General features: G+C 44.5%; 1 protein-coding gene across 2 annotated transcripts; it reads left to right on the top strand.

The window, feature by feature from the left end:
- The first annotated feature begins 11,631 nt into the window (after positions 1-11,631).
- On the top strand, positions 11,632-43,746 carry LOC101599664 (plasma membrane ascorbate-dependent reductase CYBRD1). Of its 2 annotated transcripts, XM_004660353.2 has the most exons (4): positions 11,632-11,873; positions 25,931-26,139; positions 40,861-41,015; positions 42,333-43,746. In XM_004660353.2, exons 1-4 carry the CDS (start codon positions 11,681-11,683, stop codon positions 42,631-42,633), a joined length of 858 nt encoding a protein of 285 aa, XP_004660410.2. In that variant the 5' UTR covers positions 11,632-11,680; the 3' UTR covers positions 42,634-43,746. The 2 variants fall into 2 exon arrangements, with proteins under 2 accessions (XP_004660410.2, XP_004660411.1); XM_004660354.2 differs by lacking the exon at positions 25,931-26,139 and having other exon boundaries at positions 42,333-42,458.
- The last annotated feature ends 28,030 nt before the right edge of the window (positions 43,747-71,776 follow it).

Genomic DNA, 71,776 nt, shown 5'->3' with positions numbered 1-71,776 from the left:
CGGGAGATCCTCAAAGGAGGATCACTATGAGTTCAAGGCCACCCTGAGACTACTGAATTCTAGGTCAGCCTTGGCTAGAACAAGAACCTAACTCAAAATAAACAACAAAAAAAAATCTCTCTCTCTCTCTCATAAAAAAGGGGGGAGCAATCTGCTGGGGGGCTTGCCTAAAAAAAAATGCTAGCCAGGCTTGGTGGCATACACCTTTAATCCCAGCATGCGGAGGCCAAGGTAAAAACATTGCTGTGAGTTTGAAGCCAGTCTGAGACATAGTGAATTCCAGGTCAGCCTGGGCTAGAGTGGGACCCGACCTTGAAAAAAAAAGACCAAAAAAAAAAAAACAAAAAACCCCAAACTAGGGGCTGGAGATGGCTCAACTGTTAAGGCACTTGCCTGCAAAACCAAAGGACCTCAGTTTGATTCCCCAGGACCCATGTGAGCCAGATACACAAGGAGGTGCATGCATCTGGAGTTCATTTGCAGTGGCAGGAGGTCCTGGTGCGCCCATTCTCAATCTCTCTCTCTCTCTCTCTCTCTCTCTCTACCTTTCTCTCTACCTCTCTCTCAAATAAATAAATAAAATATATTTTTTAAAATGCTAGTAACTAACTCATTTTCAATGTGACTTATTTCCTTTATGACCTGGGGGTTTTGGTTTGAGTTTTCTTTTTTGGGGGGGTGGGTTTGAGGTAGAATCTTGTTCTAGCTCAGGCTGACCTGGAATTCACTAGTCTCAGGGTGATCTAGAACTCACCGTGATCTTTTTACCTTGGCTTCCTGAGTGCTGGGATTAAAGGTGTGTGCCACCAAGCCTGGCTAGCATTTTTTGTTAAGCAAGCCCAACAGACTGCCTCCCTTTTTTTTATGAGAGGGAGAGATATATATAGAGAGAGAATTGGCACAACAGGGCGTCCAGCCACTGTAATCGAACTCCAGACACATGTTCCACCTTGTTCACTTGTGTGACGTTGCATGCTTGTGTCACCTGTGTGTCTGTTTTACATGGGACCTGGAGAGTCAAACATGGGTCCTCAGGCTTCACAAGCAAGCACTTTAGCCAATAAGCTACCCCTCCAGCCCCTAGCTAATATTTTTAAAAGAATATTTTATTTATTTATTTGAAAGAAAAAAGAAAGAGGTAGATAGAGAGAATGGGTGTGCCAGGGCCTCCAGCCACTGCAAACTCCAGATGGGTGTGCCCCCTTGTGCATCTGACTAATGTGGGTCCTGGGGAATCGAACCTAGGTCCTTTGGCTTTGCAGGCAAATGCCTTAACTGCTAAAGCCACCCCTCCAGCCCCTGGCTAGCATGTTTAAGAATAAAAATTAATTTGTGACAATGATGGGCTGGAGAGATGGCTTAGCGATTAAGCGCTTGCCTGTGAAGCCTAAGGACCCTGGTTCGAGGCTCGATTCCCCAGGAGCCACATTAGCCAGTTGCACAAGGGGGCACACGCGTCTGGAGTTCGTTTGCAGTGGCTGGAGGCCCTGGTACGCCCATTCTCTCTCTATATATATCTGCCTCTTTCTCTGTCTGTTGCTCTCAAATAAATTAATAAAAATAAAAAAGAAGAAAAAAGTTACAGTGAACCCTTTTAATTCTTTTTAAAAACATTTTGGGGCTGGAGAGATGGCTTAGCGGTTAAGCGCTTGCCTGTGAAGCCTAAGGACCCCGGTTCGAGGCTCGGTTCTCCAGGACCCACGTTAGCCAGATGCACAAGGGGGCACACGCTACTGGAGTTCGTTTGCAGAGGCTGGAAGCCCTGGTGCACCCATTCTCTCTGTCTCCCTCTATCTGTCTTTCTCTCTGTGTCTGTCACTCTCAAATAAATAAATAAATAATTAAAATAAAATAAAATAAAATAAAAACATTTTGTTATTTATTTTAATTTTTTATTTTTCTTTATTTATTTGAGAGAGAGAAATAGGCAGGGGAGGGAGGAAGAGAGGGAGGGAGAGAGAGAGAGAGAATGGGCATGCCAGGGCCTCCAGCTGCTGCAAAAGAACTCCAGATACATGCACCCCCTTGTTCATCTGGCTTGTGTGGGTCATGGGGAATCGAACCTGGGTCCTTTGGCTTTGTAGGCAAGAGCCTTAACCACTAAGCAATTTCTCCAGCCCCCTTTAAATTCTTTTTTAAAAAATTAATTTGTGATATGAGAAAATATGTGCTTCATTATTGATTCATTGATAAGACCAAGTTGTGAGTCTCAATATTCTGTTCCTTTGGAAAAGTGCCAACCTTACATGATTCATTAAGATCGCTGTGAAGCCAGGTGTGGTGGCGCACACCTTTAATCCCAGCACTCGGGAGGCAGAGGTAAGGAGGATCACCGTGAGTTCAAGGCCACCCTGAGACTACATAGTGAATTCCAGGTCAGCCTGGGCTAGAGTGAGACCCTACCTTGAAAAACCAAAAAAGAAAAAAAAAAAAAAAAAAGATAGAAAGGTGGCTTGAAAGTTCTTTCTCTCTGTCTCTTTCTCTCTCTTTTTGGTGGGGGGGGGAAGGATTATGAGACTGCATCTCGGGTAGCCCAGGTTGACCTTGAACTCTCCCTATAGGCAAAGATCCAGATCCTCCTTCCTCTGTTTCCCAAGTGCTGGGACTATGCTTACGTGCTAGCCACCATGCCCAGCTGGAAAGTTCTGTGCCATGAAAATATCAACGGGAGCAAAGTCATGACCACTGGGAATGCTGGCATTGCCTGTGCTCATAACTAAAGAATTCTATGGATTTTACTCAGGAGTTAAAGAAAATGAAGGTTCCCATGTATGTTTTATTCACAGATACCAGGTTATGAGCTCCAGACAAGTCCCACTTCATTCTGTCACAGAGAGGTAACCTTAGCTCAGTATTAGCGCTTATGACTTGTCATGGAAAGCTGGTAGCGACCTTAAGTGCCCTGTTTCAAACTGCTTCCTGTGATCTGTCTGGATCCCAAGGTTTCAGGCTTATATGGAACATATAAATGACAGGAGCAGAGTTGAATTATTTTAGAACAAAAGTGAAATTTGGACTTAAACCAGTTGACTTTTCTCCTTCAAAAGGGCTTCTTTACCTGTTAACAAAAATTACAATCTACCAAAACTATTTGCAGGTAAAGTTTACTTAGTAAACTATGTGGCCCATTAAGAAAGCCTCTCTGGGGCTGGACAGATGGCTTAGCGGTTAAGCCTAAGGACCCATGTTCAACTCACCAGATCCCACTTAGGCCAGATACACAAGGTGACACAAGCATGCAAGATTGCCCATGCGCACAATGTGACCCACATGTCTGGAGTTCAGTTGCAGTGGTTGGAGGTCCTGGAGCACCAATTCTCTCTCTCATAAAAAGTAAATACTACTACTAATAATAATAAAAAAAGAAAGCCTCTCTGGCCAGGCATGATGGTGCATGCCTTTAATCCCAGTGCTTAGGAGGCAGAGATAGGTGGATTGCCATGAGTTCAAGGCCAACCTGAGACTGTATAGTAAATTCCATGTCATCCTGGGCTAGAGAGTGAGACCCTACCTTGAAACCACCTGTGGTGGTTTGAGTCAGGTGTCCCCCATAAACTTAGGTGTTCTGAATGCTAGGTTCCCAGCTGATGGATATTTGGGAATTAATGCCTCCTGGAGGGAGTGTATTGTTGGGGGTGGGCTTATGGGCTTTATAGCCAGTTTCCCCATGCCAGTGTTTGGCACACCCTCCTGTTGCTGTGGTCCACCTTATGTTGGCCAGGGGGTGATGTCCACCCTCTGCTCATGCCATTGTTTTCCCCTGCCATCGTGGAGCTTCCCCTCGAGCCTGTAAGCCAAATAAAACTCTTTTTCCCAGAAGCTGCTCTTGGTTGGGTGATTTCTACCAGCAATGCAGACCGGACTGCAACAGTAAAGTGGTACCAAGGAGTGGGATTGCTGCTAGACACCTGACTATGTGGCTTCAGCCTTTTGGAGCTGATTTTCAAGAGGAATGTGGAAGGAGTTGAAACCTTGGCCTAAGAGATGCCTTGCAGTGCTGTAAGTACAGCTTGATGGTCTATCCCGGTCAGAGCTGCAAGACCTGAATGCAATAAGAACTATGGACTGTGAGGTTTGGCTTATGAGGGTGAGAAAGAGCTGTGCTTGGACTGGGCTAGCAGTTTGTGTGAGAAGCTTGCTCTTGTGCCCATGTCCTGAGAAGTTGTGCAGGGTTGCTTTGCGTAGAAATGAACGGGTGTGAGCAGAGGGATATGGCACAGAAAGAAAAATCTTTGGGTGAACTGTTGCCCGTTCAGCTGCAACTGATAGATTAAAACCTTTGAGACTGGGCTAGCTGACCTGTGCTGGGGCAACAAGAATGTTGACTCTTTAGAAGGGGCCTGAGTGCTCAAGGAGTCCTGTTCTTCAAAGTCTGCTTTATCCCCCCCTGGATTAACAAATTGGCACCCTACCTGGTATCGTGGAGTATAAGAAATGCTGGAAAGAGGGTCATTGAGTTTGCAACACGGTCTTGTGTTTTGGAAATGGCCATGGGCAGTGTGAAGCAGGTTTGCTGGTTGCCTGCATAGAGACCCCATGGGGCCATGAGGATGAACCGTGGCTTGCAGTGGAGACCCAGTGGAGATGTCGGGACCATGAGATGGCTGCCGAGGAGCTGCCGGCCCCGATGAAGTTTCCCAGGACTGTGAGTAGCCTAGCTGGAGGGGCGGAATTGGAATGCCAGAGACTTGTTGCTGGTTAGAATTATCAGACTTGAAGATTTGTCACTGGCTAGAGTTGCTGGACTTGAAGCTACAGAGTTTGATGTTTGCCCTGGTTGTTTTAAATCTTGTATTGGTTGAATGTTTCTTTGCTATGCCCAATGCCATCTATTGCAGTGTGAATATTTATTCTGTGCCATTCTGGGTTTTTTGAGGTTATATTTTGGTATTATGGCTCAGTTAAAAGATCTTGAACTATGGGGATGTATGAACATCATTGAGATTGATTAAAAACTATGGGGACTTTTAAAGTCAGACTGAATGCATTGTATTTTACATCATGTATGGATATCAGTTTATGGGGGCCAGGGGCGGAATGTGGTGGCTTGAGTCAGGTGTCCCCCATAAACTTAGGTGTTCTGAATGCTAGGTTCCCAGCTGATGGATATTTGGGAATTAATGCCTCCTGGAGGGAGTGTATTGTTGGGGGTGGGCTTATGGGCTTTATAGCCAGTTTCCCCATGCCAGTGTTTGGCACACCCTCCTGTTGCTGTGGTCCACCTTATGTTGGCCAGGGGGTGATGTCCACCCTCTGCTCATGCCATTGTTTTCCCCTGCCATCGTGGAGCTTCCCCTCGAGCCTGTAAGCCAAATAAAACTCTTTTTCCCAGAAGCTGCTCTTGGTTGGGTGATTTCTACCAGCAATGCGGACCGGACTGCAACACCACCCCCCGCCAAAAAAATTAAAACCTCTCTGACATATAGGTTCTTTTTGTACATATGCACAATGCATACTTCAATAAGGCTTGTGAGCCAAAGTTCTGGAAATACATTTCTGAGACATTTTGCTTGTGGAAACCCTTTAAAAAGTCATCTGTGACAAGGAAGGTTATAATTAGAACATTTATCCCTGTTATTACAAAGCAAGTAGAAAGCTCCCAATAAAAGGTCTCTTAAAGCAAAACTATGTTTTTAGCTCCTTGTTAATTGTACAGCTCAGTTTCTTGCATGCTACAATGTTCTATCCAAACAGTCCAATGTACTTATAAAACAGTGTATGTGAGGGAAGCTTGAGTGTAAGAAGAATGTTCCAGGGCTCTCCTTCCCTTGATTCAGACTCTGACCTTCTAGTCAGTCAGGGAACAAATGGCGCTTTTTTTTTTTTTTTTTTTTTTTAAAGCCTTTGCTCCATTAACAACTGTTCCAAGCTATATCAGCTATGTTTTCTTATTTTCTCTATCATTCGTCTCTAGCATTTGGCGCCTTGTAGACCAGCACAGCCTCCACCTGGGTAAACTAATCCCTGGAGATAACTTGCCTGCCTGTCTTTGATATGCCTCCCATGATGAAAGTACAATCTTCCCATTAGCATGGGGCTGACTTTGTTCTTTTAAAAGAGTAATCCTCCCTTGATTTCACTAAGGACCACTTTCTGAGCCTGGCTTGTATCATGAATCACAGGGTCAGCAGTGAGTCACTGTACCTTGCTCATCTGGGATGCCCCCCCCCCGAACCAGAACTGGGCCTCATGAATGTCAGTCACGTACCTCTAGCACTGAGTCATACTCTCAACCTTGGGATGACTTTCTGATCCCCAAATTTCTTGTTGATTGAAGAAGAAAGAAAATGTGATCTTATTTTTAGTTTTTTTCTCTTTGATACATTCCTCCATTCACAACATACTTTGTGTCCCTGTGGCAAAGCAAGGCAATCAGCTTAGAGTAGGAAAGATTTATTTTGGCTTCCAGTTTATTTCAGGGATAAGGGCAGGAGGAAAGGAAAGAGAATGGGTGTGTCAAGGCCTCTAGCCATTGCAAACAAATTCCAGATTCATATGCCACCTTTTGTATCTGGCTTATGTGGGAGTACTGGGGAATAGAACCTGGGTCCTTAGGCTTTGCAGGCAAGTGTCTTAAACACTAAGCCATCTCTCCAGCCAAAGCTTTATTTTTCATTTATACATCTCTTTTTTTTTTTTCTTTTTGAAATAAGAACCTCTATGTAGCCCAGGATGGTCTGGAATTCACAATGTAGATCAAAATACCCTCAAATTCATCCAACTTCAGGCTCACACATGCTAGGATTAACAGCATGAACCACCATGCCCAGTTTTGGACATGCACCACCACGCCCAGCAAGATACGGTTTTTTAGCGACCTCCTTGCTCCAACTAGGTCCTATCACCTACAGCTTCCACCACTTCCTCTCAATAGTTGATTCAACTGTGAAGCCATCAGTGGACTTATCGATTGATGAGATCAAAGCCCTCCAGATCCAATCAGTCTCCAAAATCCCCACCTATGAACAATGCTGCACTGGGTCCCAAGTCTTCAACCCATGAGTCGTTGGGGACATTTTAGATCCAACCCCTAACAGAAGGCATGGACAATGTGGACAGAACTAGGGAAACAGTAATACCTGACTAGAATATTTTTCCATGTGTATCTGTCAGGATCTTGTAGGAAACATTAGGGTCGCACAAAATATTTATTTGAAGACAGTTTAATTAATGGGATAGTTCCAGAGCTGCAAACAGAATTGAGGAATTCCAACAAGCCTGGAAAAGGCCCAGAACAAGTAAATACAGGAAGCCTAGGCTTATAAAAGCAAGAGGGTGTGGTACAGCTGTCCCCTGTGACAGCCACAGCTATGGCAGAGAGGACAAAGAAGAATGTAAGTGCTGGGGAAGCCATGACCTAAGAAGGAGGCCCTGGGAGACACTTGGGTCAACCTGTCTTCCTCTTGTCCCATAATCTGTGAGCAGCATCCATCTGCCAAGCCCAAGTGAAGCCCCAGGAAGTCAGAGGACAAGGAAAGCCAGAGATTGCAGCCTCCACGGGCCAGGGCAAGGCAAAGGATGGAAGGTGGGCTCAAACAGAGGGCAACCAGCATAATCAACATTTGGAAATGTGAGGGGAAAAAAGGCCACTTAGGCCACAAATCAAACCCCTACAAACAATTTTCTAACGTATTTGCTTGAGAGTATTGAAATTCCCATGCACCAAAAGGTAAGCACCATTGGGACCGCCCTTCTGCAGTCATTGTGAACCTTCAGAAGCTCACCTGCAGGAGGTATATCGTGGTTCTTCAGATAACTGAGGTATCTGATCAGGTCCTCCTGCCTAGCCACCGGGGAGCCCTGTGGGAATGGGAGAGGAGGAGAAGGTTGGAATAGTTACCCTCGTCCCGTACTTTCCCCTTCAGGAGACCATGCAAGCTGGCTGCACCGCTCCGCCCTGGTCAGATGGATCTCTTACACTTTTCTCTCTGGATTCCAAGAAACTTCTCCCTTCTGGGCTTGAGGCTCTTGCAGTTTTCCCCACCATGACCGCAGATATGTTGTCCATTTCCTGTCAGGACCCTGATGGACACATTTCCCAATACATGTATATTGAATATCTATTATATGCCAAAGGATAAAATAAGGTTTTTTTAAATTTTTTTGTTTATTTTTATTTATTTATTTGAGAGCAACAGAGAGAGAGAGAGAGAGACAGAAAGGAGAGAATGGGCATGCCAGGGCCTCCAGCCACTGCAAACGAACTCCAGATGCATGCGCCCCCTTGTGCATCTGGCTAATGTGGGTCCTGGGGAATCAAGCCTTGAACCAGGGTCCTTAGGCTTCACAGGCAAGTGCTTAACCACTAAGCCATCTCTCCAGCCCCAGATGATAAGTTTTACACTAAATGTCTTCAAGGAAAGCTTGGATAATGGAGGCAGATGCAAAAAGAGATTATCACATCTTAAGCAACAAAGAGGCATTGGATGGGAGGTGGGTGTGATGTGCCACACAGAGTCCAGGGTTTCTTGGGAGGGGCTCAGGGAAATTTAGAGTAAGAGGAGGTATAGGAGTTCTCATGGGCTGAGAGCCTTTTACAGCCAAGGATATTCATGGTCAGTTAGATTGTGGTAAGGGATTAGGTGGAGGGCTAGGTGGGAAGATCTTTCTGTACCGGAATGAGAGATGGTCCTTTCCTTCCCTTTGGTTACTGTCTCTGCCAAGGGCTAACCAAGGAATACCATCCCAGTCTCTCACTCTTCACCCTTTAATTCAGCTTCACCACCAGGGTGAACATTTCTCCTTCCTGGGCCTAAAACCTGTCTTGAAAAGTAATCAGTATCCCCCTCAACCCCCCCCCCACCACCACCACGCTACCTTTCTTACACAATTTCAGTTCTTTAAGATTGCAAAAAGAGGGGCTGGTGAGATACCTCAGTTGGTATAGTGCTCCAGCATGAGGGCCCGAGTTTGATCCCCATTACCCACATTTTAAAAAGTGCTGGGGGGGGGGGGTTGGAGATATGGCTTAGCTGTTAAGGCATTTGCCTTTGAAGCCAAAGGACCCAGGGTTGATTCTTCAGGACCCACGTAAGCTAGATGTACAAGGTAGCCCGTGGGTTGAGTTCATTTACAGTGGCCGAAGGCCCTGTGTGCCCAATTTCTCTATTTGCCTCTCTCTCTCTTTCTGAAATAAATAAATAAATAAATAAATCTTAAATATCCACTGCATTATCTACAAGATAACTCATTTATTACAGTAAGTCAAGTAAAATAATGAGCAGGATGTGGTGGCATATGCCCTTAATCCCAGCACTTGGGAAGCAGAGGTAGGAGGATCACCATGAGTTGGAGGCCACCCTGAGACTACACCCTGAGTGAATTCCAGGTCAGCCTGGGCTAGAGTGAGACCCTACCTTGAAAAACAAAAACAAAAACAAACAAACAAAAAAGAATGAGAAAAAAAAAAAAAAGAGTATGTGGCACCATGATCAGTTTAAGAATCTCCTTGGGGTCTGAAGCGGTGGGGGAGCAGGTAAGAGCACTTCCTGTGCAAGCACGTGGACCCCTGACTACCTGAGTTCAGTCCCTAGCACCCACATAGGCAGCTGGGCATGGCCATGCGCACCATTAACCTACTTCTGTGGGGATCAGAGACCCAAGAGTAGAATCACTGGGTCCTGTGTGTGTGTGTGGGGGGGGGGGAAGTGCTGAGGCTGGGGAGACAGCTTAGTGGTTAAAGGCACTTGTTTGGAAAGCCTGGCCCCTAAATTCCATTACCCAGTTCCCATGTAAAGCCAGATGCATCGAGTGGTTCATTTACAGTGGCAAGAAGCTATTGTGTGCCCATGCTCTCTCTCTCTCTCTCTCTCTCCCTCCCTCCTTGCAAATAAATAAAGATAAATTTAAAATGACATTAAAATAATGCTGGCCCCTGTAATCCCAGCACTGGGGAGGCTGAGACAGGCAGATCCTTGAGGCTCACTAGCCAGCCAGTCTAGCCTAGTTGGTGAGCTCCAAGCCAGTGAGAGACCCTGTCTCAAAAATGTGCAAGTAGGGCTGGAGAGATGGCTTAGCGGTTAAGTGCTTGCCTGTGAGGCCTAAGGACCCCGGTTCGAGGCTCGATTCCCCAGGACCCACGTTAGCCAGATGCACAAGGGGGCGCATGCGTCTGGAGTGCAGTGGCTGGAGGCCTTGGCGCGCCCATTCTTTCCCTCTCTCTGTCGCTGTCAAATAAATAAATAAAAATAAATAAAACCCAACGACAAAAATGTGCAAGTATACCCACACACATATGTGTGCAGACATGAATACACGCACACCACACACACGTTCATTGCAAAAAGATAACGTGGTAAACTAGTTCTTATAAATACGAGCTACTGAGGAGGGCTGTGAGTGAACATTTAAGTCACTGTACACATCTTGGTGGTCAGAACTCTTTCCCTCTGCTAGCGATATCTTATGTATTACTGACAATGTTCCTGTCCCACTGAGAAGCAGGAAAGGGCAGGGAGCCACTTTTACCTCTTCAAGGTGATATAGTTCACATTGGTTTGGGACAGCGGGCACTTGTAAAATCCATCTTATCACACTCTATAGGTAAGTCCAAGGGTGGGGACATGCCTGGCTACCTTCTTTCAACAGCCAGGTTGCAGGCTGTTTCTGTTTCGTTGTGTTTTCATTGTGTCTTCTTTTCTATTATTATTATTATTATTATTATTATTATTATTATTATTATTATTATTATTTTGGTTTTCCAAGGTAGGGTCTCACTCTAGTCCAGGCTGACCTGGAATTCACTATGGAGTCTCAGGGTGGCCTCGAACTCATGGTGATCCACCTACCTCTGCCTCCCGAGGGCTGAGGTTAAAGGCGTGCACCACCATGCCCGGCTACTTTTTTTTTTTTTTTTTGGTATACTTTTATTTATTTATTTGAAAGCGATGGACAGAGAGAGAGAAAGAGGCAAATAGAGAGAGAAAGAGAGAGAGTGAGAGAGAGAGATTGGGCACGCCAGGGCCTCCGGCCACTGTAAACGAACTCCAGACGCGTGCACCCCCTTGTGCATCTGGCTAACGTGGGTCCTGGAGAATCGAGCCTCGAACCGGGGTCCTTAGGTTTTACAGGCAAGCGCTTAACCGCTAAGCCATCTCTCCAGCACCCCCCCCCCCGGCTACTTTTTTAAAAATTATTTTTATTTGGCCTCGAACTTGTGATAATCCCCCTGCCTCAGCCTTCTGAGTGCTGGGACAGCAGGCGTGCTGACCACCACCACTCCTGCAGGTGGATTCTTTGCCAGGGAAGGCCAAGATCCTGGGGCTCAGGCGGATTCACCATATCCCAGGGAACCCTCTCTTCCCTCGGCCAAGGGCTGCTCCGCCGTCCCGCCCACGAGTAAGGAAGAGTTAAACGAAAGTGGCCGGCGTGCGATCCTCGGAGTTTCCCCCCCGGTGGTTGTGCGAGTTGGGATGCCGGAGGGGTGGTGGGGGCGGCGGCCACCGCGCAGGGAGAGCTGTGGGCGGCCGCGTGACCGGGGTGGGGCGATCTGGAAGCTAGGCCAACCGTACCCCAGGAGGCCCCACCAGGGAAGGAGGGCGGCCTCCGGGGGAGCCCCTCCCCGCAGGCGGGGAAGCGCCCGGGGGAGTGCCCGCCCCGGCCCCGCCGCGCGCCAGTACCCCGGGCCGCCGTCCCGCAGACTTCGCCGAGCGGCCGCGGGCGGGCCGAGCATGGGGTTGTGATGGCCATGGACGGATACCGGGGCTTCCTGGGGCTGCTGGTGGCGGCGCTGCTCGTCGGCTTCCTGTCGGTGCTCTTCACCCTCATCTGGGTCCTCCACTACCGAGAGGGGCTCGGCTGGGACGGGAGCGGGCTGGAGTTTAACTGGCACCCGGTGCTCATGGTGACCGGCTTCGTCTTCATCCAGGGCATCGGTACGGGCCCTCGGGGGCGGGGTGGGGAGCCGGGGTCAAGGTGGGTCCGGGGTGCGCGGTGACGGCGGTGGAGCAGGACCGTGCGCGCTGGGTCACTCGGGGCCGCGGAAGGGAGTTGCGGGGGGGGGGGGTGGGTCCCGGACACATTCGAGGTCCATGCCGGAGCTCCGCGCCATCAGGGGGCGCGGAACCCCTCGCGAGGCGAGGCCTGTCCCTGAACTTGGAAGTCGAGGTCGGTCTCGAAGCGTCCCCCATCTCGGGGCATCCTCGGCCGCCCCGGGAAGGGACAGGTCCTCGGGAGCCCGGCCGAAAGGAGCATCCTCCCCGTCTGCCAGCCCGGAGCGCGCAGCTCAGCTCGGGCGCGCGCGCGCGCGTGGGGTGGCTTTGCTGGGCTCCCTGGCCTTGGACCGTCTGGAGCTCAGCTTGTTTATGGGAAGAAAGTTCCCCTGCGGGGCTTCCTGCTGGGCAGAAGCCGGGGATCGGGGTGGGGGTTGCGGGATGGAGGCCGCTTGGGGACGCCCTGGCTTGGGTGGTGGCCGGCCTGGCCCGCCGGCAGAGGCCTGGGGCGCCAGCAGTGTGGCCTGGTGCTTGCGGGAACCCGGTGGCGCAGGCAACTTTTCACCGTCTCAGAAGGTGGTGGCCCTGGGAACGCACTCGAAAACGGAGGCGGACCCCCGGGTTTCTGTCGCAGAAAACAATCGAGAGACATGGAATAGGTTCCGAAAGAGATGCCTGCCGTCTGGACACCTCCTAACCTGGACTTTGAGCAGGCTGCCAGTTTCTTTTCTTTTTTTTAAACCAGTATTTAACTCTTCATAGACAAGTGATGTGCTGACCTCATTCCTAAAAAAAAAAAAAAAAAATGGTTTTGTTTGTTTTCACCCCGCTTTAAAGGTGTCAGTACTGCCTCTAGCAAGAGTGGCCAGCATTCTCCCACTTGGCAGTGTGGTGGACAGTATTAACTAACGTCCCCAGCCTCAGGTGGTTTTCCTGTTGTGACTGGAGCATCACGTGTGTCGCTGGCTATCCAAGGCATGCCATTTCATAATTCCCAGCTGTTTGGCCACTTTATGAAAATGAGAAAACCATGGTCAGTTTCCAAAGTTCTGGTCACCGGGACCAAGCTTTCCTATGTGGTGGAGCGTTTGGCTGTCAACACCTTCGCTTTACTCCAAGCAGCCAAAGGGTCGCTTGCCTCCACCTAGAGCAGCTCCCAATTCCAAGAAACCCTTCAGAAGTTTGGACACAGGTGACAACACTGATTGTTCAAGTACCCAACAGGAGACAGTCACAAAAGGCTAACATGAACTGTGAACTGAGTGCCGTGTGCATGCGTGCGCGCGCGCATGTGTGTGTGTGTGTGTAAGAATAAGTAGTTTCCCCATGGAAAAAGGATAATTCCTTCCAGCAGCCTTATTTCTGTGCTGTCTTAGCTATATGCTTACTTTCTGTAAAGTGGTCTTTTTAGAGAAGCTAGCCTCTTTGAAGCCTAAGGACCCCGTTTTGAGGCTCGATTCCCCAGGATCCACGTTAGCTAGATGCACAAGGGCGCACAGGCGTCTGGAGTTCATTTGTGGTGGCTGGAGGCCCTGGTGCACCCATTCTCTCTCTATCTGCCTCTTTCTCGTTTGCAGTGGCTGGAGTTCCTGGTGTGCCCATTCTCTCTTTCCCTCTCTCTCTCTCTCTGCCTCTTTCTCTGTCGCTCTCAAATAAATAAATAGAAATTTTAAAAAACATATACTTTGAAACTCTTCAATCATAGTACAGTACATTATGCTGTTTTCTAAACAAAAAGATTCAATCCGTGTATACTTACTTTGGGGCAAAGCTGTGCACTTGGATAATTTGGAAATTTTCATCTGCTCTTATGCAAGTAAACCTTGTTTCTTTTAGGCTTAGTCACTACATTTGTGCTAATGTTCCAAGCGTCTCATGTCATTATCCATCCTGCTTACAAGGAGCTGAGGTTTGCAAAGCATTTAAATTTCAATTTATTATATTATTTATTTGATGTAGGGTCTCACTGTAGTCCAGGCTGACCTGGAATTCACTATGGAGTCTCAGGATGTCCTTGAACCCAGAGCCATTCTCCTACCTCTGCCTCCAGAGTGCTGGGATTCATGGCATATGCGACCACACCTGACTATGTTAATTTATTTATTTATTTATTCAAGGTAGGATTTTGCTGTAGTCCAGGCTGATCTGGAATTCACCATGTAGTCTCAGGGTGGCCTCGAACTCACTGCAATCCTCCTACTTTTGCCTACCAAGTGCTGGGATTAAAGATGTGATCCACCATGCCCAGTTATTTATTTTACTTTTATTTATTTATTTTGCTTATTGTAGTCACTGAGCCATTCTCCTCAGCCTTGTTATTTTTACTTTAAATTAATTTTAGTTAAGTATTTATTTAATTAGCATGAATATGAACAGTTTAATGTGTGAGAAACATGCATAGTTCTCTCCAGTTCTTCCATATCTTGGCTCATGCACAGTCCTCAATCCAAGCTACAGGATGACCACAGTGAGAGGAGGAGTAAATGAAGATACCAGATACTCCTCCATTAGGGTGGGGTTACATCCCCAGTAAATCCATCATAAATTGAGAATGTTGGACGATTGCATTTATACACATAACTGAGTGAATAGCATGGCTTAACAACACAGTGCTCTGCAGTTGTTTTCACACTTGTTTCTTCTCCTCCTCCTCCTCTTCCTCCTCCTTCTTCTTTCTTCTTCTCCTCCTTCTTCTTCTTCCTTCTTCCTTCTCTTCTTCCTCCTCCTCCTCCTCCTTCTTCTTCTGTCTTTTTGAGACAAGGTCTCGCTCTAGCCCAGGCTTACCTGGAATTCACTATATAGTCTCAGCGTGGCCTTGATCTCATGGTGATTCTCCTACCTTTGCCTCCCGAGCGCTGGGATTAAAGACATGCACCACCACACCCGGCTTTTACACACTTGTATTTTTTAAATTTTTGTTTATTAATTTGGGAGGAGGAAGAGAATGGGTGCGACAGGGCCTTTAGTCACTGCAAACAAACTCCAGGTACATGTGCTACCTTGTATGTGGGTACTGGAGAATCGAACCTGGCTTCTTAGGCTTCGCAGGCAAGCACCTAAATTGCTAAGCCATCTCTCCAGCCCCTACACCCTTGTATTGAGTGGCTGACTGGAGGTTGCGGTGCTTTGCCACTGCCGAGATCAAAATCAAGCCAATTAAAGAGATCAAAATTTGAAGTACGGTTTCTTACCAAGTGCATATTGGCTTTCATGTCATTGTAAAACCATAAAAGTGTTCAGCTGAACCATCCTAAGTCAGAGGCCATCTGCAGATGACTTTGCAGGCTGTGAGGGAAACACACCTGTTACAGACTACCTATTTGTGACAGTGTGCTTCAGGAGAGAATTGTAGGCTATGACATCTTATATTTCTAGCAATAAATATGCTGGAACAAAATTATTCTGTAGATCACAAATTGTTGGAGGAGAGGAAAGGAAGGCTGAAGCAGTTATCACTCTTAGTATGAAATGCTATATACATAACTGGGATAAACAAACAGTAAGAAGGCTGGGAACAGGTTTGCTGAGAACGAGCTCCCATCCTATGAAACCCCATGACTCGGAAGCAAGCTGAAGTTAAATATCTCCTCCTCCGTACACACACACACCAAGTACATTTCAGAAAGTTTATATATTTTTAAAATAAGAAACATTCTATGGAAAATCTAAAACAAAACCAAAACTTTAGGAATGGTTATGTTGCCCAGGCTGGTCTTGAACTCCTGTGTGCAAGAAATCTTCCTGTCTGAGCACCCACAGTAGCTAAGACTATAGGTGTGTGCCAGTGCTTTCTCCTACGTAAAATGTTAAACTAATGGGAAATCTAGCTAGCACCAGGACATGAATGAGGAAGAGGTTCGAAGAGTCTTTGTGCTCCTTCACAAGGAATGATTCCCATGAAATAAGTATACTGCAGAGAAATCAGAGAAACAGCTATTGTAAAGAAGGCCGCAGAAAAGATTGAAACAAATAACAGCTCTCGAGGTGGCAGTTGACCTTTTAAAAGGTTCGACATGCTGGAATGAGTTCTTTACTGAAGGGTAGAAAATTCAGGTGTCTACACCAGTGAAAAGAAGTCTTGGCAATTCTACACTCCTTGCTTTCCCACATGGAGAACTCCCCTTTGTGATAGAAACTGAAGAACGAGAAATTAAATAGCTTAATGATCTCAGGTTGATTTTTATAAGAGAATTTAACTACATTAAAGTAACATTTAAAAGGCTAACAGAAAGAAAAAGCAGTTCTTAAAGGCAGTTGGGATATCCTATTAATCTACCTAAAAGTAACCAAGTTCCAAGACCACTTAAATACGTTTGAAAAGGCTTATGCAGTAAAACCTGGTAATGAAGATAAGGAAGAAATCCTCCAGACACTTCCTTGGGGGAAGAAACAAGCCTTGATAACAAAGCCTGACAGACTTAGGGGCTGGAGGGTTTTTAAGGAGCCTACAGAGGTAGCTCAAAACACATTTTTTGTCATGAATACATGCATTTGAATCATTTTACAATGTAACTGGTAGAAATATTTTAGATATATTTTGCTCACGCTGCGACCATAACACTTAGACATGACTGGCCAATAAGAAGTGTGTGTGTGTGTATATTGTTGTTGGGGATTTAATCCAGGGTCTTACATACACTAGACAAGTACTGTACTTTTGAGCTGCATACCCATTTAATTTCTTTCCCTGCCTCTCTTCTCTCCACCTCCTCTCTCTTTCTTCCTTCCTTCCTCCCTCCTACTATCTCTTCTTTCCTTTCTTCCTGTGCTGGGATCAAATCCAGAGCTTCATACATGCTAGTCAAATGGTTTAGCACTGAGCTATATACTCCTAGTAATAACTAATTGTTGAATGAGTAGGTCACACTTTTCTGTCCCATCATTAAACTGTTAGTAACAAAATGAAGTTTTACAGCCACTAACTTACAACAGCAGTAATAATAGCATCTATATTAAAAGTGCCATCCCTGTGCCCTGTGATCGCCTTCTTCAGCAGTCTGGAGACACGGCTCAGCCAACCAGGGAAGAATGGACATCATGTTGTGGTGGAAGGAGTCTGTGTTCCAAGGCTTCTTACTCATCGCCTCGTGAGGGCCTTAGTACTACCCTTGCCTCCTCTCACCTGCCTAGGGATAGTGCCTCTTACCAGTTCTCCCTCCTCTAGTCATTAAGTTTCTCCCCCCATTTTATATCTCCCAGCATTGTATATCAATCATATTATAAAAGCTCCACATTCATGACTACCTATACCCCTCTATGGCCACTGCCTCACTTTTCTGATTGCCCTGCAACAGATCTTCCTGAGATAGCATCGGTACGTCCTAATTTCTCTTGAACCATCTTCAATCAAATTTTCCTGTCTCTCTACTCTGCAAAAATGTTCTGAATGTAGTAATCGCTGGCTTCTGCTTTGCTAATCCTGTGGGCAATTCTTGGTCCTCATCTTGCTTGACTGGAGGCCAGTATCTGAAATAATGGACCCCTTTTTTTTTTCTGGGTACACTTCCTTCACTTGGTCGGTTGAGTGGCTTCCAGATTAGCCATCTCTCTCTGCTCTTGTCTTTTCTCTGGCCACGCCTTCTCAGTCTTCTTTGCACTTTCCTTCTCATCTTCCTGATTGCTTAGAGTAACCAAAGGCTCAGTTCTCTGGCTGTTCCCATTTCTGCCTCCATTTCCATGGTGATCTCATTCACTATACAGAGTCCCGCCAAACCACGGATCCAGCCTGGAGGATTCCCTGAACCCCAGCCCACGTGCCCGTCTACCTCCTTCAGTCCTCTGGCTGAGTCAAGTGAACAAATCCAAATCACAACTCATGATCTTCCTCACACCTACAAAACCAACCCATTTCGATATATACAACGTTGTGCTTTTTGATATTCAGAACTATACAATCATTCTTGATTGCCCTCTCCCGTACATCTCATCCAGTCCGTCGGAAATCTTATAGACTCCAAATTCAATGACACTGTTATCCAAATTCTGAGAACTCACTATGTCAATTTTGACTTTATTATCTTTCTTCTAGAATGCAAATTGCCCAAGAGGAGGAATTTTATCTGTTTTCTTCACTGCTGTATTCATAGCATGACCTAACATGGAATATGTAGTCAATGAGTATTTATTTATGTGTTCATATGTTCACATGTGTGTGAATGCTCATTAGCGTGGAAAGAAAAGGACATCCTCAGGTGGTGTTTCTCAAGCGCCATCGGCCTGTTTTGAGACAGGATCACTTCCGAGCCTGGAGCTCACTAAACAGGCTCCAGTCAGCTAGCCCCTGGGCTCTGCTTATCTCCGCTTCCCCGGCTCTGGTACTTTAACTATGTGCCAGCACACCTGACTATACATGTTTATGGGTATGCATGTGCCACAGCGTGCATGTGGAAGTCAGAGGCCACCCTTGGGGTGTCAGTTCTCGCCTTCCACCTTGTTTGAGAGAGGTTCTCTTGTTTTGCTGCTGAGAATGCCAGGCTAGCTGGCCTGTGAGCTTTGTGATTCTCTTGACTCTGCCTCCCATCGCCCTAGGTGCATTGGGATTACAGATACACGTGGGTTCTGGGGATCTGAACTTCAGTCATCAGCCTTGCACAGCAAGCCCTTTTAACCACTAAGCCATCTCCATAGCCCCACACCCAGCTTAAAAAAAAATTTTTTTTTGAGGCAAGCCCAACAGATTCACCTTTTTTTTTTTTCAATGCGAGAGAGCAAGAGTGTGAGAGAGAGAGGGAGAGAATTGGCGTGCCAGGGCCTCCAGCCACTGCAGTCAAACTCCAGACGCATGTGCCACCTTGTGCGCATGAGCATCCTTGAGCGCTTGCGTCGCTTTTTGTGTCTGTCTTATGTGGGACCTGGAGAGTCAAACGTGGGTCCTTGGGCTTCTCAGGCAGGCACCTTAACCACTAAGCCATCTCTCCAGCCCCCTTTTTCATGTGAGTTATGGGGAGTGAGCCTCAGGTCCATGTGCTTCCAAGCCTAGCACTTTATTGACTAAGATACTTCTCCAGCCCCCAGTGAATATTTATTGGATTAAAGTTCACTCAGTCTTAAGCCAGAGGTCATATGTACAGAGATTAGATGTACAAAGTAATCAAGTAAAGGAGATTCAGTGTGTGACAAGCAGCATTTGTTTTCACAAGGACAGGTAATCCCCAGCCTCCTCCTCATGCAGCAGGGTGCAGGGATGTTCTCACTGACAGGCGGGAGCTGAAGGGAACTGGGTCATCCCTATGCCTTGGCAAAATGGGCAACTTATGTCTAGGACTAACAGAATATGGCTATGTAGGGATGCCATCTAAGGCTGCCAGACTCCCATTTTTCTAAGAATTCAAATAGTCAAATATTGATTCAAAGTAAAATTAAATAAGCCAACAAAACACCTTCCTACCATTGTGATGACAAAAATGAAAGCTTCCCTATGGCCTAAATTCCAGTCCACATCATCCATGCCACAATTTTTCAATTGTTCCTTGCAAAGATGAGCTGTCCTCTTAAGAATGATACGCCTTAAATCTTTCTTATAATTTCTTTTTCTTCACATGGAAACAAAGGCCAAAATAGGCTTACAAGGCACTGTAGACTTTGGCTGTACTTTTTCCTTTTTCTTGTGGTCTTTCAAGGTAGGGTCTCACTTTAGCCCAGGCTGACCTGGTATTCACTGTGGAGTCTCAGGGTGGCCTTGAAGTCACAGCGATCCTCCTACCTCTGCCTTCTGAATGCTGGGATCAAAGGTGTGCACCGCCATGCCTGGCTATACTTTTTAAAATATATATATTTTTTTACGTATTTATTAGAGAGAGAGAGTACATAGTGTGTGTAGGGGCACACTAGGGCCTCCTGCCTCTGCAAAAGAATTCCATGCATGTGTGCTGCTTTTTGTGGGCACTGGGGAATTGAACCCAAGCTGCAGGCTTTGCAAGCAAGCATCCTTAACCACTGAGCCATCTCCCCAGCCCCCTGGCTGTACCATTCTGTTTGTTCTTTTGTTCATTCATCCAGTTCCCTCAGATCTTACTTTTGTTTGCTTAATTAGCATTCACTTATGTATTTTGTGTATTTATTTTTGAGGTAGGGTCTCACTATGTCATCACAATTGGCCTGAAATTCACTTCTAGACTCAGCTGGCCTTGAACTTGCAGTGTTCTCCAGCCTCTGCTTCCTGAGTTTTGGGACAACCGTTGTGTGCCCCCATATCCATGTTGCATGGTTATTAAGCACTTACTGTGCGCCAAACACCAAATAAAACCAGTGAGCAATGGGCTAGGGATGTATGCCAATGGTGGAGTGTTTGGCTACCATGCTGTGGCTTCTGTCTCCAGCACTGAAGGAAAATAAAAAGGAAGAAAGTTGCAGCCCTGTCTCCAAGCTGTTTCCACTTGAGTTAGAGATGAGTAATGATTTTTGTTTTAGGAATATAGCTTACACCAATCCCTTAATGTTTAGGACTAGCTGGGACGTTAAGTTCAACTCCAACGAGGTTATATCTGAGCCAATACTGTTCCTCGTCTGTCATAATACTGGAACGAGGTATAAGAACTTATAGCTGATCTTTCTAATAACAAAAACTTCTGGATATTTGTAAGTGTCCAGCCAGTTCTTTGATCCCCCACCCCCGCTTCGTACACATATTTCCCAAAAGCAGCTACCTTTGTGCCAAGTTGTCAAACCAAGTCTTTCTATGCATCTAAATTCCTTTCTTCCTCTAAACTCCCCAGAGGTCTCCATTTCTTGATAGTCGTGTGTGTTTCAAAGATCCCATTCTCTCTTACAGCCACTACAAGAGTTTAAAGAGGGCTCTCTGCTTTTCCATTTAAGTCCGGGGTCCTCGGGATAGGATCTGATAAACTTGAAAGTGCACAGGGAAATGAGTTGCGAAGATGGATAACCCTATTCTGAGCACTCTGTCAAGGAGGGTGAAATAATACTTTATACAAGGAGGGAGGGGAAATGAAATGGCCCACCATGTTTAAGTAGAATTTGCCAGTGTCACAAAATTTCAGTGTACTTCAAGCTCAATAACTTGCTCTTATTTTCAAATTCACTTAAAGCTCTTAAGTAGGCCCTAGTGCAGAATACTTTTTACTTGTTGAAAGAACCATTTGGTCTTATATAAGGTAGTACTTGTGTCTAGTACCCTGTCTTGATATTTTGATTTATAAATCTGAAACAAGGATATATCACATCAAAAATTAGATACAATGTTCAACTACATCTTTTTGTTTAATTGGGTTGGGTTTTTTTTTTTTTTTTTTGGACAGTCTCACTGTAGCCCAGGCTGGCCTAGAACTCACTGTGTAGCCCAGGATAGCTTTGAACTCATGACAATCCTTCTGCCTCAGCTTCCTGAATGCTGAGATTATAGTTGTGAGCCACCATAAAAGGATATATCTTATTTTTATTTTTTAAAATATTTTATTTTTATTTGTTTGTGTGTGTATGAGAGAGTAAGAGAGAGAGAGGGAGAATGAGCGAGAGAGAGAGAGAGAGAGAGAGAGAGAGAGAGAGAAAGAAAGAAAATGAGCACACCAGGGCCTCTAGCCACTGCAAACGCACTCCAGATACATGTACCACGATGTGCATCTGACTTTGGTGGGTTCTGGGGAATAGAACCTGGGTCCTTAAGCTTCATAGCCAAGTGCTTTAACTGGTAAGCCATCTCTCCAACCCCCTCTTATTTTAGAAAAAATCTGAAAAAATTAGGAAGTCTGCTTTCTGAGAATGCAAAATGAATTTCTGTGCCTTGTTAAGGTTCACTTTTCCGCACATATTTCTGAATTCCCGCTGTGTGCCAGGCTCCATGCCAACTGCTAGGATGTGGTGATGAGCAAGAGACCTTCATAAAGCACATGAGTTAAACACAGAAAAAATGTAATCGGAGCATTTTCTGTGTCTGGGAACATTGGTGTTCCTCCACCTGCTCCCACGTTCACAGAGTCTATCTTTGCACCACTTGCTACAAGATAAGCTTGTGTATGTAGGTAGTTGTGTAGCAATTTGTGGATGGAAAGCTGGTGTCAAAGTAGAGGTTACGTCTTTGAGAATGTACCTTTTCTGTATTCCTGAGTTTTAATTTTGCAACTAGTATCTAATAATTTTTAAAAATTTATTTTATTTATTTGAGAAAGAGGGAAAAGAGGCAGAGAGAGAGAGAGAGAGAGGGAGAGAGAGAGAGAGAGAGAATGGGCACGCCAGGGCCTTCTGCCACTGCAAACAAACTCCAGATGCATGTGCCACCTTGTGCATCTGGCTTATGTGGGTCCTGGGGAATCGAACCTGGGTCCTTAGGCTTTGCAGGCAAGCACCTTAACCACAAAACAAGCTCTCCAGCCTCAATTTTTTAAAAATGTTTTTATCTATTTATTTGGAGAATCTTTAATCACTGAGGCATCTGTCCAGCCCAGGATCTAAGAAATTTTCTAGTAATTCATTTCAAATTCAAATGACTATAATTCTTCTCATGTCCTGAGAAAGATTACATACAGGTATGAACTTCTTCCTCCGTTCATTGCTTTTTTTTTTTTTGAGGTAGGGTCTAGCTCTAGCCCAGGCTGACCTGGAATTCACTATGTAGTCTCAGGCTAGCCTCCAACTCACAGTGATCCTCCTACCTTGGCCTTCAGTGTGCTGGAATTGAAGGAGTGAACTCTAACCTGACAGAGAGTGTGGGTAAGATGGGCATACCAGGCCTCTAGCTGCTGCAGACAAACTCCAGGTGGATGCGTCACTTTGTGCATCTGGCTTTATATGGGTATTAGGTAATAGAACTCTGGTCATTAGACTTTTCAGGCAAATGCCTTAGTCGTAGAGCTGTCTCTCCAGAACCTCCCCTCATGCTTTTTAAGTTTAAAATATACTAGCATATTCTACCACCAATAACTTTTTTCCTTTGAAAGAATTAAAGTGTGTTTCTCACATGTGTTTATGCTTTCTCACATTTTCTGCAGGAAATGGTCTTTGCAATTAGAGCCTCCAACAGACACCCCTTGTTTCAGTCACAAGTAGCTGCTTTGTGTCATTTCTCCTCCGTGTGGAGCAGGAGGCCTTTCTTCCTTTTTAGTGAGCCTCAGGAATGGTGTCTAGGTAAATGCCAAGCCAAAGAGCAAGGAATATTTAAATTCCACTCTTAAGACAGCTTTGATGACATGAGAATAGCTTCTTGTTTAATAAATGTGGGCTGATCTGTTTAGTTTGTCTATTTTTACCAAAACTCACCATATGTGTTTGTGTGTGTGTGTGTGTGTGTGTATGTATATGTATATATATATTATATATATAATATATATTATATATAATACATGTGTATATATAGTATATATATACATGTATATTATATATAATATATATATTATATATATATATTAAAGCAAGTAAATAGCTTATACACTCGTAGCATTTAGCATTTGCAGCAACCTTTTGCTTATCCAGAGAGCCTTTTGGACCCCGCCAGCTGTGCAGTTGTGCTCTGAGTAGCCCAGGTAGCTGCTGGAAAGTTCTTGTTCCTCACTCAGGGCGCTCCAGATCCCTGCTGTGGCTGCTTAGCGGAGTGTGGTTGATTGATTACTGAATTGGCAAGTTTGTCAACATATTGTTCAGTCTGTGTTCTTTTTGCCATACCAAAAATCAACATAATAGAGTGTTAGAGAGCTTTCTGTTTGATTTCTCATGACTGGATATGAATCCACAATTATTTAAAAATAAAATTTAGAGAAACACTTAACGTAGTGATATACTTTGAGCCTCAAGTTGTTTTAGGCTCTTGGGATACAAGACAGAAAAACAGCAAGACACATGAGTGTGCTCAGATGAATTGAGGTTGAAAAGGGGCCTTGAGCTAGCTTCAAGAATATACTGTTGGCTGGATATGGTGGCACACGTCTTTAATCCCAGCACTCGGGAGGCAGAGGTAGGAGGATTGCCATGAGTTCGAGGCCATCCTGAGATCATATAGTGAATTCCAGGTCATCCTGGGCTAGAGTGAGACCCTACCTTGAAAAACAAAACAAAAAAATAAATAAAAAAGAATATACTCTTAAGCTACTGCAGTAACTACTTCGAGAAGAGTCTGTGAATATAGAAGTGATTATCTGGAGTCTCCATGTCCTCAAGGAAGTACATTTATAAGATACCACATAACACTAAATTAGTCAACAGGAACCCTCAGAATTGGAGGAAGTAAAGGAACACTGTCCTGAAGTGTTGGAATGGGACCAAACAATAGCAACAGTGAGTGATAGCTTGTGGTGAAAGCTTTGCAGAGGCCAAATTCACGGCTGCCTTTGTGGTTCTAAATGTGTTTCTTTTACAAACTACACAATCCCTCATGTTTCATCATCCTGAGACATTTTTATATATCCCAATTGTAATTGTCTTTGATAGGATAAAGCTCTGTAGCAGTCAGCCTCAGGTCACTGGTATGAACCTCCAGACCAGACACAGTCTATGGGAGGAAGAAGGGATTTATCTGAAGCTTACAGATCCAGAGGAAGTTCCATAATGGCAGAAGAAGCTGGCCCACTTTCACAGGCCCATGTCAACAGAAAAACCGCCATCAACACCATAAGCAAGCACACTTCAGGACCACAGGCAAAGCTCAGCCACTTTGTTTACCTTTAGACTGGAATTTCTCCTACACACACACACACACACACACACACACACACACACCCCTACCTTAGGGCTGGACTCTAGGATCTGCCTACTGTGACACCAGGATACAAGCTTGAATGAAACTCCTGAATCAAGCTGGGCGTGGTGGCACACACTTTTAATCTCAGCACTGGGGAGGCAGAGGTAGGAGGATCACCGTGAGTTCGAGGCCACTCTGAAATAACAGAGTGAATTCCAGGTCAGCCTGGGCTAGAGTGAGACCCTACCTTGAAAAACCACACACACAAACTTGTATGAGAGACATCTCCTCAAACTATCTCCTTTTTTTATTAAATCTCAGTCTAGGATTAAGAAATGTACATGAGCCGGGCTTGGTGGCCCACGCCTTTAATCCCAGCACTCGGGAGGCAGAGGTAGGAGGATTGCCATGAGTTCGAGGCCACCTGAGACTCCACAGTGAATTCCAGGTCAGCCTGGGCTAGAGTGAGACCCTACCTCAAAAAACCAAAGAAAAAAAAAAAAGAAATGTACATGACACACAGCTGGTAAGAGTGCTCATCTTCCAAGGGTTCTGGGAGGTTTTACCATCATCTGCCACACATTTCCAATTACTTATAATTCCCCTTACACGGGCCAGATGGATGGAGAACAAAAATTACTTGCATCCTAAGGTGGCCACATAATCTATTGCTTAAACTAGGACACTTAAAAATTTCGAGGTTTTGGGCTGGAGAGATGGCTTAGTAGTTGAGCGCTTGCCTGTGAAGCCTAAGGACCCTGGTTTGAGGCTCAATTTCCCAGGTCCCAAATAAGCCAGATGCACAAGGGGGGGAGCATGCATCTGGAGTTCGCTTGTAGTAGCTGGAGTGACAGAGAGAGAGAGAGAATGGGCACGCCAAGGCTTCCAGCCACTGCAAACCAACTCCAGACGCGTGCGCCCTCTTGTGCATCTGGCTAACATGGGTCCTAGATTCCGGGGTCCTTAGGCCTCACAGGCAAGCGCTGAACCGCTAAGCCATCTCTCCGGTCCAATCGAGGTTTTATTAATTGAAGTTTAGTATATTTGTAGAAAATTGTGCATCAGTACATCCTTTCTCTTTATTGCATATTAAGTATTCATTCTGTTAATGGCAGGCATTTGGGACGTTTTCAGGACTTGTCTTCTCCCCACGTAGTGCCGCCGGTGATGCGCACGTGTAGTGGATGCGCACACACCCCTTGCTTTCGGACAGATACTCCGGAGTGACGTGGCAGTACCAGGTGCCAGGCAGGAGCAACGCAGGGAAGCCGGACGAAGCGGAGGCCAAGGGAGGAGGGCTCGGAAAAGGAAGTGTCCCTCGTGTCTCACGGCTCGCTTTGTGTTGATTTTAAAAAAACACGTTGTGTCTCCTCAGCCATCATCGTGTACAGGCTGCCATGGACCTGGAAATGCAGCAAGCTCCTGATGAAGTCCATCCACGCGGGGCTACACGCCACCGCCACCCTCCTCGCCATCATCGCCGTGGTGGCCGTGTTTGATTACCACAGTGCCCGGGCTATCCCCCACATGTATAGTCTGCACAGCTGGATTGGACTGACCGTCGTCATTCTCTATGTCCTGCAGGTCAGTGTCTCGCTGTGGTTACCAAGAATGCGTAAACAGCAAAACAAGTCAGACTATAGATGTCTCCTAAGCATTTGTTTCTGTTGAAATGCTTCCCCTGAGGGGGCACTGAGCTATGGAATGGTCTGGAAGTTCAAATGTAAGATTTAGTTTTTAATCTTTCTTATGAGAGAGAGAGAGATTGAGAGAGAGAGGGAGGGAGGGAGAGAATTGTTAACATCTAGACTGACACCAGTTGGACTTGGAGTTTGGTGTGCTGAGTAAAGTAGCCTCTGGCCAGAGCTATGGGTTTCTTCACCACACTCTGCTGCTTCTCCACTTCACTTTAAAAAAAAAAAAAATTGTTCATTATTTATTTATTTGAGAGTGACAGAGAAAGAGGGAGAGAGAGAGAGAATGGGCGCACCAGGGCTTCCAGCCACTGCAAACGAACTCCAGACGCGTGCGCCCCCTTGTGCATCTGGCTAACGTGGGACCTGGGGAATCGAGCCTCGAACCGGGGTCCTTAGGCTTCACAGGCAAGTGCTTAACCGCTAAGCCATCTCTCCAGCCCTCTACTTCACTTTTATGAGTGGAGACACTCGTTTATAACATTGCTAGATTTCAAAGGCCTTCCCTTTACTTTTTAAAGGCATATGCTCTGAAAGCACTGTGTTGAAATGAAATTTTATAGAATGTGATAGTTATTTAGATTTCAGGTCACTAAAAGAAGAGTTAATGTTGTGAATCTTTTGGATCTTTTACCATTTTATTGAGAATTTTTGCAAATGACATTGATTCCTTTTCCTTCCTTTGTACAATATATATTTGACTACCTGATTGGCACATCATTGAGAAATTGACCTTTTTATGGCTGTAGAATTAAGATCCTGGAGTGGAAAAACAAAACCCCAAGGCTTGGGACTGGAAACATGCCTCAGCCATTGAAGGCACTTGCTTGCAAAGCCTTCTGGCCCAGACCCAGGTTCAGTTCCCAAGCCATCCATGTAACCAAGTGGCACAAACATCTAGTATTGGTTTGTAGTGGCAAGAGACTCTGGCTTACCTATTTACACACACATACACATACACCTGTGCAATTAATTAAATAAATGCTTTTTAAAACAAGGCTTAAGGACTGGAGAGATGGTTTAGTGGTTAAGCGCTTGCCTGTGAAGCCTAAGGACCCCCGTTCGAGGCTCGATCCCCCAGAACCCACGTTAGCCAGATGCACAAGGAGGCACATGCGTCTGGAGTTCATTTGCAGTGGCTAGAAGCCCTCACACGCCCACTCTCCTCTCGTTCTGTTGCTCTCAAATAAATAAATAAAAATAAACGAAACAAACAAACAAAAAAACAAGGCTTAACCTAAAGTGTATGGTCCTTTAAAAATCAGGGACCACTTACCAGAGACTTATCATTTTTCTTTTTTTCTTTTTTAAAGATCTTATTTACTTATTTATTTATTTATTTATTGAGAGAGAGAAGCATATAGAAAGAGAGAATGGGGTGTGCCAGGACCTTCAGCCACTGCAAAGGAACTCCAGACGCATGTGCCCCTTGTGCATCTGGCCTACGTGGGTCCTGGGGAATCGAACCAGGGTCCTTAGGCTTCACAGGCAAATGCCCTATCATTTTTCTTTTAAAAACTGATTTTAAAAACCTTAAAGCATCTTGAAATTTATTTTTTATTATTTTGACGTGTTTTGTGTGTGATTTGTGCACATGTGTGTGTAGGTCCACGACGCACATGTGGAGGTCTGAGGACAACCTCAGGGTGTTCGTCTTCTAGGTTTCCACTTTGCTTGAGACAGTGTCTCTCTCTTTCTCTCTTTGTTTTGTTTTTTTGAGGTAGGATCTCACTGTAGCTCAGCTGACCTGGAATTCACTATGTAGTCTCAAGGTGGCCTCGAACTCATGGTGATCTTCCTATATCTGCCTCCCTAATGCTGGATTAAAGGCGTGCACCACCATGCCCCACTTTTCTCTTTTTAAATAGTTTATGTTTGTATTTATTTGGGGGAGAGAGAGAGAGGCAGGTAGAGAGAGAATGGGCATGCCAGGGCCTCTAGCCAGTGCAAATGAACTCTAGACACATGTGCCACCTTGTGCATCTGGCTTGTTTGGGTGCTGGGGAATTGAACCTGAGTCCTTAGGCTTTGCAGGCAAGCACCTGAACTGCTAAGCCACCTCTCCACCCCCTCTTGTTATTTTGATCTAGCTGCATTTTGTGGGCCAGTCTATCCGGCCCGCAAGCTTCTAGATTGCCTCACCTCCCATTGTTATAGGCACTCTAGAATCGCAGACACATGCGCCACTCTGCATCTATTTTTCTTTCTCGGGTGCTGGAGAATTCAACTCAGATGGTAGGCTTCAATCAAGTGCTTTTAACTGCTGAGCTACCTCCCTAGCCTGTATGCTGAATTTTCATTAAATAAAAGTGGTCACTATCAGTTATTTAAGTTTGTGTTAGCTGACCTTGATAGAGGGGTTAGAAGTGGAAAGGATTCAGACAGGAGGTCATAGAGAAAAACCCTCTCTCCACCATGATTTCCATTTAAGAAGGAAAAGAACATTTCTAGCTGGAGGGGTCCCACCCAGATCTTTTCCTCAAGTTTTTTGTCACTGACTCACACCTGAGAGGCAGTTTACTCCACTGTCACTAGCTGGTGAGTTGTCTCCTCTCATGGCTGAGGGCTGCAGGGGCAGAAACCCCTGGAATTTGTTGACTGCATACTGGCATCTCTTGAGATTTTTATCAGCTCTGTATTTTGTTGCCAATGGTCAGTTCCCTTGGCTTTCCCTATGTCAAGACGGACACAAGAATGCAGCCGCAGCCAGTGCAGTGCCAAGCATTCTCCCTGTCTCACCTCTTCCTTCAGGGGGGCTGAGCCATCTGGAGCAGATGCCAGCAGACACACACTGCTGCACCTAGCTTCAAATCTGAGCCCTAACTGAAAGGAGTCTCAGAGGAATATAAGCTTGAATGTTTACACACACACACACACACACACACACACACACACACACACGCATGCACGCACGCACACACGCACACATTTGTTTTTGTTTTTTGAGGTAGGGTCTCGCTCCAGCTCAGCCTGACCTGGAATTCACTTTGTAGTCTCAGGGTGGCCTTGAACTCACAGCGATCCTCCTACCTCTGCCTCCCGAGTGCTGGGATTAAAGGCGTGTGCCACCACGCCCGGCTGTTTTTATATTCTTGAAAGAGAATTTAAATTGATTATTCATTTAAGAAACTTAAAGCAAGAAAGTAATTTAACAAAGGTAAAACATTATTAATTCTATTCGTTTTCTACGGTAACAAATTACCACAAATGGAATGGTTTACAGAAATGCAAATGTATTAGTTCATAGTCAGAAGGTTGCTTGGGTGGCTGGTTTCTCTGCTTCAGGTCTAGCACAGCCTTAGGGAAGGCACTCACTGGTTGATATGGGTAGAAGTGGCCTCTTAGAATCTAGGCCCTCAATGTTGTAAGACCCTTATCTCCTTGCTGGCTGTCAGCTGGGGGTTACTTGAACCCTGTTTGTGGCACACCTATCTCGACCCAGCAACAGGGCATCAGAGTCATCTTGTAGTCTTGAAATCTCTGATTTCTCTTTCTTCTTATCTTTTCTCCCCAACTGAAGACAGTTCTCCATTTTTTAAAAAAGTGCTCATACTGGTAACAATCATAGTAGATTATAACTGCTTTTTTTTTTTTTTGGAGGGGATTTGTAATCCAGAAGTGATGGTGCGCACAAGTAATCTCATCATTCAGGAGGTAGAGGCAGGAGAATCAAGAGTTCAGGGTCATCCTCAGCTACCTAGTAAGTTCAAGGCTAGTCTGGGCCACAGGAGACCTTGCATCAAAAAAGCCAAAAAAACAGGTGCTGAGGAGATAGATATCGTAGTGGATGAAATGCTTATCAAGCATTAGTACCTGAGTTCAGACCCCTAGAACCCACATAACAAGCCAGATGTTGTGGTCCTGGGAACCCAGTGGCTAGAAGAGAGGCAGAAACAGGAGAATCTCCCGGAAGCTTGCAGGCCAGCTCCAGTGGTGGACACAGCCGTGAGAGACCCTGTCTCAAACAGGTGGGAGACAAGAATCAGCATCCTAAATCGTCCTCTGACCTCTGCGTACGGCTGACACCACATCACAAATAAGACATTGACACTGCTACCATTGTCATGCAACTTTGCTTTTGAGGTTTGAACTAATATGCAAGATAGTGGGAAAATATATAGGAATAACCAATGTGTCACCTTTTTTTTTTTAGTTTATAGATGTTCATCCATAAACCTAACAGATGTTTAAAAGTAGAGAATTTGGGAGGGTCGCTGGATAAGAAAGCCATGTATATGTTAATAGCTAATGGCGTATGTTAATATCCTTACCCTGTAACCTGGCAGTCCACATTGGAAGGGAGTGGAATACCATCCCATAAGGAACTCTGAAAGGACCTTTAGTGAAGCATTGTTTGTGCAGCTGGGAAACAAGAAACAACCTTTGTGTCAGTCAGTAAAACAGTTCAATTGTTGTGGTCATTCATATCCACCAGCTGTTACAAAGAATCACCATAGCTACGGAACAAGGGTGAAATACTCTTCAGAATAAAACCTACCAGGAAATCATGTGCATAGGGAAATGTCATTCGGAGGGGGAAAGGAAGGAAAAAGCACACTTACGCAGATCTGTAAGGAAAGCTATGGCATATGCTCAGCGGCTACCACAGTGGAGTGAAATTGAAGACAGAAAGTATTAGAGTACAGCTTGCCTTACTTGCTTGAAGATATGGCCTTTTGTTTTCAATATGAGTCAGCCATGTGTTGTGTATTATAAGTGTGTGTGCATGCATGTTTTAAGACGAAACAAGTGAATAGCATCCCCTCCCTTGAGGTGTGATGACTTATGTCATGCTGGTGCCTTTTGGCTGTTCTTTCAGGTATGAAGTGAACAATTCTTTCTACTCTAGGAAGAGTGACTGTATTCCAAGTTTATCCTCCTGTCTCAGACTCTTGAGTTATGGGATTACAGATGGATGCCACCTTGATTTTTTCATGTTTTTGGTAGGAGCTAAGCTCCTTTTTATGTGTTCAAAGATTCTTGCTCCCTATTCTTAACTCCAGAAATTCCAGAACCACAAAAAGCATTCTTTGATACAGATGTTTTCCATTTCTTGTGTCAAAAGTAAAAGGGGGAGCTGGGCATGGTGGCACATGCCTTTAATCCCAGCACTTGGGAGGCAGAGGTAGGAGGATCGCCATGAGTTCAAGGCCACCCTGAGACTGCATAGTTAATTCCAGGTCAGCCTGGACCAGAGTGAGAACCTACTTCGAAACCCCCCCCACAAAAGGAAGTAAAAGAGGGTGCCTAGAGAGATTGCTCAGTGGTTAAGGTGCTTGCCTGCAAAGCCCAACTACCTGAGTTCGATTCCCCACTGCCCACGTAAAGCCAGATGTGTAAAGTAGCACATGTGCCTGGAGTTTGTTTGCAGTGGCTAGAGGCCCTGGTGCACCTGTTCTCTCTGTCTGTCTCTCTTCTCTCTCTCTGCTTGCAGATAAATAAATAAAAGTTTTCTTTCTTTTTTCTTTTTTTTTTTTTTTTTTTTTTTTTGAGGTAGGGTCTCACTCTAGCCCAGGCTGATCTAGAATTCACTGTGTATTCTCAGGGTGGCCTGGAACTCATGGTGATCCTCCTACCTCTGCCTCCCGAATGCTAGGATTAAAGGCGTGTGCCACCACGCCCAGCTTGTTTTTTTTGTTTTGTTTTTAAGTAGAAGTGGACATAATGGTTAGGCTGAGGCAGGATCTTAAGGCCAGTCTGGGCTGCACTGCGAGATCTTGGCTCAAAAAAACAAGAGCTGAGCTGGGTGGCACAGGCCTGTAATCCCAGAGGCTGAGGCAGGAGGATTATAAATTCAAAGCCAACCTGGGCTACAGAGGAAGTTCATGAAGCCATGACCAGCTGGGCAACTTAGTGAGATCCTGTCTCAGAAAGTAAAAAGTGAGCTAGAGGTTCACTCCTCAGTGCTGCTAAATAAATAAAAAGAAAGGGAAGGGGAGAGGAGGTGAGGGGAAGCAGTTTCACTTTCTCAGGGAAGACAGAGTCACTGTATTGGTGATTCTTGGCGAGGAACAAGGTGACTCACTCCCTGGGAGCCACGGCCACAGGCTTGGGGTTTTCAGGCCCTCTGCTGTGCATTTCTGTCTCCAAGACCACGTTCTGCAGACTGATCTCAGCTTGTGTTCCCTCAACTCAACTCAAGGAACAGGCTTGCCTTGGAGTACAACAAAGAGGAGATCTTTTTTTGTTGTTGTTGTTCATTTTTTATTTACTTATTTGAGAGCGACAGACACATAGAGAAAGACAGATAGAGGGAGAGAGAGAGAATGGGCGCGCCAGGGCTTCCAGCCTCTGCAAACGAACTCCAGACGCGTGCGCCCCCTTGTGCATCTGGCTAACGTGGGACCTGGGGAACCGAGCCTCGAACCGGGGTCCTTAGGCTTCATTGGTGAGGGCTTAACCGCTAAGCCATCTCTCCAGCCCCAAAGAGGAGATCTTTAAGATTAGGTGTACTCACTGAGCACCACTGGGGTCTGGGTTAGCCACTGTAAAGTCGGGATTCACCTGCCCAACAGAGTCAGTGCATGGGTTGATTGAACTCACTGAATGGCCCGGGCTAGCCTTGATCCTCCAGCGTCAGCCTCGTGGTGCTAGGATTAGAAGTCTTGTATTTCCTATTCCATTTCTCTTGATAAAGTTTTGTCTTAGATATTCATGTACTGAATTCCCCCCAGGGCTTATGTGATTTCATACTCCCACTTCACTTTTTTCCACCTGAGTGAATTATTTTTGTAGCACCCTTCCCCGAGTCACCCCTGTTTGCCATCTATCTGCAATGCCAGCTTTGTCACGCACCCCTTCTCTGCACCCTAGCTCCTGCAGGACGAACCGAGGAGTGTTCTGGAAGCACTGAAGCATGTAGAAGTGTATAGAAGTAGAGACAAGAGTTCTTGACTCGCCCTCCTTTTAGAAAGAGTGCTTCTAGTAATTTACTATTGAGTACAGATGCTTCGTTTCTTGTTTCTAAAATGGTTTCATTTTTCTCTGTAAAATCGTGGATATGAAATTCTGTCGAATTTTTTTTGTGTCTGTTAAGATGACTATTACTCTTTTTTTAATCTGCTAATATAGTCAATTATATCAATAGACTCTTTTTATTTTATTATTATTATTATTTTTTTTTTGGTTTTTCAAGGTACGGTCTCACTCTAGCCCAGGCTGACCTGGAATTCACTATGTAGTCTCAGGGTGGCCTCGTCAATAGACTCTTTTTAAAAATTTTTTTATTTATTTATTTGAGAGCGACAGACACAGAGAGAAAGACAGAGAGAGGGAGAGAGAGAGAATGGGCGCGCCAGGGCTTCCAGCCTCTGCAAACGAACTCCAGACGCGTGCGCCCCCTCGTGCATCTGGCTAACGTGGGACCTGGGGAACCGAGCCTCGAACCGGGGTCCTTAGGCTTCACAGGCAAGGGCTTAACCTCTAAGCCATCTCTCCAGCCCTCAATAGACTCTTAATTTCAAACTTGGTGAATTAAAAACATGTTTAGTCATCTTGAGATTCTCTCTGTGCTCTGCAGTATCTTGATTCTTACCTCCTATCACAGTGTGAATCCAGTTCCCCCATTTGGTAGCTGGCCACTTTGGACAAGTGTTTTTCACTTGTTTGCCCATGTACAGAGCAAGGTTTACAATCCTTCACAAAATCCTTAAGAACCAAAGTCAAATTACGTATGAAAAGACAACCCAGGGTTTAGTACACTCAAACAACATGTTACCTTTGTCACTAGAAGTACACATCTTGTGGTAGGCCCCTTTGTGATTCGAAGGTGGTATCTTTCATTTCTATTACAGGTCATGGGAACTCTCATGGTTGAGAGTATGCATTTTATTTATTTATTTTTTGAAATATTTTTTGTTCATTATTTATTTATTTATTTGAGAGTGACAGACACAGGGAGAAAGACAGATAGAGGGAGAGAGAGAGAATGGGCGCGCCAGGGCCTCCAGCCACTGCAAACGAACTCCAGACATGTGCGCCCCCTTGTGCATCTGGCTAACGTGGGACCTGGGGAACCGAGCCTCGAACCGGGGTCTACTTAGGCTTCACAGGCAAGCGCTTAACCGCTAAGCCATCTCTCCAGCCCGAGAGTATGCATTTTAGGTCGGGGAAATTTTCCTCATAAATCCATTCATTTACTCAACAGGATTAAATACCCATTACAGGTTGGAACCTTACTAAGCGTAGAAGTCTCACAAGACAAACATGTGCTCAGAGCCAAGTCCTCTGCTCCTGTGATGCTTGCAGGGGAGATGGGTGGGTGAGTATTAGGTAGGCAGGTTGAGTGTGGAGTGTTCTGAGAACAGCATATGGCACGGGGGCACGGGAGGTCGTCTCACGACTTGAAGCCATGAGCCTGTGGATGAAAGCTCAGTGAGTCTCCTAACTGAATGCAGTAGCCTGTGGGGAAAGTATGGTGCTCGAGGAATAGGAAGGAAGCCAGGTAGCCAGTGGCCGTGTAACAGGAATGCGTGGCTGGAAAGGCATCAGTATAGAAAACTTAGGGCAAAGATGTTGCCTGAAGTTCAGGTGAGAAATGTTTTTGGCCTTAGAAGGGTGGCAGTTACAGGGAAGTCAAGTGGATAGCTCTTTTTTTTTTTTAAATTTTTTAATTTAATTTATTTGAGAGCGACAGACACAGAGAGAAAGACAGATAGAGGGAGAGAGAGAGAATGTGCGCGCCAGGGCTTCCAGCCTCTGCAAACAAACTCCAGACGCGTGTGCCCCCTTGTGCGTCTGGCTAACGTGGGACCTGGGGAACCGAGCCTCGAACCGGGGTCCTTAGGCTTCACAGGCAAGCGCATTAGGGCCCAGGTTCAATTCTCCAGTACCCATGTAAGCAAGATGCACATGCAGCTGGAGTTTGCAGTGGCAAGAGGCCTTGGCGTACCCATTTTCTCTCTCTCTCCATATATACACGCACACACATACATATATATGCCTTTTCTCTCAAATAAATATATAAAATATATTTTTAAAATTATTTTTATTTATTTATTTATTTATTTTAAGAGCAACAGACAAAGAGAGAAAGAGGCATAGAGAGAGAGAGAATGGGTGCACCAGGTCTTCCAGCCATTGCAAACAAACTCCAGACGTGTAAGCCCCTTTGTGCATCTGGCTAACGTGGGTCCTGGGGAATTGAGCCTTGAACCAGGGTCCTTAGGCTTCACAGGCAAGCACCTAAATGCTAAGCCATCTCTCCAGCCCAATATATAAAATATTTTAAAAATATATGTGCTATGTAACAAGTCTACCAGGTCACTGAAGGTGTTCACTTATGTTTAAGAACAATTAGCCTAAAATAAAAAGTTGTACTGGCCATAAGGGTTAAACATTCCATAAGCCTTTTTTAATTTTTAATTAATTAATTAATTTGAGAGAGACAAAGAGGCAGAGAGAGGGAGGGAGAGGCAGAGAGAGGAAGGGAGAAGAAGAGAGAGAGAGAGGGAGAGAGAGAGAGAGAGAGAGAGAGAGAGAGAGAATGGACATACCAGGCCTCCAGCCATTGCAAATGAACTCCAGTTGCATGCGCCATCTTGTGCATCTGGCTTATGTGGGTCCTGGGGAATCGAACCTGGGTCATTAGGCTTTGCAGGCAAGCACCTTCACCGCTAAGCCATCTCTGTAGCTCCAGTAAGCCTTTCTGAAAAAAAGTCTTGCTATGTAATCTAGGCTGATCCTCCTGCCTCAGCTTCCCAAGTGCTGGGATTACAGGTGTGGGCCACCACACCTGGCTACATTACAGTAACCCTTATGGAAATAAATGTGCATTCATGGACCTCAATAAGTGTATCTGTTTAATGTAGCTTACCAGGCACTCAGAGCAACTTCTGGTTCATCACAACAGTTTCACAATGCACACTTACCTCAGAGGCAAGGTGAAACAGAGCTGGGAGGAGCTTCCAAGTACTCTCTAATGGACTTGATTTCTCCTTCCATTTTCCTCCAGTGCCCTCCCTCAACAAAAAACTAGCCAGGCAGATAGTTTCCATTTTCATTAATGATTCTGAAATGAAAGCTTTTGTTATATCTCAAGATTTTTACACACATTCTTTAAAAAAAAAAAAAGGCATCTATGGGGCTAGAGATATGGCTCAGCAGTTATGACGTTTGCTTGCTTCTTAGCCTGAGGACCCAGGTTCGATTCCCCGGGACCCATGTAAGCCAGATGTACGTGGTGGTACATGTGTCTGGAGTTTGCAGTGGCTGGAGGCCCTGGCATGCTCATTCTTTCTATCTGCGTCTTTCTCCCTCTCTCAAATAAATAAATAAAAATAAAATATTTTTAAAGGCATCTGTTTCATAAAGTGATAAGACATACACAGGAAAATGTATATTTCATTTTTGTGTGTATGCATATGTATGTGTGTGATATGTGAGCATGGGTGCATACGTGCCATGGTGCACATGTGGAGGGCAGAGGGCAACCTCTGGGTGTTCTCTTCTTCCATCTTCATTTGAGACAAGGTCTGGGATCTCCAGTGGTGCAATCAGTTAGCGCGCAGTACTTACATGAGACAGGATCTGTTTTGCCATTGCAGCTGTGGGCATCCAGATTCTTGCTCTGCCTGGCATTGCTGTGGGCATATAGGGATTGTAGACACATGTGCCACTTTGCTTTTACAGGCAAAAGTAATGTAAACTTTTGTTACCTATTCCTAATTACAAAGACAGGATACGTTAATTAAACATTTATTAAATGTAAAAACTATAAAGAAAACAAATCACTGATTATGCCAAATCTAAAAATAGTGTTATATTTTGGTTTTAATTCCTTTAGGGTTTTTTGTTTTGTTTTGTTTTTCAAGGTAGTGTCTTACTCTAGGCCAGGCTGACCTGGAATTAACTATGGAGTCTCAGGGTGGCCTCGAACTTGTGGCGATCCTTCTACCTCTGCCTCCCAAGTGCTGGGATTGCTGGGATTAAAGGCATGCATCACCACGCCAGGCTTCCTTTAGGTTTTTGTTATGCTTGTGCATGTATGAAAATAGATGATTAAGGGTTTTTTTTTTTCTTTTTTTGGCAGGGTTTCACTGTAGCTCAGACTGACCTGGAACTCACTCTATGATCCCAAACTGGCCTCAAACTCTTGGCAATCCTCCTACCTCGGCCTCCCAAGTGCTAGGACTATCGGTGTGTGCCAACACGCCTGGCTGGAGGTTTGATTTTTAAGCACAATTAGGATCATACTGTATTTTCACTTTTATCTCTAAATGAGAAAAAAAAAATTAATTTATTTGAGAAAGAGACACAGAAATAGGCAGGGAGGGAGAGAGAATGGGCGTGCCAGGGCCTCTAGCCACTGCAGAACTCCAGATGCATTTGCCCCCTTGTACATCTGGCTTACATAGGTCCTGGGGAATCGAACCTGGGTCTTTTGGCTTTGCAGGCAGGTGCCTTAACTGCTAAGCCATCTCTCCAGCCCCTACATGAGAAATTTTAATGACATTTTCTTTTTCCTTAGCTCCTCTGAGACAATGGAGTCCCGAGCAATGATGATTCCTAGACAGAAGAGCTCATTGTTACAGCTAGTTGGCACTTAGTGAGTGCCTATGGACTGTAGAGCACGTTAGAGTCCACTCACTGCCTTTACTTCCATGATTTGTCAGGCTGCATTATTCTTTGGAATAATGTGTGTAACTCAAAAGCAGTGGTCTTCAAACTTCAGCATGCAAACTCTCCCAGGCATCTTATTAAAATGTAGCTTCTGGGGTCATTATCCTGAAATTCTGGTGGAGCAGGTCCAGGTGTGGCTCACCCATCTCCTAAAATACAGGCTTTACAAGTATTTCTGATCATGTCTTCTATATAGCACACTTTAGGGACCACTGACTTAGGGTCAAAGACAATTTTTAAGCCAATAGGTTGTAAATTGGCACCTTCACTTGTAGGCAACACTAAGATGGTTCAAAGGAAATAAAGTGATTATTATAATTATCATAAATTATAAGTTTGCATCACTGCATCAAAACACTTTCAATCAAACATGCCGTAATGTTTTCTTTTTCAAAAAAAAAAAAAAAGTCATTGGCAAAAGTAAGATTTAAATTGCTGAAGGCTTCTGGAAACAAATTTCTGACTTCCCACCTACTGAAATCATTGAGCCCTACAGGACTACAATAGACACACATGATAAATTATGAAGCAAATGAGAAAACAGTGAGGTTCTTAGGAATAAAAATGGTCGGGAGAGCAGGAGTATGAGAATTATATATTTCATTGGGTAAGTGACAAAAACAGATAAAGTGTGCCTTACAGAAAATTACCTTTGCTAAATCCCTGACACTCATTTAGCTGAGCCACATTTCCAATACAGAAAGCCCAACATGGACATCAGGAAGTTTGTTCTTCCATACTAATAGAATCACTGAAGGAGAAGTGGGAATATTTTGAGCTGCCAAGGGAATCAGTCTGGACCATTTCCAACGCATTCAGAATTTGTGGTATTAAGTGAACAGTAAGATACGCCCAGCAACCCATCAAAAGCATTTCTGATTGCTTTCCGTTCATTACCAATGCGTATTACAGATGAGCTGATTCTAAATTCTTAAGGGCTTTGAACCCTCCTTCGGCCTCGGTTCTGCCTTAATCCTTGCATCTCAGTCAGGAAAGATGAGCAATAATGTTAGTGATTTCTCCCATCCCCTCTTGCTCTTTCATATTTTATTAGACTAGTAGATCCTATCTTGATACTTGAAAAAAAATGTTCCTTTAAACTTATTTTATTTTATTTATTTATTAGAGAGCGAGAGAGAGATGGGTGTGCTAGGGCCTTCAGCTGCCGCAGACCAACTCCAGATGCATGCACCCCCTTGTGCATCTGGCTTATGTGGGTCTTGGGGACTCGAACCTGGGTTCTTTGGCTTTGCATGCAAGTGCCTGAACCATCAAGCCATCTCTCCTGCCCTCCTTTAAACTCATTATCTGTCAGCAACTACATCATCTTTATTATCATGAAGAAAGGTAAATACTGGGTAGAGGGTATGTGGCAAAATAATAGATCTGTGATGACATAACAGACTAGTTGATGCACGAATCTTCCTGGCCTCTCTGCAGAGAAGTATCCTTCCACATATTTAATTATCAAGGAAATAAGGAGTACTTATGCAGAATTGCTTTCTTCCTCAGAAGAAAACAACGTGTCATTTTTTCCCCCCACATAGCTCTATAGGGAGATCTGATTGAATTACTGTCCTAGTGTGCTTGTCTTCAGTGATTTTACAAGCCTTATTTCCCTTAGTTCTTGGCCACCTTAGGAAATTGATGAAAAACAACTAAGTAGCAGAATGTTCCTGGTAGCCTTGTAAATTGTAAAAAAAAAAAAAAAATTGGAAACAGGCATGTCTATAGATAGAGAATTGTAAATACATTGCTATATCCTTAAAATACTAGAATATTAGCTATTAAAAAGAATAAACTAGATAATTTTTTTAAATGAAAAGCTTGGGCTGGAGGGATGGCTTAGCGGTTAAGGCATTTTCCTGTAAAGCCAAAGGACCCAGGTTTGATTCCCCAGGACCCACGTTAGCCAGATGCACAAGGGGGCGCACGTGTCTGGAGTTCGTCTGTAGTGGCTGGAGGCCCTGGCGTGCCCATTCTCTCTCTTTCTCACTCCCTCTTTCTCTGTCCAATAAATAAATACAAATATTTTTAAAATGAAAAGTTCTCCCCACCTCCAAGATAACACTGTTAAGGGAAAAAGCAAGGTGTACAATATGTTGAGTAAGCTCCATGTAGACATCTAAAAACCCTGGATAAGCTGAGTGTTAGGATACATACCCTTAATCTCAACACATGGGAGGCTGAGGCTTAGGCCAGAGGACTGAGAGTTTGAGGTCAGCCTGTGTTACACAATGAAACCATGTACCTAAATAATTACCACACACACATGTGTATATATGTATGTAATATATATTGTATATATGCAATATGCCTATGGACATTAGGAATTTTCTGAAAGGATATACAAGGTGACGATCATAGATGTAACCTTTGTATAATTAGAACTAGTGTAGAAAGGGCTGAAGAGATGGTTTAGCAGTTAAAGCACTCACCTACGAAGCCTAAGGATCCATGTTTGAGTCTCCAGGCCCCACATAAGCCACACACACAAGGTGACACAAGTGTGTAAGGTTGCACCTGTGTACAAGATGGTACACATGTCCAGAGTTCAATTGCAGTGGCTAGAGGCCCTGGTGCACCAATTCTCTCTCTCATAAAGAAAATGTTAAAAAAACAAAACCAACTAGGGTTAGAAGGATGGCTTAATGGTTAAGGTGCTTGTCTGCAAAGCCAAAGGACCCAGGTTTGATTCCCCAGGACCCACATAAGCCAGATGCACAAGGTGGCTCATGTGTTTGCAATGGCTAGAGGCCCTGGCATGCCCATTCTCTCTCCCCCTCCCTTACTCTCTCTCAGATAAATAAGTAAAAATAAAAAAACAGTAAAGAAAAAAAAAAAACTAGTGTAGAGAATTTTTTCTTTTCTTTTTAGGTTCCTTGGCTCTATATGAAAGGTTTTGCCATCTTTTATATAATGCTTTTCATAACATAATTTAAAGGTGATTAAACTTTAAATCAAATGATGATCATTGCACTCTGGTGCTTAGCTTCTCCTAGGTGTTCTCATCTTCCTGCTTCCATGGGCTCCACTCTCTGTCCGAGCAGCAGCCATGCCCATCCATGTCTATTCCGGGCTTCTCCTCTTTGGAACGGTGATTGCCACGGTCCTCATGGGAGTGACAGAGAAGCTGTTTTTTGCCCTGTAAGTTGCATAGTCTTCCTTATCATAATGCTTGACCTATAAAATGCTATGTATGTATTTGTTCACTAGGAAAGTGTAACATAAATATAACCATTTTTTTCATATTAAAAGTTTTATACTTAAAATATTTATTGTAAAAATAGCTGGGCATGGTGGCTCACACACCTTTCATCCCAGCACTCCGGAGGCAGAGGTAGGAGGGTTACTATGAGTTCGAGGCCACCCTGAGACAACATAGTGAATTCCAGGTCAGCCTGGGCTAGAGTGAGACCTACCTCGAAAAACCAAAAAAAAAAAAAAAAAATTATTGTAAAAATAATGTATCATTTCAAACATTGTTGTACAATATTACTAAAAGTAGGCCCACGTCATGTCACAAAACAACTACTGGAGGTATACAGTCATTTTATTATTGTTATTTTATTTCATTATTTGCATGTGTGTTTGTGTCTGCCCCTAAGTGCTGGAAACACAGTCATGCATGGCCACACCCAGCTTTTTTTACATGCATGCTGGAGATCTAAACTCAGATCCTCATGCTTGCTTTTACCTCAAGAGCCATCTCCCTAGCTTGCATACTTTTTTTTGTTGTTTTGTTTTGAAGTAGGGTCTCCCTCTAGCCCAGGCTGACCTGGAATTCACTATGTAGCCTCAAGGTGCCTTTGACCTCATGGCAATCCTCCTACCTCTGCCTCCCAAGTGCTGGGATTAAAGGTGTGCGCCACCATGCCCAGCCTTGTGTGCACACTTTTATGTTAATTGTAATTACTGTATACATATATTTTTTCACTTAATTTTATATTTATTTAATTTCTTTTTTTTCCAAATTTTTTTAATTTTTTTTTTTCTTGGTTTTTTGAGGTAGGGTCTCACTCTGGTCCAGGCTGACCTGGAATTAACTCTGTCATCTCAGGATGGCCTTGAACTCATGGCAATCCTCCTACCTCTGCCTCCCGAGTGCTGGGATTAATGGCGTGCGCCACCACGCCCGGCTTAAATTTAATTTTTATTAACAGTTTCCATAATTATAAAAAAATCCCATGGTAATACCCTCTGTATACATATATTTTTTATCTTTTGTAAAAAAAAAATTGAAGTAACATGAAGATCATAAGTGCTATGTTCTTTTCGTACTTGGGTTTTTCTTTTACAATTTTATAATACTTTGCTGTGTGAATTACAGCATAGCTAGATTATCTCCTCAATACCAAGCTATTAGAGAGGTTTCACTGAAGCTATGCCATGTGCATTTGAGCAGATCCATGCAATGCCGGGTGGCCTGTATGTAACTGGACACGTGTTCGCTTTTTTTCATAGGAAAAACCCTGCATACCATTCATTCCCGCCAGAAGGTGTTTTCACAAACACCCTGGGCCTCCTGATTCTGGTGTTTGGAGCCCTCATTTTTTGGATCGCCACCAGACCACAGTGGAAACGTCCTAAGGAAGCAGGTTCTATCCTTCAGCCCAACGGGGGGGCTGCAGATGGGATGGAAGGCCCCATGGTGGTAAGCGTGAGCAGCAGCGCGGACAGATCGGACGCAGAGCTGAACAGTGACGCGGCCGCCAGGAAAAGAACCTTCGGCCTTGACGAGACGGGCCAGAGATCCACCATGTAAAATGTTCTACAGGTAGCCGTGTGACCTCTCTTCTTAAACCCAGTCGTACCCTTTAGCTTCTCCTGCTTAGCCACAAGAGGACTGCCAATGCTGATTGTAGTCATCGGCCAGGATTTCTTGAGAGACTGTGTTGATTGAGGCCTGGGAACTCCCCTGAATTGGAAAGGACATGACCTATATCAATCTTAGTAGATAGAAATTGTCTTTATTCTCTCTTTCTTCTCAAGGACCAAAGTGTTAGACGGTGCCTCGCCTACCCCAGGGTGCTCACGGTGCGTCTCTCGGTTGCCTGTTCGATTAACTGGCATCAGCCTTGTCCTGCAGTCATGTCCTGTTAATTCTGGGAGCCCAGGGATCGCAGAAGTAGGTAGAGCCAGAATATTAGATCATGAATATTTGGAACAGGTTTTAACCCATTGTCCCACGCAGATATAGTGACTAAAACACAGGAGAAAATAACTGTAAGAAAATAACTCGTTACTTCTCATGGTAGCCCCCTGCTCCCTTCTGAGCTGGTATGGGTCAGATGGGGGCTGGACGCTAGGGTTATCTTTGGGCATTTTGGAGCAATCGCTGGGCCACAGGGAGCTGAAGCGGTATTGTCTGGTTAGACATGGGAATATATTTAATTCTCGGCTGAGTTCTAACACTTGAGGACTTGGTGTGCGTTGCAGTCCATCTTCTAAGCCTCCTGGAAGGCGACTGTGCCTGAAGGCTAAAGCAGCATCAAACTGCCCTACGCACTGCTAAGAGCACTTTCCCCTAAGTTTGCTGTGTTTACTTTTTAAAAGTGCTGCCCTGGCACTTAACCATGCACCACACACTCTTCTAAGCACTTTACAAACATTAGCTCCCTCAGTCCCCAGACAGACTTCGTAAGACAGGTATCTGTTATGAACCCCATCTGTAGGTGAGATCGCTGAAGCTTGGAAAGGGTAGTCACGAGCATCCACATCACTCAGGCCACACTGCAGTCTGTCCAGGATCCTAACCGTTTCACTGAGCTGCTTTTCTGGTTTGTAACAACTTGCACCACGTTGACCCACGCCTAACTAAACCTTTGGTGCTCTTCCAAAGAGAGTCCTCACAAGGCCAAGAAAAAAAAAGGCACCACCCATGCTTGGACTTAGATCATGAGACCTCTGCCGCAGCCAGCAAGCCACAGCATTCCCTGACGCCCTTTTAATATTAAAAGTGGGTTTTGCTGACAGAAAGATTTGGACAAAAATATTTCCAGCTTTCAAGATGATGTAATTACAGTCTTTGTTCCTTGGTATCTTAGCTGCTAAGCAACATTTTATTGGGAGAGTGCTGTATCATGGCTGCCCTTCCTTGGGGTAATAAATCCTTCCTGATTTTCATGGAATTTTAGGGAACTTTGGGTTCTCAGCAGGGAATTGAGGATTTAGAGGTGATAACCTTTTGTGCCAGGAGACTTCTGTATAGGTTCTCAGCTGACTTAAATGAAAGCCTAGATCAGTTCTGAGCTGTGCTGCCTTTGGGGGTTTGATTGATTTTTTTTGGTTTCCCTGTAATTTCAAATTCAAGCATTTGAGAGCTGGGCACAGTAGTGTGAGCCTATATTTGTAGCTACTTGAGAGGTTGGGAAAAAGGATCATTTGAGCTCAGAAGTTCAGGACCAGTCTGGGCAACATAGCAAAGCTCACTTTGTCTCTCTCAATCTCTCTTTGTTTGTCTGTTTTTTTTTTTTTTGTTTTTGTTGATTTTTTTTTTTTTTGAGACAGGGTCTCTCTTTGCCCAGGCTAGCCTTGCTCACTATGTAGTGACTTTGAACTGTTGATCCGCCTCCCAAGTATTGATATTACAGGCATGTGCCACCAGCTACCACATCCTAGCAAAGGTCTGTTTCTTAAAAAAAAATATATAGAACACTCTGAAGCATTTTTAATATGAATGAAAACCTTATAGTTTACACCAAATACATTTAATATTTTTGGTGCTAAGTGAACATCCTGCTAGGCACAGGATGACTTCCAAAGACAGAATACAAGGGATACTGTGTTAAATTTCATAGATAACCTTCAGAATTCCCCTTCTTCTTCTTCCCAAAGTCATTTGCTTCATATTAATTCTATTTTCAAAATTGGTGAAAGTGTCCGGACCCCAAATGCCCAACTTAAGGCATGGCGCTTAGCAGCATAATTAAATTAAGTATGTGGTCATTCTGAACATATGGGTGACATTTCACTATATAGAGCTCCATCAAAATCGAGGGTTATTTTGGAGGAAGGAATAGAGAATTGGTGACTGGGTCACAGGAATTATGGCTGCCCTCATTAAGTAGGCCAAGAGAAAGGATCTCAGTGCAAAGCTAATTATTTGGCCCTAGAATAGCTCTGCTGCCGAGTATTTGAGTACCCCTCATCTCAGCTCTTTATTTTCTCTCAAGTGGACTAATGTGAGGGTAATATTACAGGAACTTCTTTCTTTCAGCCTTTATGAAAGGATGCGTAGTACAATATATCTCGAAAACCTTCCTATTTGAGACTCTTCTTATCGTGGGCTTTTTATTCTGGTGATAATTACACCCTTATCTTTCAAAAGCTTTCAAAGGGGTATTTTGAAATTTTTTTCCTACCTAAAGTATCTTCCCCCAAAATATCGCATGAAAAAGGCCCACAAAGAAGAGGAGAGAAGAAAGCCTTAGGTTTCCGTTCCAAACAGTGATTGAAATCTCCCCAAATAATTATAGCTTATATCTTTTCCAGTGATAATCTGGCTTGGCTCACCCCATAATCTGATTTCAGAAAAGAAAGCTTTATTTTAACACTCATCTACATGAACACGAAAACCTTTTCTTTCCATGGCTTATTGAGCAATCCAAATGAAGATACTTCAGAACTCCCTGAATGAATGAATGTCACCAGGAGTGTAGCACTTTCCCGAGGCTGCCCTCCCCAGCACTTTCTTTCCTTTGCCTGTGTGGTGTTTCGTAAGCTGTGCCACATAGAAAAGGCACCTTGGACCTTGCACCTGACCATGAAATCACAAAGAAGGCTATTGCACTTCTCAAGGAATGCTGGCAAGTGATTTCTGTCTCCTAAAGGACAAAATAAATGATATGTCTCATTGTTAATGGGGCTCTTTCCCCCACTAAGTAGAATATCCCGTGTGGTGCTCAGTGGTCATGATTGCCAAATCAAAGGCACAAAGGAAGAAGTAATGCTTATGCCAGTCTTGTAGCATTCTGATGGAATGTTTGTCTTGGAATGTCTTTGTTTTAAATAACTCCAACTGGAAACTGTAATTGCTATGTCTTCTTATAGCTGCATGTGGGACGTATAGGAAAAAAATGATTATTCCTTATTTACAAGGTACCTGACCCCTTTAAGTGGGGAAAATTTCTATCTCTAAATTTGTCTCTTTATCTTGGCATTTGATGGAAGAATATTAAATAACTGAAGTATTTTATAATTTTGTAGGAAAATGCATCTATTTTTCTTGACTTTTATATAGCAATAAAAAATATTTTCAAGCTCTTTTTGTGTGTTATCTGTTTGTCCTACACTAGTAGGTATAAGCATTTTTCTGAAAGTTTCTTTTGCATGATTTCATTTTTAGTTGCTTGGTTTTCAGTGGGAAATATTTTTAAAGCTTTTGCATTGAATCTGCAGCCAGATTTGCCTGTAAAGTATACTTTAGAGTACCATACTTTTTACAATGGTGAAAATATCCGAGGACTTCAAAACTTGGAGTGTTCAGTGGCCGTTGCACCCAAGACCTTTGCAATAATGGGGCCCGTCAGCATCCCATTATGTATGAGGGTAAAAAAAGGTATTAAAAAGTAGAATAGGGACAACTTGGAAAGAAGAAAGGGTTCAATGGGAGGAGCGGGGGGGGGGGAGGTAATGGGGATAAAAGATGGTAGTGGAGGGGATTATGATTAAAACGCATATGTACATGTATGAAAATTGTCAACAAAAATAGTTTTTTAAAAATCTCATGGCAGGGCTGGAGAGATGGCCTAGTGGTTAAGTGATTGCCTGTGAAGCCTAAGGACCCCGGTTCGAGGCTCGGTTCCCCAAGTCCCACGTTAGCCAGATGCACAAGGGGGCGCACGCGTCTGGAGTTCGTTTGCAGAGGCTGGAAGCCCTGGCGCGCCCATTCTCTCTCTCTCCCTCTATCTGTCTTTCTCTCTGTGTCTGTCACTCTCAAATAAATAAATAAATAAATAATAAAATAAAATAAAATCTCATGGTATTCTCATCCACACCTTCCACATGTGAGTTGGAGCCCACTGTGCAGTGTAGACTGGTGTAGTAGCTGAAGTCAACGGTACAAAATCGTGGAGGAACATAACTTATTACAAATACGGTTGTTGACTAGCTGCTGCATTCATTACCCAAAACCCCATGGTGAATGCCAGTAACCCCACTGAGGAGGGCCCTCCGTGGAATGGAGGGGGTGGGGGGATATGGTAGGATAATATGAGGGGAATAAGACCAACACATGATTTGCCCATACAACGAAGTTTCTAATTAATAACACTTTTTAAAAAGTACTGGTTGTTACAGAACTCTGTTTGCAGCAACTTTTCATTGAGAAAGTACATAATTCATCATGAATGATCGGGTTGGTTTGTTTTCCCAAATAACAAAAGGGTTATTAGCATCCAAGTAGTGCCAAAAGTTGTTTTTTTCTTTGTGTGTGTGTGTGTGTGTGGTGTGCACACAGGTACACACGTATGTGTCTGCATGGAGAAGCCAATGACCGATATCAAGTCTCTCCTCCATGGTGTTCCTCTGTGATTCAGCCAGTTCGGTAGCCTTGGGGAGGCTCTGTCTCTGCTTCCCTAGCCCTGGGATTGCGCTGCCACTTCCACCTAGCATCCACTTGTATGCTTTGGCCTGAAGCTCTGGTCCTCACCCTTGAATAGCAAGCCTTTTATTCACTGAGTCGTCCATCACCCTGGCCCCTCATCCAGTTTTTTAAAAGTTTTTTTTTATTATATTTATTTGTGAGACAGACTATCATCTAATGTTAATATGAACACTTTCATAGATTTTTTTCACCTGTCCTTTTTTTCCTATTCTCTTCTTCTCCTCCTCCCCATTCCCCTTCTCTCCTCCTCCTCATCCCCCTTTTATCTTCCTCTTCTCCCCCCCACTCCATCCTCCTTCTCCTCCTCCTTTTTTGAGGCAAGATCTCATGTAATGCAAGCTGGCCTGGCCCAGAACTCGAAGCAACCAAGAGTGGCCTTGAACTCCTGATTCTCCAGCCTCTATCTCCTAAGTGATGAGATTACTGGTGTGTACCACCTTGCCTGGATTATGCAGTGGTGGGCTTCACGAATGCTGGGTACTGTACCTACCAGCTCACCTATTTTTATGTACGGGGAAGTTTTCATGATGCTTTATGTCTTGCAGCTATAATAAGTCCATACTATTGTACACGAATGTGCAATAGAGCTGTAATGTGGATGAATTGAGTTTTTGAGTTACATCATTTCTTGATGGGTTATTAAACTCAGAAGTACTGTATTTCAAGTTTATCTTAATAAGCACTTTTAGCATTTCATATGCATATAGATGCATCATTTTCACATGCATTACCTCATTTCATTTGTGGCGATGCTGGATGTGCCAGTCACAGCCCGTGCCCCAGGCCCTCCAAGGCAGCTCTGCCTTATGGTCGGTATGCCACTTACATCACCATATGGAGCCTCTTTGAAGCCGGTCACCACACGTTCATGGCATCACACGAGAAAAGGTGACCACCGTGCCTCTCTCTCTCCTAAGAACTGGAACTGTCAGGGGCTCAGGAGTAAGTCAGTGAAAAACAAAGGTAAAGAATGTCAGGAGCCCACAGCCACGATGTGGAGTCAAGAACCCAGAGTCTGTGAAGAGGCAGGGAGGCTTGGGGAACTGTATGCTGTCCATTTCAGCCAGCGCCATCACATCCCAAAGAAGCCACAGCCAGTATTTAAGGAGTGTGTATGGCTGTGTTCCAATTAAACTTTATTAAGAAAAATAGATAGCAGACCACATATGAGTCCCTGGTCTAGACCATGAGGTAGGGTCAAGGTGGTTCATGGCAGGCTACCATCATGAGAAATTACAAAGCATGTAGTGGGCTGGAGAGATTGCTCAGTGGTTAAGCACTTGCCTGTGAAGCCTAAGGACCCTGGTTGGGGGCTCAATTCCCCAGGACCCACATTAGCCAGATGCACAAGGGGGTGCATGTCTGAGGTTCACTTGCAGTGGCTGGATGCCCTGGCGCACCCATATTCTCTCTCTCTCTCTCTCTCTCTCTCTCTCTCTCTCTCTTGCTCTCGCTCTCAAATAAATAAATACAAATAAACAAAAAAATTTTAAAAGCATGTAGTGAGCTGGAGAGATGGCTTAGCCATTAACGCACTTGCCTGAGAAGTCTAAGGACCCAGGTTCAATTGCCCAGTATCCACATAAGCCAGATGCACATGGTACCACATGTGTGAGTTTATTTGCAGTGGCTAGAGACCTTGGTGCATCCATTCTCTTTCTCTTCTTCAAATAAATAAATATATAAATAAAAAGTATGTAATAAGGAGAAAAGTGCAATGGTAGAGGGGAAGAGTGGTGATTCCCAAGAGGAAGTGCAATGGGGAGTCGCAGTGGGACTGTATTGGGCAGGGCAGCCAACTCATGGTAGTGGAGTCACTGGAGGGACGGTCATGAATCGGGCTGAGGGCGACCAAGGGCTGCTTTGGAGCTGGTTCCAGTTTCTTGGGAACTGCTCATCTGGGAATCACATAGCTCTGTCTCCTTGATGAAAACAAATAAAATTCAGTCAGTCAGTGACCATAGCCTACTTTATAATGAAAGCTTTGAGAGATACAGCGTCTGCCCAATGCACGCAGCATTCTTCCCAGTTTTAGATCCAGGCTCTTCTCCGCTGGACCCCATCATGGTCTGCACTCAAAATATCCACCGCAGACTCCCGTTCTGAACACTGGTCCTCGGTTGATGGTGTCTTTTGAGGGAAGGTTCTGGAAACTTCAGGAGGTGAGACTTTGGAAGAAGGCCATCAGAGGCGGGTCCTTGGGGTGATCTTGTCCCTGGCCTCTTCCTGTATCTCTGTCTCCTTCTTGTCCACCTAGAGGTGGAGAATCTTCTGACATGTGCTTCAGCCATAAGGCTCTGCTCTACTGCATGGGGCCAAGCAACCTGAGCTGAGGCCTTGGAAACTGTTAACAAAAGGAATCCTTTGGGGCTGGAGAGATGGATGGCTCAGTGGATCAAATGTTAGCTGCTCAGGCTGGAGTATTCTGAGTTCAAACTCCAGCCCCCCAATGTAACAAGTAGGAAGCCCTGCTAAATGTAATCCTAGCACATTGATGCTGATGGTGAGATAGGAGACAGAGACAGGAGAATATTCCAGAAATTCTCAGTGAGCCCAGGAAACAGCAGCAGAGGGAGAATCCAGAGTGAGATACCCTGCCTCAAATGAGGTTGACAGGCGAAGACCAACGCAAAATGCACTCTGTGACGTACACGCGCTCACACGAATAAATTGGCGATGATAATACAGCTTTTAATTAAAAATAAGGGGCTGGAGAGTTGAATTAGCGTTTAAGGCAGTTGCCTGCGAAGTCAAAGGATCCCCATTTGATTCTCCAGGACCCATGTGAGCCAGATGTACAAGGGGGAGCAAGCATCTGAAATTTGTTTGTAGTGGCTGGAGGCCCTGGTGTGCCCATTCTCTCTCTCTCTCTCTCTGTCAAATAAACAAATTAAATATGTTAAAAAAAAAATAAATCCCCACTTACGTTGTTTTTGTCAAGTACGTTGGTTACTTTGGGTTGAAACTCAGAAAATGACACCTTAAAGTGAAGGTCACCAGAGCAGAGTTTGAGTCTGCCCTCCTGCGTCACCCCTCATTCTGCCCCAAGGCAACCTTGGAAACCAGAATTAATCTTCATAGTCATATACATAGTCATAGACACCAAAACTTCCTTTCCCAGGAGCTGGCCACAAAAACTAGAAATGTAACTCTTTTTCTCCCCCCTACCTTTTTGAGTAAGAGTTTGCTATAAAGAAATTTTCTGAGCTACATTGTTTTGGTAGGTCATAAGACCCTCATTCCACAAAGGATCTTCCCTTTAAAAGGAAAGCTGCACATACAGGCTCCAAAGGAACTGAACAGACAGCCAGGTGTGGTGGCGCACACCTTTAATCCCAGCACTTGGGAGGCAGAAGTAGGAGAATCACTGAGAGTTTGAGGCCACCCTGAGACTCCATACATAGTGAACTCCAGGCCAGTCTGAGCTACAGTGAAACCCTACCTCGGAAAAGCAAAAAGAAAAAGAAGAAAGAAAGGAAGGAAGGAAGGAAGGGAGGGAGGGAGGGAGGGAGGGAGGAAGGAAGGAAGGAAGGAAGGGAGGGAAGGAAGAAGGAAAGAAAGAAAAAGAAAACTGAACAGACAAACCTTGCTCACCTGGCCCAGTGTCTGTTACAACCAAAGGACATTGTTTTGTGTCCGTACCCCATACTTTGCTCTCGTTCCCCTGTCTCTGGTTATAGAACTGTTGTAGGAGACATAGTTTTCTCATTTGCTTGTTTTGAAACAGGGTCTCACTGTGTAGCTTAGGCTAACCTAGAACTCAGTTCTTCTGCCTCAGCACCCCCCCACAACTGCTGGGATTTTAGGTGTGTACCACTACGTTTGCCTCTGTGTTTGTTTCATTAACTTGAAATTTTCAAGCAAATTTGAGGGATTAAAATTATTATCTCTCCCCTTTATAAATCTATAGGATCTGTATGATAACTTCTTTGCATTCTTGATATAATGACATTTCTTTTTCTTTTCACTAACCTACCTGGAGATTTATTAAATTTTTTTAGAGAACAAATTTTGCCTTTGTTTTATTATTGCCTCTCTTTTTATTTCTTAATTTCTTTCTTTCTTTTTTTTTTTTTTTTTTTTGAGGTAGGGTCTCATTCTGGCCCAGGCTGACCTGGAATTCACTAGGGAGTCTCAGAGTGGCCTCGAACTCACGGCGATCCTCCTACCTCTGCCTTCCGAGTGCTGAGATTAAAGGCGTGCACCACCACGCCCGGCTTTATTTTTTAATTTCTAATTTCACTTACTTAGAAGTGAATTAATTTCTAAATTACTGACTTTTTTAAAGTATTTTTATTTATTTATTTATTTGAGAGAGACAGACACAGAGAGAAAGACAGATAGAGGAAGAGAGAGAGAATGGGCGCGCCAGGGCTTCCAGCCTCTGCAAACGAACTCCAAATGCGTGCGCCCCCTTGTGCATCTGGCTAACGTGGGACCTGGGGAACCAAGCCTCGAACCGGGGTCCTTAGGCTTCACAGGCAAGTGCTTAACCGCTAAGCCATCTCTCCAGCCCTCTAAATTACTGACTTTTTAAAAATATCTAACTTAAGGCCGGGCATGGTGGCGCACGCCTTTAATCCCAGCACTCGGGAGGCAGAGGTAGGAGAATTGCTGTGAGTTCGAGGCCACCCTGAGACTACAGAGTGAATTCCAGGTCAGCCTGGGATACAGTGAGACCCTACCTCAGAAAACCAAAAAAAAAAAAATATATATATATATATAACTTATTTTCAGTTGAATTACATTGTAAGCAAAGAGTGTATTCCTTGTGACTACAATCTGTACAAATTTATTAAGACTGTTTTTATAGCCTAGCATATGGTCTATCACACTGAACAGGTCACTTACAATTGAGAAGGATATGGACTTTGCAGTTGTTATGTGCAGTACTTGATAAGTGTTCATTAAATCAAGGAAGTTGATAACATATTATTGAAATTTTCTATCTTTGTTGATTTCTTTTGGTTTCACTGTCTTAGCAATTACTCAGGGTATTATTAAAATACTCTGAGTATAACTTTCCATTTTTTCATTAAACACTGTACTTCCTGATGCCCAGTCTTGTTTGACGGCTACACTAATTGATATCACTGTAGCTACTACAGACTTTTGGTTTTGAGACACAGGCTTGCTGTGTAGCCGAGGTTGGTCTTGGACTCATTATTCCTGCCTCAACCTCCCTAGCTGGATTACGTGCTATCATGTTCAGCAACTCCAGACTTCTCGTGCTTACTATTTGGACATTATATCTCTCTCTGTTCATGCCAGTCTATGTATGTGTTCATATTTCTCTTAAACATATTTTTAATTATTAATTTGAGAGAGGTCTGCGAGGCCTTCTTACCACTGCAAATGAGCTCCAGCTACATGTGCTGCTTAGCGCATCTATCTTTACATGGGTACCGAGGAATCGAACCCATGCCAGCAGGCTTTGCAAGTAAGCACCTTTAACCACCAAGCCATCTCCTCAACCCCATGTGTTTGTATTTCTTACAGACAACATATAGGGATTTTTTTTTTTTTTTTGAGGTAGGGTCTCATTCTAGTCCAGGCTGACCTGGAATTCACTATGTAGGCTCAGGGTGGCCTCGAACTCATGGTGATCCTCCTACCTCTGCCTCCCGAGTGCTGGGATTAAAGGCATGAACCCAGCTAGGGAATTTTTTTAAAAAAGAAAACTTATAAGTAAAAATCTCTTTTAACTACTTTAACAATTATTAATGTGGCTTCATGTTACTAATGGTTTTCTCTGTCCCACTTATGTTTTCGTTCCTTTTCTTTCTGTGTGTGTGTGTGGGGGGTGGAAATCCAATTAAATGTTTTGTAGAATTCCACTATAATTAGTAGTGTTTGGCCATAGCATTATGTTTCACTTTTCACAGTTGTTTCATGGATTACAATGTACCCTCGGTGTCTACTGAGGATGAACATTGTAGCAAATTTTCATTAGAACAGGCTCATTTATTCACTCTTGCCTTCCTTCTGGTTAGTCACATATGTTACAACTAAATGTCTGTTGCAGTCAGGTTCACATTGCTGGTAGAAATCACCCAAGAGCAGCTTCTGGGAAAAAGAGGTTTATTTTGGCTTACAGGATTGAGAAGAAGCTTCACGATGGCAGGGGAAAACGATGGCATGAGCAGAGGGTGGACATCACCCCCTGGCCAACATAAGGTGGACAATAGCAACAGGAGAGTGGGTCAAACATTGGCAAGGGGAAACTGGCTATAACACCCATAAGTCTGTCCCCAACAATACACTGCCTCCAGGAGGCATTAATTCCCAAATCTCCATCAGCTGGGAACCTAGCATTCAGAATGCCTAAGTTTATGGGGGACACCTGAATCAAACCACCACAATGTCATAAACATGATATCTTAATTTTTGCATAGTCATGTGTAGTTTTAAGAAGTAAAGTGGGCTGGAGAGATGGTTTAGCACTTAAGGCTTTTGCCTGTGAAGCCCAAGGACCCAGGTTCGATTCTCCAGTACCCATGTAAGCCAGATGCACAAGGTGGTGCATGTGTCTAGAGTTCATTTGCAGTGGACAAAGGTTCTGGTATAATCATTCTCTCTCGCTCTCTCTCCCTGCTTCATTCTCTCTCTCAAATAAATAAAATTAAATTAAAAATTAAAGAAGCAAAGTGATGCAAAATTGCCTTAAAAATGTTATCTACATATTTTACTCATGAGCAAATTTATCTATATGTTTGGGTAAATATATGAATAAATTTTAAAAGGCAATTTCTTTTCTTTGCCCCTTCCTCAAGGTCTAAGTTCCCATCTGCCATCTTTTACCTTCTTCCTGAAGAGATTCTTTGAGTAACCCTTCCAGTAGAGCTCTATTGCTGAGGAATTCTTATTTTCACATTTCTAGAAAGATCTTTGTGTCTCACTCAGTTTTGGAGGATCTTCTCCCTGGATGTAGGATTCTGAGAGTATGGATTTTTACTCCTTTACTGTAAAGTGTCGCCATTGCTGTTTCTGGCCTCGGTGCTTTATGACAAGCTCAGCGATAATTGAATTGTTTTTCCCTTGTCCACACTAGTGTTCCCAAGATTTATCTTTTCTTTGGTTTTTCAGACACATTTGGGTGTCAGCTTTTTAAAAAATCATGCCCTGAGTTAATTGAGCTTCTTGAATCCATATATTTATGACTTAAACCAAATTTGGGGAAATGGTAGCCACTATGTAGTCAAATAATTTCTACTCCATATTTTCTGTCCTTAGTTTAGAATTCTATTCCAAAGGTGTTTGACCTTTTGATATTATTTCACAGGTCACTGAAGTGGTTCATTTTTTTTAATTAGTAAGTGTTCATATCATTTTATACTTCTATAAACAGTTTATATTTTCTCTTCCACTTAATATTTTTTAATTCTGAAAAATTACAGATTCAAGGAGGTTACAAAGGTAGCAGGCCATGTGTACTCTTTATCCAGATAGCCACAGTGTAAATGTAGTGTAATATCAAACCAGGAAATTGGCATTGTAACAATGTGCATAGGGCACTCTGCAAGTTTATCATGTGCAGATTCATGGAACCACTTGCATAATCCAAATATATAACCAGAAAGACCCTCCAGTTACCTCCTAATACTCATATCTACCTCACAACCCCATGCAATATGTATCCTTTTACCTTTCCCATTTACAGAAAAGCGCTCTTAAACATTTTCCCTACGACAAAATTTAGAAAGGCCAAGATTAACAGAATTTATTGTAGTGACACTATTGTTATTATACCTGCACGTTGCATTGTCTATGCTCTGCTGCGTCCTTCTGTTTAGAGAATTGTATTAGCCATGCTTTGGGGGATGGGGGTGTATACTGCAATGTATCTGCTTAGTTTTCTTTTATCTAAGAATATCTTGATTTTTGCTTCATTCCTACAAGATGTTTCCAGTGCACATTTAATTACAGAATAATTTTTTCAATGCTTTAAAAATGTTAAGCCACAACCTTTCAACCTCTGTGGTTTCTAATGAGAACTTCAATCACTGTAATTGTTTTTTTTTTTCCCCTACACCTGAAGTGTCTTGAATGCTGCTTTCTATATATGTAGGTTTGTTTTTCAGTGTCGGGTCTTGCTGTATCCCAGGTTGACCAAATTTATTATGTAGTTTCAGGGTGGCTTCAAACAGACATAGAGAGGAAGGGACAGAGAGAGAGAGAGAGAGAGAGAGAGAGAGAGAGAGAGAGAGAGAGAGAGTGGGAGAGAGAGAGAGAGAGAGGGAGAGAATGGGCTCACCAGGGCCTCCAGCCACTGCAAACGAGCTCCAGATGTATGCGTCACCTTGTGCATCTGGCTTCTGTGGGTTCTGGGGAATTGAGCCTCGAACCAGGGTCCTTAGGCTTCACGGGCAAGCGTCTAACCTCTAAGCCATCTCTTCAGCCTGTGTGCGCCATCTTGTGTGCATGTGTGACGTGGTGCACTCACATCACCGTGGGATCTGGAGAGTCAAACCTGGGTCCTTAGGCTTCTCAGGCAAGCACCTTAACTGCTAAGCCATCTTTCCAGCCCTACACACTCTTCTTTGGTGCCCTCCTTCCGTCGTTGCTGACTCAACTCAAGAACCATTGGATTGGGGAGGGTCAGTGACCACCGAGTGTGCAGTGTTCTAACACAAGTTTCACCCACCCAGAGTTGAGAAAGGCTCTGCACCCCAACCCTGGGATTGCCTGCTTTGAAATGCTGTTAGGTCCCAGATCCTCAGGGACTCAAACACTCTTCCACTTCCCAAAGCAGACGAAAGAAAATAGTGTGGGGCAGCAGAACAGCAAGAGCTCACTCTGTGACAGAATATAAGGGACCAGGGGACTGGCCTCAAGGATATGTGAAACCCTTCTGGCTATATCTCAAATGTCTTTCCCTGGTCTCTTAGTCCTTTTTGAGGTAGGGTCTTGCTCTAGCCCAGGCTGACCTGGAATTTACTTTGTAGTCTCAGGCTGGCCTTGAGCTCCCAGAAATCCTCCTATCTCTGCCTTCCAAGTGCTGGGATTAAAGGCGTGAACTACCATGCCCAGATATTTTGTGCATATTTTATATTATTAACATTGGTTACTGTTTTATTTTTATATAACATTATATATCATTCTATATATCATTATATTTCCCAGGCTGGCCTCAAACTCAAAATCCTCCTGCCTCCTGAATGTCAGCGTTACAGGTACACATCGCCACACCTGCATCATTTATTAGTTTTATCCTAAGAGAAACATTGCAAGTACTTTCAACAACGTTTTGTCAGAAACACGTCTGTCTGGCTGACATCATCCAAATCTTTGTTTAGTCCAATTTAACAAGGAACTGTAAAGACCATTCTTTAAACAAGATCAATGATTTCTTAACAACAGGAAAGAGTAATTAAAGCATCTGCCAAGGACCCAAGTTGGTCAGAAACCAGCCAGGCCTAGGATCACCTGTCCAGAGGCATAAACATTCATACATCTCCCAGGTGTGATGCCAGTTACCGGAAGCCATATCACAAGGACTGGCTGATCTAGATTCTTTTTTTTAAATTTTTTTAATTTTTATTTATTTATTTGAGAGCAACAGACAGAGAGAGAAAGAAGCAGAGAGAGAGAGAGAATGGACATGCCAGGGCTTCCAGCCACTACAAACAAACTCCAGACGCTTGCGCCCCCTTGTGCATCTGGCTCACATGGGTCCTAGGGAATTGAGCCTCAAACGGGGGTCCTTAGGGTTCACAAGGAAGCACTTAACCACTAAACCATCTCTCCAGCCCCGATCTAGATTCTTGTAAGGACTCTCTCATGTATCTTGAGTGGAACCCTGAACAAAGCACTCTATCTTTTCATCTTCTACAAAAGTAAGTCCATCCTTGTTTACTTACCAATTCGTTCTGAAGGATTTCTCTGTGGGGAAACTGCTTACAGCCATCATCTAGGCCCACGCTAGAATAATAATAGCATCATATTCATTGAATGTTGCACTCAATTTAATTTGTCTCACCATTTCCTTCCTTCTTCACAGAATGATCCAGAAATCTCCTAGCTGAGTGGGAATCATGGTTCCCAAGGCTCTAGAAAGGACAGAAGGTCAGCAGGTAACAACAAGAGTCAAGAACAGAATAAAGGCTTAACTTGAGCTAGGCATGGTGGTGCAACCTATAATCCCAGTGGCAGGAGCTTTGCTATCAGCCTGAGGCCAGCCTGGGCAACAGGGAAAGACCCTCTCAGGGCCAAAAAGAGCCACACCCTAATCAGAACAGAATCCACTTGGCCCAGAACAGTTTAGAGGGAAAAGCTTGTGGAAAATTACAGCTCATGGCAGTAAATTCTCAGGTATGACAGTCTAAATGGGCACGCCCATTCTCTCTCTCTCTATCTGCCTCTTTCCCTCTCTGTCACTCTCAAATAAATAAATAAATAAATAAAAGTAAAAAAAAAAAAACAAAAAAACAAGAGTGTCAGGAAAGGCTATTTTTAGGCTTCCCAGAAGACATGCATATACTTTGCTAGGCACAATGGCTTGTTCTGTTTTGTTCCTGGAATATCATGATTTGATCTCTCTTCCTCATTGCACAGCAACAATTTTGTGAAACTGATTGTGTCTCTCATTACACACAAAGTGCCCATGGAGAAGGGTAAAGGGACTGTTAGTAATGCCCAATTGGAAAACAAAGTGGTTGAAAACATGCTCGCATAAGGACATGAACTCACATGTGAACACATAGCCTATGCACATAAATAAATGTCCTCCAGGAAACAGAAATGGGATGTGCTCAATCCAGAAAAGGAGTAGAAATGAACCATAAACTCAAAACATACCTTTGGGTAAAACTTGGTGAACACATTCCTGCTTGGTAAAGAGACCAAATAACTTAATGTCTTCTGTCATTGAGCTCCCCAAAGTTATCTTAGCCAAAAATCAGTACCAGCAAGGTGAGGGCACTGAACGTTAAGTCAGAAAGAGGGCTGGTAGGAATACAGAACCTACTGAGATACTTCTGAAGTCAGGCCTGAGCTGGATGTGGTGGTGCACACCTTCGATCCCAGCCCTGAGAAGGCTGAGTTAGGAGGATCACTGTGAATTCAAGGCCAGACTGGGACTACAGAGTGAGTTCCAGGTGGCCTGGTTCACCTACAGCATAAAATTTCCTGGAGGAATTATGATCCTCTGGGACCCACTAAAAAATTGTCTTATTGTTGGTGCTTTAAAAACAAGTCACCATTCACTGTGACTCCGCTCATCACAATGTGAGGTCTGATTCTCCTCTTCTTTGAAATATTTATTTATTTGAGAGAGAGAGAAGCAAAGAGAAAGAGAGAGAGAGAGAGAGAGAGAGAGAGAGAGAGAGAGAGAGAGAGAGAGAGAGAATGGACCCGCCAGGGCCTCTAGCTGCAAATGAACTGCAAATGAACTCCAGACACTGGTGCCACCTTGTGCATCTGGCTTACATGGGTCCTGGAGACCCAAACCTGGGTCCTCTGGCTTTGCAGGCAAGTAACGTAAGTAATAAGCCACCTCTCCAGCCCTGAATTATTACATTTTAGTGTGGTTTGTTTCATAGCAACTAGAACAGAGTTTGGCAGTGTTTGAATGTAAAAGGTCCCCGATAGCTTCATGTGTTTGTGATTGAGCCTCATACTGAATTTCTAGCTGGTGGATCCTTGCTAGAGGAAGTGTGGTGCTAGGGGGCAGGCCTTGGGGTGTTGTCGTCCAGCCCCACTTGACCCACCCAGCTAGTTTACTCTTCCTACTTCCCCCATGTAGGTGTGATGGTATGATGCCAGCTGTCTGCTCCTGCCACGCTCTCCCTGCCATAATGGACCTTCCCCTGGGCACTGGAAGCTGGAAACCAACAATAAACCCTTTCCTTCCATAAGCTGCTTCTTGTTGGGTGCTTGGATCCTCAGCACCCATGTAAAGTCAGTCATCCCAGTGCTCAAGAAGGTATGTGAGGCAAAAATAGGAAAGTCTACAGAAACTCACAAACGAGCAGCTTACTGTGCTCAGTGGAATGTGTCTCAACAAAGTGGAAGGTGAGGACCTCTACACACGCACACCTTACATTCAAATACACAAATGCACACACAGAGATTTGTTTTAACGAATTATCAGGGCTGGAGGGATGGCTTAGTAGTTAAGGCATTTGCCCGCAAAGCCAAAGGTCCTGGGGTTCAATTCCCCAGGACCCACGTTAACCATATGCACAAAGGGGCACACGTGTCTGGATTTCATTTGCAGAGGCTGGAGCTCCTACCACACCCATTCTCTCTCTCCCCCCCTTCTCTGTCAAATAAGCAAACAAACAAAAATAAAATATTAAAACAAGAATTATGATCAGGTGGTCTGAAATGAAGTTTTAGTTAGTGAGCCTTTTACTCTCGGACACTTAAGAGCAGGAAGCCATCTAAGAGAACTGGGAGAGTAAGAGATCCCTCCCCTAGTATATTCGTTTGGCATCTTTCAAGTTGCTTATTCAGAAAAACTGCAGAAAAGGAATGACTCTGAAAGTGGGTCTTTTGTAGAGGGAAATCGATACCTATCTACAGCAACAAATAGCAAATGCAGACAAAGGCTTTCCTCTGGCCCCCACCCCCCTACTTGTTGCCTAGAAAAGAGATCTTTCAACAGGAAGAAGAAATTGGAGATAGGACACCCAGCTCAGAGACGGCCACCACCTTCCCAGCGCTGGGTTTACAAGTGCCCGCCACCACTCCAGGCATTTGTATGCGGCTTCTGGGGACTGAACACAGGTCCTTGTGCTTGCAAGGTGAGCACTTTCTCGACTGAGCTCTTACCTCAGCTCCTGGGCCAGTTTCAATGGAAAAGGAAGAATGGCTCAGAGATGGGACTGAAAGCCAAGTCACTGGAGCCCAGAGCTCTGCTGGATGGCATCCTGACAGCCGCCCCGAGCAGCGGCAGACCTGGCCACATTGCTCAGCTGGATCTCAGAATCACTGTGCACCAGGGATGAGGTGTAACTCTTGTGTTTCCTGTCTAGGATGCGGTGTCTAGATCTGCGCTGGACACAGCAGGCAGACCGCTTGTCTGTCATTCAGAGATCCCAGGTAGAGGGAGCTGCCCCTGAGGAGGCACATCCAGCAGTTCTCATAGAGCCTCAGCCAACTCTGCACCTGATTTTAATGTCAAGGTAATGGGCCTCAGACCTGAATTTGCTGCTATAGGAAATGCAATGCTCATAGGGGCCTAAGGAGAGACAGTGAATTCATGTTAGATGTCAGGGTGAACATAGATCACGGGTATCCTGTGGGAGAATTGTGGTGGCTTTCACACATGTCCACAGGTCCTTTATTGATCCTTCTTCTCAAAAGGGAGAGTCTAAGGCTGGAGAAATGGCTCAGCTGTCAAGGTGCTTGCCTACAAAGCTAACATCCGGGGTTTTATTCCCCAGTTCCATGTAAATCCAGATGCACAAAGTGGCGCATGCATCTGCAGTTTATTTGCAGCGGCAGGAGGTCCTGGTTTGCCTGTTCTTTCCTTCTCTCTGTCTCTCTCTGCTTATCAATCAATAAATAAATAAATATTAAAAGGGGGAAATTTATAAAAAGAAAGAAAAAAATGGGGGAGAGTGTGGCTGGAGAGATGGCTCAATGGTTAAGATGCTTGCCTGTAAAGCCTAAAATGCCCCAGGTTTGATTCCCCTGTACCCACGTAAAACCAGATACACAAAAGCGGTACATGCATCTGGAATTCTTTGGGAGTGGCTGGAGGCTCTGGTGTGCCCATTCTCTCTCTCTTTCTCTTATGTTCTCTCTCCCTCTCCTTGCAAATAAGGAAATAAGTAAAGTATTTTAAAAGGGGGAGAGTCTAGTTCCCTTTCCTTTAAACGTTGGTGGCTGCAACGGCTTGCTTTTCACAAACGGCATGTGGCAGAGGTGATACTATATGACTTCTCAAACAAGGCCAGAGAAAAAGAGAACATTTGCCTTTAAACCCCAACCACCACAGTGTGAGAAACCAGGCAGCCATGTGGAAAGGTTATGAGTGCATGGATGTGTCTCTTAACCAGAATAATGAATTTTTAAAAGTCAAGTTACTACAAGAGACCACTTCAACAAAGTTTTAAAAAACACGAAACTTGGACTGGGGTGCTCAGTCAGTAAAGTACAGTAAGCATGTGAGGACTAGGATTTGGGTCCCCCGCAGTCACATCAATGTCATACTAGCTGGGTATGGTGGCCACCTATAATTCCAGTGCTTTGAAAATGGAGACAGGGCATTCCTAGGCCAAGCTGGCTAGCTACACTAGCCGAATCAGTGAGCTCTGGGTTCAACTGAGAGAGCTTGTCTCAGTCAATCAGGTAGAGCATCAGAGGAAGATGTGACATCAACCTCTGGCCTCCACACACATATGTAGACACATGAACGTACACGTGTGCTCATATAAATGCACACACATGAAAAAGTTTATACTGTATATGGACATATATATATTAATAAAAGTACAAATATATGAATAAGAATAATAAACCTCTTACCTTGTTTTTGTTGTTTTGTTTTTTTTTTTTTTGAACTATGGCTCAGGCTGACCTGGAATTCACTATGCAGTCTCAGGATGGCCTTGAACTCATGGCGATCCTCCTATCTCTGCCTCCCGAGTGCTGGGATTAAAGGCATGCGCCACCACACCCGGCTGTAATTTTGAGGAGGACCAGCTAACCAGAAGGAAGAGGACACAATTGCAGTTCAGAGAGGGCTAACCCTGCATGTGATTCTTATGCTGAGGGGCTGGCCTGATGGCTATCATACTTCTATATCAATGTGTAGGACTTCTACATCACAATAATCAAATCTAAATACCATTGACCTTTTTAACTGACATTTGAAGATAAAGACAAGAAGCAAGGTCAGCAGCACCTTGAAGAGGAGACATGACCTTTCACGCGTCAGTCAGAGCTGGAGGATTTGGTGCACACATCCATCTCCTGTACTTAATAAGCAGATGAAAATCACTCGGTTAACATTCATTCTGATGCCATTTATACATAATTCCAATAGTAACCTTTTTCACTGGGAAACACCTGTACTGAGCCGACTCTGATTATTCCCTGTGGATATTGCTTAGCTCAAAATTAATATATCATACTTTCTAGAATGACAGACTGCGGGCCAGAATAAGAGAAAACAGTAATTTATAAGATGGAGTAATTACTGGAGGATCCAGGTACTATTTACTGACTTTCTTCTTTGTTCTCAAGCCAACAAAATTATCGAGTCCACATTCCCAGAGTCCTTTATTAGCCTTAATCTTAGGTTGTCTATCAAAAACAATACTGTTGCGGATTAATAAACACCACAAACCCATAATAAACCGCGCGGGCTCTTGGTCTTCCCAGGTAATAAGTGAGCTCAGCTGAAGCATTATCAAAGTGACTGACTACAGGCAGCTGGGCTGTTCTGTGCTCGCTGCCTCGCGCTGGGGCCCGCCTGGCTGGCTGCACTATCCGAAACAGCCACGAGGTGGCAGCAACTCCTCGGCTGCCAACCACGGTGCCCCACCACCTCCCCCACCAAGCGCGACCAAGACTTTGTCAGCCACCAGCTTCAGATTCAGGTTGGGTTGTTTCTCTGAGCGCTGGAATTTTGAAAGACACTGTGATCACTTTCAGTTAGCAAATATTAGCCGGGCGCGGTGGTGCACGCCTTTAATCCCAGCACTCGGGCGGCAGAGGTAGGAGGATCGCTTTGAGTTCCAGGCCACCCTGAGACTACATAGTGAATTCCAGGTCAGCCTGGGCTACAGTGAGACCCTACCTCGAAAAACCAAACCAAACCAACCAACCAAACAAACAAACAAAAACCCTAAACTCAGATAACAAATATTCACGCAAATCATAGCTAAACATAGAGCAGTAATTTAATATCTAGCAAAAACAGCCTTTCACTCATTCTTTGGTACACTAAAATATTTCTATAACATATCCAGGCAAAACTATGGCGAGTGCAAACAGACCACCAGTGAGGGTAAGAAGGGGGAGAAGACATGATGACGTGGAGCACAAAGGATTTTTAGGGCAAATAAAATGTCTTGTTTGATATATAGAATGTATTTGATCAAACCCATAAAATGTATGCCCGTGGGGAACAATGATATGTTAATGTAAGCTCATCAGTTGTAACAAATGTGACCTTGATAGTAGCGAGGCTAAGCACGTATGGAATATGGGAAATCTGGGCATCTTCCACTCAGTTCGACTGTGGACCCAAACCTGCTCTGAAAAATAAAGTCTAAGAACATTTTTATATTTCCCAAAGTGTAATAAGCATATGAGCTTTTTTTTTTGTTTTGTTTTGTTTTGTTTTTCGAGGTAGGCATTCACACTAGCTCAGGCTGACCTGAAATTCACTATGTCGTCGCAGGCTGGCCTGGAACTCACGGTGATCCTCCTACTTCTGCCTCCCAAATTCTGGGATTAAAGGCGTGCGTCACCAAACCCCGCAGCCTATGAACATTTTTAAGTAACACCTGTAGGTGGAAGTCAAATCTACACTATTCAAAGAGGAACACAGCCTTCTAAAGAATTAGATGGTGGGATCATTTGACAGGTCAATTACAACTAGTTGCAGGTTTAGGGCGTTGCGGTTGCTCTGGCCCCAGTGGCAGGAGGCGCGGATCCCCTCTCATAGGATCATGACATGGTGGTCTTCAGGTATTTTGAGCTGATACTGCCTTATTTTGTAAGTAAAAAAAAGACATTTATCCCTTAAGTGTAAGCATTCTAAGCATACTTGTGATGTTCAAAGAAGACACGGGGGACCGTACAGTTGGCGGAAGCACTGGCTTTGGAGCCCAGGGTCACAGACAGAAGTCTTTCCTTTAATAACTTGGGATCTGAGCTGCCGCTTCCCCATGGTAGACTTAATAATTCTTCTACTGAACTCTCAGGCTACTGTGAGATTCACAGAGGATATCGTGATTTCCAATATTTTGACATTGTCACCTACAAGTATGGTGGCCACATGTTTAACTGTCCTGGGACACATGACACATGGTCTGCAAGTTAGACATGCCTGATTGAATACATGTTTCTGGAATATCATGGAATAAATGGTGGTGAAGGAACATTAAAAACCAACCCAAGCCGGGCGTGGCGGCGCACGCCTTTAATCCCAGCACTCGGGAGGCAGAGGTAGGAGGATCGCCATGAGTTCGAGGCCACCCTGAGACTCCATAGTGAATTCCAGGTCAGCCTGGGCTAGAGTGAGACCCTACCTTGAAAAAACAAAACAAAACAAAATAATCAACCCAAAATACATAACCAAAGGGGTTTTTATAACTAATGCTTTTTCATAATGATATTGTCCCTAGCTCCTGACATAGATCCCCTAAACATTGTTGGAATTTTCTGAGTTATAGAGGTGAGAGGGAACAGGGTGTGGTGGTGCATGCCGTTAATTCCAGCCCTCGGGAGGCAGAAGTAAGTGGATCACCTACCGTGAGTCTGACGCCACCCTGAGACTACAAAGTGGATTCCAGGTCAGTCTGGGCTAGAGCAAGACCCTATCTTGAAAAACAAAACAACAACAAAAATCTAGAGGTGAGAGTACTTTTGTTATTCGTAATGGGTTCATTTCAGTCCCCTCTGAATTTAGCCTAATAAATTGACTTGGAGCCGGTTGATTCGAGGGTGATTCCAAGGTTAGAATTTGCAGCCCCACTCATTGAAGTCAATAACCAAGGGCCAACGATTTAATCAACATATTGGAGTTTCTACAAAATCTCCAGAAGATGGGCTGGAGAGATGGCTTAGCGGTTAAGCGCTTGCCTGTGAAGCCTAAGGACCCCGGTTCGAGGCTTGGTTCCCCAGGTCCCACGTTAGCCAGATGCACAAGGGGGCGCACGCGTCTGGAGTTCGTTTGCAGAGGCTGGAAGCCCTGGCGTGCCCATTCTCTCTCTCTCCCTCTATCTGTCTTTCTCTCTGTGTCTGTCGCTCTCAAATAAATAAATAAAAAATTTTAAAAAAAATCCCCAGAAGAGTGGAGAGTCCCGGCTGGTGCACCAGGAGGGCAGTGTATCCCAAAGTCCAGAAGGACAAAACTCCTCTGTTCAGGACCCTTCCAGACTTCTGGCAGACCCCTCTACCTTGGCTGTTCACTTGCATTCTTTATGACATTCTTTACTGACACTGCTAAGGAAAGTGTTTCCCAGTTCTCTGTGCCCCTAGAGCAAGTTATGAACCTGCAAAGCAGGTTCCAGAAACCTAATTTGTAGCTATAGAGAAGGAGGGTTGGGATAAGCCCTATTGCAGCTAACTTCTCATTGCTGGGACAAAACCACTAACCAGAAGCAGCTTGTGGAGGAAAGGGTTTATTTCCAGCTTATAGTTTTTAGAGGAAGTTTCATCCTGGTGAGGAAAATCTGTCAGGAGCAGAGAGCCTCTTATCCAGGGATGAAGAAGAGGAAGCCAGCTGAGTGAGATAAGCAGGGTTAGGCTACAGCATTTCAAGGCTTACTCCCCCAGTGACACACCTCCTCCAGCAAGACTCCATCTCCCAGAGCTCCACAAATTTCCCCAACCAGAGCCATCAATTGACAATTAAATATGAGGCTTAATCACAAACACATGAGGCTATCGGCAGTGGTTTATATTCAAACCACCAAAACCTTGTAACAAAAGAGAGGTTAACCAGAGAAAAGATTTACTCACAAAGTTTTAAGTGACATGAAGGAATAGCTAATTAAAAAAATATGTATAGGGCTGGAGAGATGGCTTAGCAGTTAAGCGCTTGCCTGTGAAGCCTAAGGACCACGGTTCGAGGCTCGGTTCCCCAGGTCCCACATTAGCCAGATGCACAAGGGGGCGCGTCTGGAGTTTGTTTGCAGAGGCTGGAAGCCCTGGCACGCCCATTCTCTCTCTCTCCCTCTATCTGTCTTTCTCTCTGTGTCTGTTGCTCTCAAATAAATAAATTAATTAATTAAAAAATATGTATGTATATAAATATACATACATACATATTTTTTTAGGGCTGGAGGGATGGCTTAGTGGTTAAGGCATTTGCCTGCAAATCCAAAGGAACCAGGTTTGGTTCCCCAGGACCCACATTAGCCAGATGCACAAGGGGGCACACGTGTCTGGAGTTTGTTTGCAGTGGCTGGAGGCCCTGGCGCGCTCATTCTTTCTCTTCCTCTCTCCCTCTCTTTCTCTGTCAAATAAATAAAAATAAAATTTAAAAATATTTACTGATTGATTGATTGCAAGCAGAGAAGGGGGAGAGAATGGGCATAGCAGGGTTTCTAGCCTGTGGCACCACTTTGTGCATTTGGCTTTGTGGGGGTACTGGGGAATTGAACCTGGGTTGTTAGGCTTTTCAAACAAGCACCTTCACCCCTGAACCATCTTTCCAGCCCTAGCTAATTTTTTATAATATTTTTATTATATTTGAGAGAGAAATAGGGAGAGAGAGAGAGGGAGAATGGGCACACGAGGGACTTCAGTCACTGCAAACAAATTCTAGAAGCATGCGCCACCTTGTGCATCTGGTTTACATGAGTCCTGGGGAATTGAACCTGGGTTCTTTAGCTTTGCAGGCAACTGCCTTAACCACTAAGCAATCCCTCCAGCCCAGCCCCAGATAATTTTATGGTTAGATTTGATTAGGAATGGGATAGACATGTAGACATGTGATAGAGCACGAAAGGTGTCACCTGACACAGTAGCAGATGGGGGACGGCAAGGCCGGCTGCTCATGTTCTTGGCCTCTCTGCTCCATTCCTTCCTTATGGGTAGAGGGCAGAACTCCTGGGATGAGAATCCTGTCATTTCCTATCAGACAATGTGGGTCAGAAGGTTTCCATATGGTCAGCTCTTTCTTACAAGGTGTGGTGGTTTGAATGTAAATCATGTTCCCAATAGACTCAGGTAGTTGCGTTTTTTTGGGGGGGGGGGGAGGGGAGTTTGAGGTAGGGTCTCCCTCTAGCCCAGGCTGACTTGGAATTCATTTGGTAGTCTCAAGATGGCCTTGAATTCATGGCCTTGAATTCTACCTCCCAAGTGCTGGGATTAAAGGCGTGCACCACCACACCTGGCCTACAGACCTAGGTATTTTTGATTCAGATTAAATTTCCTAGTTAAGTCTCTAGTAGACAGAGCCCTGATAAAGGTGTATCACTGGGGCGGACCTTGAGTCCAGCCCGATTAGGGATTAGGTATGTAGAGAGCCAGTTTGAGTTCTGGCTATTCATGCTTGCTGGCTGCGGCCTCTCTCTCTCTCTCTCGGCTATGGATGGAAGTTGGCAGAGTCAGCTTCTTCCACCATGATGGAGCTTCCTCTGGATTCTATAAACCTGAAATAAACCTTTCCTCCCATAAGCTGCTTCTGGTCAGATGTTTGTCCCAGCAATGAAAAGGTAGCTACAATGCAGGCATTGTGGGTAGGGGAGGAAGTAGAGGGATTCTGCTGGGTTTTACCTCTGGTTGGCTTTGCGGAAGGGGGTTCTCGTTTCTATGAGCTGCTATGGGGGAGAGGGAAATGCAGGAGAAAGGGCAGCAAGAGGTCAAACAGGTCTACTTCTGAGCCCTCTGCTTTAGTTTAAATTGCTAGGGCATGTTTGGGGTGCTATGTTCCAGGCCCAACGCAGTTGAGTTGGATAGAGATGTAAGCACCTGGAGACTCACTACCTGCAAGTGAAATCCAAAGTGGGTGGGCAGCTTTGTGTGGTGTGTGCTAACTCCACAGTCAGTGCCAGAATTCAAGTTACATCTGCGTGGTGGCGCACGCCTTTAATCCCAGCACTTGGGAGGCAGAGGTAGGAGGATCACCATGAGTTCAAGGCCACCCTGAGACTACACAGTGACTCCAGGTCAGCCTGGGCTAGAGTGAGACTATACCTCAAAAAACAAAGCAAAACAATACAAAAAAAAAAGAATTCAATTTATGGAGTACTCAGCTGGTGCTGGGCAGTGAAAAAATTAGCTAGTGTGAGGAATTCCCCTCCCCTTGGTGGTAAAAACACTCAGTGGAGAAACAGTTTCCTTTTAGTGACTAAAGAAATACTGTAGTAATGGTGTCCAAAAATGAACGCTGAAGCTGGGTATGGTGGCACACACCTTTAATCCCAAATATCAGGTGCCTGAGGTAGGAGGATTGCTGTGAGTTCAAGGCCAACCTGACACTACATAGTGAATTCCAGGTCAGCCTGTGCTAGAGCGAGACCCTACCTTGAAAAACAAAAATAAAAAATGAACCCTGAATATCTTTCCATCCACATGGTGTAATGGGTCCCAACTCTGGGAAGATGCTGCAACATTCCAGCACTGAGGTATTTTTGTGGAAGACCATGCATTGTTTTTGTGGCAGTTTTGTGTTTGGCCTTCTAAAACCCCCAGAGGACAGTTCCATGCAGTTGAGATTAAGCACCAGAGTCAGAACCAGAACCATACTGCAAAAGGGAGAGGGAGCCAAGATTGAATGCTGGCTATATTGAATCAGAGCGGGTAGAAGTGGGTATGTAGTTGAAAACAGTCCACTATTTATAGCAAGAACTACAGAGCTATGTCTTGATCACTTTGTTATGACATCTCTTTTTTCTCCTTGTACAAAAGAAGTACAAGCTTAATGCAGAAAATGTGAAAAGCACAATCCAAAGGGGAAAACAGAACAGAACAAAACAAAACAAGGGCTGGAGAGATGGCTTAGCAGTTAAGCGCTTGCCTGTGAAGCCTAAGGACCTTGGTTGGAGGCTCGATTCCCCAGGTCCCATGTTAGCCAGATGTACAAGGGGCGCACGCGTCTGGAGTTCGTTTGCAGAGGCTGGAGGCCCTGGTGCGCCCATCTCTCTCTCTCTCTGCCTCTTTCTCTCTCTGTCTGTCACTCTCAAATAAATAAAATAACAAAAATAAAAAAAAATTTAAAAAAAACCAACCACTCTAGGCCTGGGGAGACGGCTTAGTGGATAATACACTTACCACACTGGAATACCTGTGTTTGACCCCCAGACCTCTTGCAAAAAGCCAGAGGCTGTGGCAAGCTCCTGTAAGCCCGATACACTGTGCAGTGAGGCGAGGCGGGAGGTGGAGACAGGAGACTTTCCTGGAACCTTGTTTTGAGCACAGCATGGAACATCCAGACGAGAAAACCTGTCTCATAGGAGGCGGGCAGTAAGGACTGACCCCAAAATCGTCCTCTGATCTCCAACATGTGCACCATGGCACATGTGCATCTGCATTCACACACTCACACACTCACAAACACATGCACACAAGCCAGGCATGGTGGCACACGCCTTTGATCCCGGCACTCTGGAGGCAGAGGTAGGAGGATTCACCGTGAGTTCGAGGCCACCCTGAGACTCCATAGTGAATTCCAGGTCAGCCTGGGCTAGAGCGAGACCCTACCTCGAAAAAAAAAAAAAATACATGCACATAGATAATAAAAATTTAAAACAAATATGGGAAGAGAAGTCTTTCTTTTTTAAAATATCCCTCTAGGGGCTGGAGAGATGGCTTAGTGGTTAAGCACTTGCCTGTGAAGCCTAAGGACCCCGGTTCGAGGCTTGGTTCCCCAGGTCCCACGTTAGCCAGATGCACAAGGGGGCGCACGCGTCTGGAGTTCGTTTGCAGAGGCTGGAAGCCCTGGAGTGCCCATTCCCTCTCTCTCCCTCTATCTGTCTTTCTCTCTGTGTCTGTCGCTCTCAAATAAATAAATAAATAATTAAAAACAAACAAACAAACAAACAAAAAAATATCCCTCTAGGGCGCTGGAGAGATGGCTTATCGGTTAAGCACTTGCCTGTGAAACCTAAAGACCCTGGTTCAAGATTCCATTCCCCAGGACCCATGTAAGCCAGATGCATAAGGTGGCACATGCATCTGGAGTTCATTTGCAGTGACTGGAGGCACTGGTGTGCCCATTCTCTCTCTCTCTTTGTCACTCTCAAATAAATGAACAAAAAAATATGTTTTAATCCCTTTAGAGCTGGAGGGATGGCTTAGCGGTTAAGATGCTTGCCTGGGAAGCCTGGGCTCCCAGAACTCACATAAGCCAGACGCACAACGTGATTCAAGTGCGCAAGGTCACACACATGCACAACGTGGCACATGCATCTGGAATTCGATTGCGGAGGCTAGAGACCCTAGCACACTATTTCTCTCTCTTTTTTTCTCTCTCTTGTGTGTGTACACACAAATGCACACATGCTCTCTTTCATAAAAATATATTTAAAAAAAATAAATAAAAAAAATCCCTTTAAATCTGTAACCACTGTTAATGAGTTAGAGTACATCCTTGAAGCTTTTCTTCTTGTGCATAACTGCACTTTCAAAAAGAGCCAGATAGAGAGAGAGAGCCACTGCAAATGAACTCCAGATGTATGCTCCACCTTATGCATCTGGATTTTTTTTTTGTTTTTCTCAAGGTAGGGTCTTGCTCTAGTCCAGGCTGACCTGGAATTCACAATATAGTCTCAGGGTGGCCTCGAACTCACAGTGATCATCCTACCTCTTCCTCCCGAGTGCTGGGATGAAAGGCGTGTGCCACCACACATGGCTCCTTTAATACAATTTTTGCATGTAATTTCTTTGAAGACTGCCATGCCTTTTCTATTCTCATCTGCTCAGTTGGGACAGGCTTTCAGATGAGTTGGTCAAGGACAGCTCCCTCTCTGGAAGCACTGAGGGGCTCCCTCCCTCCCCGCGCTACATGGCCACGAGGAAAGCTACATCTCCTTACCCAATCTGTCAGGTGGTGTTGCAGTCCGGTTCACATTGCTGGGAGAAATCACCCAACCAAGAGTAGCTCTGGGAAAAAGAGGTTTATTCTGGCTTACAGGCTCGAGGGGAAGCTTCACGATGGCAGGGGAAAACGATGGTATGAGCAGAGGGTGAACATCACCCCCTGGCCAACATAAGATGGACCACAGCAACAGAAGGGTGTGCCAATCACTGGCATGGGGAAACTGGCTATAAAGCCCATAAGCTCCCACCCCCCCCAACCAATGCACTCCCTCCAGGAGGCGTTAATTCCCAAATCTCCATCAGCTGGGAACCTAGCATTCCGAACACCTAAGTTTATGGGGGACACCTGAATCAAACCACCACAGGTAGGGAAGGAAGCTTGCCAAATTTTTAGTAAAGCACACGTGTTCAAAGTTTAATGTGCATTACAATCATGGAGATTTGTCACTGTGGTAGTTACCTTCCCACTGATGGAACAAAACACCTGGCCCAAAGCAGCCAATAGGAGGAAAGGATTTATTTCAGCTGACATGGACAGAGAGACTTCTCAGTTCTCCCCCCCTCGCCCCTCCCCCAAAAAAAGAGGGCTGGAGGGATGGCTTAGTGGTTAAGGCTCTTGCTTGCAAAGCTA

This window comes from Jaculus jaculus, chromosome 4 (genome assembly GCF_020740685.1).
Source record: "Jaculus jaculus isolate mJacJac1 chromosome 4, mJacJac1.mat.Y.cur, whole genome shotgun sequence".
Lineage (NCBI taxonomy): Eukaryota > Metazoa > Chordata > Mammalia > Rodentia > Dipodidae > Jaculus > Jaculus jaculus.
The sequence above is the reverse complement of the archived record's forward strand: the minus strand, read 5'-3'. Positions and strand labels throughout refer to the sequence as shown.

What these genes read in the sequence shown, in the direction of transcription:
- LOC101599664 (XM_004660353.2), top strand. Translation starts at nt 11,681, where the DNA reads ATGGCCATGGACGGATACCGGGGCTTCCTGGGGCTGCTGGTGGCGGCG. An exon ending in CGTCTTCATCCAGGGCATCG is followed by an intron (nt 11,874 to 25,930) that starts GTACGGGCCCTC and finishes GTGTCTCCTCAG; the next exon opens with CCATCATCGTGTACAGGCTG. An exon ending in GAGAAGCTGTTTTTTGCCCT is followed by an intron (nt 41,016 to 42,332) that starts GTAAGTTGCATA and finishes TTTTTTTCATAG; the next exon opens with GAAAAACCCTGCATACCATT.